The sequence below is a fragment of the Scyliorhinus torazame genome, chromosome 1, assembly GCF_047496885.1.
Source record: "Scyliorhinus torazame isolate Kashiwa2021f chromosome 1, sScyTor2.1, whole genome shotgun sequence".
Lineage (NCBI taxonomy): Eukaryota > Metazoa > Chordata > Chondrichthyes > Carcharhiniformes > Scyliorhinidae > Scyliorhinus > Scyliorhinus torazame.
The window spans coordinates 91,080,299-91,152,387 of record NC_092707.1 but is presented as its reverse complement, the minus strand read 5'-3'; the positions used below and the strand labels follow the sequence as shown (position 1 = coordinate 91,152,387).

The following is a 72,089-nucleotide window of genomic DNA, read 5'->3' as shown; positions in this document are numbered from 1 at the left end:
GGGTTGGTTCCATTAATTGACAAGTAAAAGTGATCAGCTCATACCTACTGTGGGGTATTCTTTCCTCTGGCCACTTGTGAAGAAAATAAACCCTTCTTGCTCAATTGCCACTGAATGTGTTCTTGAACATACCAAGAAGTTGCAGGACCTGATTTGCAAAGACTTCAAAAGAATGACACGCAAATCACAGATCTGTTTGCTCTGAATAAAAGTAACTTGGTTGCTTCTAAGTTGATAGAATCATAGAGAAGTCGTAGAATCACGGCACAATGGCACAGTGGTTCGCACTGCTGCCTCACAGCGCCAGAGACCCAGGTTCAATTCCCATTTGAGTGACTGTCTGTGTGGAGTTTGTATGTTCTCCTCGTATCTGTGTGGGTTTTCTCTGGGCGCTCCACTTTCCTCCCACAGTCCAAAGATCTACAGGTTATGTGGATTGGCCATGCAAAATTGTTCCTTAGTGTCCAAAAGTTTAGGTGGGTCTACTAGGTTATGGGAATAGGGTACAGGTGTGGCCTAGGTGGGGTGTTCTTTCAGAGGGTCGGTGCAGACTGAATGGGCCGAATAGCCTCCGAACAGCACTGTAGAGATTCTAAGATGATAAACAGAGACTTTCACCGAAATAATTATCGATGGAGTCCTTGAAATTAATCCTCTTAATTTTTTTAATAAAGGTTCAGGTTTCCATAACATTACAGACAAATCTGTAGCAGAGAGACAGTCCATTTGGTAAAGCTGGTCAATATTGGGCGCAATTCCCCAAAAGGGAACAAAGTCCTCTTGCGAACAAATTTAGCCGTGTGTTTCCTGGCACTCGCCAGAACTCCCCATTGTAGCGAGAGATTAGGACGCCATTTTTAAATGGCGGCCTGACCTCCAAGGCCCCCAAAACGATCCTCGACCTTCCCCCATCCCGAATGCACTATGGGAGGGACCCCCAACACCCATGCCAGGCAACCCCGGCCCAATCGGATGCTTGCAAAAAATGGCAGTGCCAGGCTGGCACCCAAGCCGCACTGCCAGGGTGCCCACGTGGCACCAGCAGTGCCAAAACACCACCCTGCCCAAAGGCATGTAGCTGGGGGTCTCTGATCCTATTGGAGACCCCCACGAGTGTCGTTCCATCTGCTCCCCGTTTGTGAGGACCAGTGTTAAACGGCGCTCGTCAAGCTCTGTGAGGGGAAGGGGTTGAATCCCAAAGCCTCAGGTACCTCGGGAATCTGCATATTAGAGTGAGGGTAGCTGTCTCGCTCTAATATGCAGATTTGCTAAAATTAGATCCCGCCCACAATCACAGCATCTCGCAAGGTTGCATTGAATTTCGCGAGATGTTGTGATATGAATCCCGGCCACAATAGGCAGGATCACTTTGCATTGCAAGTCGGGTAAATCATTGGATGGGGTCTCCCGGCTTTCTTTTAAAAAAAATTTAATTAAAATAATTTTTTTTCCGCAAATATAAATGGTTTTATTCGTCATTTCAGAAACAGGCTGGCTCTATACTTTTCAATATGAAAAAAAAACAAAGAAAGAGGAAAAATGGAAGAGTATGATCCAAACAAGTTACAAGACATCATAAAGTAGTGAAACATGAGGGACTAGGAAGAGACGACTGAAAAGTACTGATCAAGCAGTGCGGAAGCGAGCGGTCGCTTCTAGTTCTAAACGCTGCGTCACAAAATCCTTCAAGGATTCCAGCTCAACGGGTAAAAAAAAAAGTGTTGTCCCCACTATCTCGGCTCTCAAAATGGCCGCCAGCACAAAAAAAAGAGAGTTATCCTCACTATCTCGGCTCTCAAAATGGTCACTAGCACCAGGAAGACAAGAGCCCTTTCCCAGCCCTAACGGAATCATCAACTGCCAGTCTGGTTGGAAGTTCAATCAGAGGAGAACCCTCCCCACTTTCCTGGGGGAGGGGCTGGCAGTGCAGAGTGTAACTTATCGGCACTCCTCACGGACAATTTGAAACACATTTTTTAAAAAAAAATGTTTTAAACAGGGCAAGTGGAAGAGTGCGGGGGAGGGGGGGGGGGGGGGCTGCTGACGAGCTACATTGGGTCAACTCTGAAATTCAGCCAGGCAGCATACACTATGTACAAAGTTGATAAAAAAACAAGAGACAGTCAAAAATCCACAAAACAAGGTTTCAGAAATCTCACTAGGCCCCAAGGCTAGGGAGAAGTGGGATTCATTCCGCTACATATCAAACCACAGCTCCGTCGAGCGAGCGAGCGAAGCGACTGTTCGGATTCAGGAATTTTTTTTTTTTAAATCCAAGAGGCAAGCCTGGGGCTGGATTCCCAAGTATATTCTGGGAATGCTGCCATCTTTATTGCGTGCTCAGCGCTAATAAAGAATTTGGTCTCCTGGCTTTCAACGGTCACGCTGCGCCACGGCAAGCTGCTTTTCGGGAGCAGCATGGCCGTTGGATCACGCCCATAGTATTTTATAGTCGACACAAGCCTCCGCTCAGCCTACTTCATCCATCCCTAATGACATATCATAAAACTTTGATTCTGGTCTGTTCTGTGATTAGCCGATAGGCAATAGATCACTTTAGTTCACCATCTGGTTCGCTAATGTCCCTTGGGGAAGGAAATCTGCTGTGCTTATCTACCCTGGCTTATACGTGTCTCCAGGCACAAGGCACTGTGGTGGACTTGAACTGCCCCCTGAAGTGACCTAGCAAGCTACAGAAAGGTTCAAGAAGGTGGCTCATCGGCAATTAGGAATTTGCAACAAATGCTGACTTAGCCAGTGCTACCCACTTCCCATGAAAGCATTAAAGGGGCTCGTTTAGCACAGTGGGCTAAATAGCTGGCTTTTAAAGCAGGCCATGGCAGGCCAGCAGCATGGGTTCAATTCCCGTACCGGCCTCCCCAAACAGGCGCCGGAATGTGGCGACTAGGGGCTTTTCACAGTAACTTCATTTGAAGCCCACTTGTGACAATAAGCGATTTTCATTTCATTTCATTAAAATAAAAGTTGGTTGCAATACCCCAAGCCTGGGGAAAGGTGAAGTCACCCAGATTTCCTCCCCTGAATATCAGGTGGTAAGTGCAGACGTAGACATAGCACGGAATTCCACTGTAATGTCCTAATAATCAAATAACTCATTGACACTCACCATCTCACTCGGATGAAGTACTCGGAGGTGAACCATAGCCATGAAATCGTACCCCAGCAACTGTCAGAATTCAGACAATCACAACACAAGCCAGAGGTCAAACCTGGCACCTTTCTGGTCTGAATAGCTTCACTGGATAAATTCATTACGGCCTTGGAGAATCATGATGAAAAGGACAATCATGGGACAAATAAAACTGTCTCAGAGTTGTATCCTGTGACAAATTTCACAAACAGACCCTTCCATCAGGCAGTACACACAGACGTCTGAAGACCCGCACATCCAGACATAGGAACAGCTTCTTCCCCACAGCTACTAGACTCCTCAACGGCTCTCCCTCGGACTGATCTGTTCCCTGTAAGAACATTATTCACGGTGCCCTATGCTGCTCTTGTTTGGCCCTTGTTTCACACTGCAACCAATCACTATTTGTTGATGTACCATTTGTCAATGTACTCTGTCGATTATTCTTTTGTCTACTATGTACGTACTATATACTTTCCCTTGGCCGCAGACAAATACATTTCACTGTACTTCGGTACTTCTGACAATAAATATTAAACAATCAATCAAATTGGCCAGAGTAGTTGCCCCAGTATCGGCGTTTTGTATCAGAAGTCCAGGAGGCATTTAAAATGATCAATTCTGAGGCCACCTAACTCATGAGATGTCACAAAGCTAAATAACCTTTTGTGACTCCTTTTTGGCTTTATGAAACATAGCTTTCCATTAACAAGCCCATATTGGCTGTGCTTGACTTTCCTAGGAGCTGGTTTAGCACAGTGGGCTAAACAGCTGGCTTGTAATGAAGAACAATGCCAGCAGCGCGGGTTCAATTCCTGTACCGGCGTCGCCATACAGGCGCCGGAATGTAGCGACTAGGGGCTTTTCACAGTAACTTCATTGAATCCAACTTGCGACAATAAGCGATTATTATTATTAATACCTCACTAATTAAATGTTGAATTATGGATTCCAAGAGATTGCCCACAACTGACTTTAGACAAGCTCCCTAAACAATTTGTAAACAAAAATTGTGCTTTGGGACTCTGTTATCTCTTTTTTGATGTACTTCTGGAGCTTTGCATGCATGCCGTCAGATTCATGAAACTTACCTATTCGCAGTTTTGTTCACATTTTTAGGAGGTAAGTTTTAGGACGTGTACAAGATAAACTGTGCTCCCACATTGTCTCTCCCGCTCTGGCCCTGCTCCTAACAGCAAGCTAAAATTGGGAACTTGCAATGTGAGGAATGATGAGTGTTAAGTTTTATTTTATTATGTTTTTGTGATTTAACTTAACAATGGAACTGTAGCAGATCATTAAGTTGTCAGCATGGCCAATTGGTCTTCAGGTGCCAGACTTAAAGAGTGCAACTCCTTGCCTTGCAGAAGTGTAATAAATTCTGGCCCCTTTCTAGGGACATCGTTCAAACCCCATTCCTGGCATTTCTTTTATGGAAACAATGTGCAGGGGTACAGGGAAGGGTACTAAGCCATGATGCTCGTTTGTAGAGCTGTTGCAGACACAATGGACCTCCTTCAGCGCTGTAGCAATTCTGAGATTTCGCTTTGTCGGACTCTTGGAAACAACTAAAAGATAGGAAAATGTTCTTTTTGACTTTGCACCAATTTTAATTTCTATAATGCCTTTAATGTTGATTTCAAAATGCTTCACAAGAGTATTACCAGACAAAATTTGACAGCAAGCCGCACAAGAGATATTAGGACAGGTAACCAAAAGCTTGATTAATGAGGTACATTTTGAGGAGTAGGCTATGGAGAGAATAGATATGTGGAGAGCAGTAGAGAGGGAATACCAGGGCTTAGTGCCTCGATGGCTGAACACAGCCACTAATAGTGGAGTGACAAAAATCAGGCCAGAGTAGGTGGGGTACAGAGGTCTCAGAGGGTTGCAGGGCTGGGGGGGGAAGATACAGTAATTGGGAAGGGTAAAGTTCTGGAGAGGTTTGAACACAAGGTTGAGAATTTTGAAATCAAGGTGTAGCTGGACCGTGAACCAATATAGGTCATTAAGTGTTTGGGCGATGGTTGAAAGGGACTTGATGTGAGTTAGGATACAGGCAGCAGAGTTTTGGATGAGCTTAAGTTTATGGAGGGTAGGACATGGGAGGAATATGTGCTGGAATGGTTAAAATCATTGCATTGGGGAGGTTTAATTCCTGCCACTTTCCCAGATATCCATGATTAGCGTACTCCATCTCCTCTGTGCAAATACCACTGAGGTAAGCATGTGCTCCTGACCATGTGCTGCATTTCCTTCAATTTGTTTGCTTGTTGTGAAAGTTCAACAATGTGCTTTGTCCTAAGGCCATTGTTAGGAGGTACCAAGGGTGTTAAGCTCCAATGATAACTCTATAATAAGAACTAGAAAGCAGGTCTTGACTTCTTCGACTCCACATTTATTGTGTTCAGCAATCACTTCTCCAACAACACCACAGTGCCACTTGTATCCCCTTTATATTTAGTGCATTCTATTAGCCAATAAGTGCAGTCTATTAAAGAATTAAAACCCTAATTCCAATTTAAATACTCGGGAATATTAAATCTTTGCTCACAAGGAAGCAGGATTGGGACAGGGCGATGAGCGAAACACCCTCAAACTTGTCTTCATGGTGCCCAGTAAAACTGTACCTGTGTAGGGTTCATTATCAATAGATCTTATCCTCAGAATGGTTCCAATAACTATCTTAACAGACCAGCTGATTAAGACCAACTTGTTTTATCCATTTCAAATTCATAAACAAGCAAGCTCTGTTCAAATTCAAATCCCATTTGAATTAGAAGCAACTCCACAACAAAATTGCAGCATATGTAAAAGGCGTCAACACTGACCAGGAAGCATTCTTACCAATTGATGAGTATGTTCTTGGCAGAAGAGTGGTTTCCCATTAACTTAACATTAATCTTCCTATGGGGAGGAAGCAGCTTCTTCTTATCTACAACAGCCCTAAGGAATAGAAGACAGACAATAGTTACATTATCACCAATCGTTCAATGTAATAAAACACTTAGCACTCTAATTAGCAGTACAAAATAAAGCTACCTCTCTGCTCTGCTAAATGGTCAATGCCTAATACGTTTGAAGGGGAGGAGAGAATGGGTTGCTCTCCTCAGGCCTTGAACATCATTAAACGCTGCTAATTTGAGTTCACGGTGGTGACCTCTGAATGCATAAAGCCCTATTATAAGACAAATCAATTTCCGGTGTCTGTCCATTTGTCTTTTTATCCTTGGGATGTAGGTTTAAATCTACCCCACACTGTTAGGATGAAAATCCATCTTCTCTAGCGGTCGTACATGAACTGAGTCTGCCGCAGTCTCAGCCTACTTGCTAGAAGGCAAATTTCTCATATTGCAAATGTAAATTTGCAATTACACTCAGGCAAATCTGAAAGATGACTAATAGAGAAATTATATATGTCACACTGGTGCCATACATGATGCTCTTCAGAGTTTGGGGCAATATGGTACATTGTCAAGATGAAACAAGAGGTTTATTCTGCACTTAACTTGTCATGGCTTCCTTCTGCACCAGAACAGTTCTGTGATTCTGTGGACTCACTGCCTTGGCTGTGCTTAAAGCAATAATGCATAGTTTTACTTTGAATCGAATCATGTTACTCATAGCCTGCAAATGGTAAATGCAACAGAATGGTCTTTACTATGCATCTAAGCCATATTATACACAAACATTTTTGATGGGAGTATAAAGGAATATTATTTGGCAATATTATGCCTGACGTGGAAGTGCTTGTTGCTGACCCTGTGTGTAAAAAGTAATATTTATGCAGATAAGAATTAAACACCAAATAAAAAGGAAAGAGGACAGAAATGCCGGGGGTGGGTTTCTCTGGTCGCAACACCCAAAAACGTGTTCAGCGATCGGCCGGAGAATTCCCATTTGCGCCAAAATCGGGGTCGGTGCCGCTTTTGCAATGCCCTGTCGCCTCAAAAACGGTGAACTCAATACACCGCATGCCATCGGGACAGCCTCAAGGCGTCACCTGAGGCCCTCCCCCGATGCTCCGCCCCCGATGGGCCATGTTCCCGACGGCGTGGAACACTTGTCCTTTTTATTTTCGTGAACCCGGCGTGGGGGCTGCGGAATGAGTGCTGCAGGCCGCCGCCATGCGCATGCGCGGCCATGGACCCGGTAATTCTCCGGCCATATGCCCAGGTAAAGCCGGGCTTTACGCTGCGTGCCTGCTTGCCCACCCCCCCAGCAGATGGAGGATCAGTGCAATTTAGTCTTCAAATCGCAGAATCCAGCCCCCCATCTTTCATATAGATACTACAGAATTCTACATGGTGACTTACCTAGAAGTTCAGAAAAGCAGGCAAATGTGGTAGCCACAACGGTAAGAGGATGAATGGCTCGCTAGTTGATGGACATGACAATCCAAGGTTTTTCATGGCCTTAGAAAGTGTCAAAGTGCTTTTCAGTCAGTGAGTACTTTTCATGAGATGGTCATGGTTGTAATATATTAAACATGCAGTTAATTTATGCACAGCAAGATCCCACAAACAAAAATGAAATAATTTACCATATCATCTATTTTAGGTATTAGTGCATGGTAGCACAGTGGTTAGCACTGGTGCTTCACAGCACTAGGGTCCCAGGTTCAATTCCTGGCTTGGGTCACTGCCTGTGCGGAGTCTGCACGTTCTCTCCGTGTCTGCATGGGTTTCCTCCGGGTGCTCCGGTTTCCTCCCAGAAGTCCCAAAAGATGTGCTTGTTAGGTAATTTGGACATTCTGAATTCTCCCTCTGTGTACCCGAACAGGCGCCGGAATGTGGCGACTAGGGGCTTTTCACAGTAACTTCATTGCAGTAATATAAGCCTACTTGTGACAATAAAGATTATTATTATCTTTGGCCAGGGCACCAGGTGCTCTCATCTGGTTTTTAAAAATTTGTTCATGGTGTGTGGGCATCGTTGGAAAGGGTGGCATTTATTGCCCATCCCTAATTTCCCTTGAGAAGGTGGTGGTGAACCACTACAGTCCATGTGGTGGAAGTACATTGACCCATTTTTAGGGAGATAGGTCCAGGATTTTAACCTAGCAATAGTCAAGTAATGGAGATAAGTTTCAAAGTCAGGATGGTGTGTGTTTTGGGGGGGTGTGGAGAACCTGCAGGTTCCTGGTTATTGTCAAGCTTCGAGTGTTGTTGGAGCTGTACTCATCAATACAAGTGGAGGTTATTCCATCACTGTTCTGAACTGTGTCTTGTAAATGATGGACAGGCTTTGAGAAGTGAGATGAGATAATGGCTGCAGAATGTACATCCTCTGACCTATTCCTGTAGCTGATCTATTTGGGTTTCTGACCAATGGTACCCAAGGATGTTGATGACAGGGGATTCAGTGATGATCAACAGTTGTTGAACATCAAGGGGAGATGGTTAGATTCTCTCTTGTTGGAGATAGACATTTCTTGGCACTTGTACGGCATGAATGTTACTTGCTTCTTGTCATCTCAAGCTTGAATGTTGTCCGGGTCTTGCTGCACATGGACCTGGACTGTTTCAGTATCTGAGAAGTCACAAATGGTGCCGAATATTGTGCATTCACCTGTGAACATCCCCACTTCTGAACTTATAATGAAGGGGAGTTCATGGATGAAGTTGCTTAAGATGGTCAGCGCCCCCCCCCCCCCCCAAACACCATCCTGACTTTGGAATTTATCTCCATTACTTGACGATTGCTGGGTTAAAATCCTGGACCTATCTCCCTAAAAGCACTCTCGATGTACCCACACCACATGGACTGCAGTGGTTCTCCACCACTGTCTCAAGGGAAATTAGGGAATGGCAATAAAGCCAACCTGAGGAACCCCTGCAGCAATGTGACTGAGTTGAATAGTCTCCAACAATCACAATAATCTTCCTTTGTGCTAGTTGTGACTCCAGCCAACTGAATCGTTCTGTGGGATGTTTTACATTATCTGGGTGTGCAGCCAAGGCCTTGGCTTAACATCTCAAACCAAGGAAAGCATCCCCAGCTTTTCAGTACTCCCTCAGTACTGCATATAAGTGTCAATCCAGATTATTTGTTCAAATCTTTGGAGTGAGGCAGGAGTCCACAACCCTCTGATTCAGAGATGAAAGTACTGCCAACTGAGCAACAGTGAACTCCTAAAACAACCTCGATGCCCGTACTGGGCTGTCCTTCCTTGTGCTGAGTCATGTAATCTTTCTTGCCTACTTGAACCACCAGAACAGGCAGATGCCAAGCCGCCACTTCCAATCGCAAAGCTTTTAAATATAATTAAGCAATAACTCAATCCACTCTCAAATGGGCTGCACTCTTAATATACCTTAGACAGCAGTATTAAAATAATAATAAATAAAATGCCAACAGCAAAGAACTATTTCAATCCAGTTTTATTATCTGATTATCACAGTTGTTTTGCAGAGGATGCCCTTGCTGCCCTGGGTTTTCACTGCATCTTCACAGTTTGCTTCCCACTGCCCCGTATCCAAGGCATCAGCCCTACAATAAGGAAATTAAAAAGCGCCAACAGTGACCAATGGAAGAGGCAGTTGTATGCTTTTATTGTGTCTAATAACAGTTGCTACATCACAATCTGGAGGAAATGAAGGTTAAATATACCTTCAATGCCAAGGTTGTCAAGCGCTATTTTATGTGGCAGTGTCAGCATAAAGCACTCTGGTCCAGCATATAACACACAGATTAAGCACTTCCCCTGCTAGAAAACTATTTTCATTGATTATTAGCAAATCAATACTTAATGTATTTTTATAAAATTCCTTTAGTTGTTATTTTAAAAGAATGGCTCCATTAAATTAGCATGTGAAATAGGAATTTCCATTTCATGTCACTGGATTTAATAATAATTGAAGCTTCTGATTTCAGAGCATGTGTGCCTTAACCCAAGTCACAGAATAGAGATTCCCCTTTTGTCCAAATGCAACATTTCCACACTTCACACCAGCCACCTGGTAGCTTCTCTCTGGGATACTGCTCATTTAGAACAGGTACAGTCTCAAAAATGGCATCCTCGGGACCAAGGCCCCACCGATTTCAGATCTTGCTGACTTGAGTAGTTCGGGCCAAGCCGGGTTCTGTGAGGTCAAGGGTCACTCGAGTGCTGGAATAGACTGGGGTGTAAGCGGAGAAAAGGGATAACTAGTCAGACAGTACACCATCCAAAGCAGCCCTTAGATGAATTGTCCAGGTCAAGTTTCTTTTTAAACTTTACTCAATTAAAATTGATGCATGACACATTCCAAAATAATCCACTTTTCAGACAACACCAGTTTATGGACAGCCAGATTCGAGACACTGTACTGTACCAATTTGATACAAAACTACAAGCTGTGGCCTCCATTCAAAAGAAACCGGGTTAACAATGCACCAGATTAAATTTATATATGAGGGTCACACGAGGAATGAGTAAGGATGTTATTGTCCATTGGTCAGGTTTGGACTTAAACCCAATCTGCAGAATCAAAAGAATGGCTATCTAAAATAACTTATACGGGGGGGGGGGGGGGGGGGGGAGAAAATACAAGCAAAATGCAGACCAAGGTCTGAAATCATAACCAGGGGATTAAGCTGGAAGACCCCTAATATATTATTTCCCTTGATCTGCCTCTTCAAATTGGAACAAAGTGACTAATGATGTCCCACAAGGATCTATGCAGGGGGCTCCAACTATCCACCTTGTGGTATTTATAAACGATGCAGATAGAGTCATCAATTGTGCTGATGAAACAAAGATTGATGGCATAGTTAGTGTAGACAGTAGCATAACATTGCAAGGAGACATTGATAGATTAAGTGAGTGGGAAAAACTGGGGCAGGCAGATTTCAATGCAATTTGACCATTTGGGCATCAATCCTCAGGAAGGATAAAATGGCCATGGAGTGGGTATGATACAAATTCACCAAAGTGATACCAGGGATTAAAGGGTTAAACCAGAAAGCAAGGTTGCAAAATCTGGGCTTGTATTCTCTTGAGGTTTAGGGTAGGCTAACTGAGATGTTTTAAAATGATCAAAAGAAATTCAGGGGGTGGGTACAATATTCTGGATTCCCTCACCAGAGTTTCAAAGTGGCAGAAACACTTTTTCACACAAAGGGTAGTAAAAATTCTACCACGTTGCCTCCATTCCCCCCACTCCACGCTCCCACCCACCACTGCCCACATCAGCCTGTGGATGTTGGGTGAAGAGTACCAGGGGATATGGACTGCAGGGCAGTAAAATAAGTTGATCAGTAACAATCAAAGTGAATGGTGAAACAGGCTCAAGAAGCTGAATGGCCCACTTCTGTATACCTAGCTGATACTCTGGGATGGAAGATCAGATTGGGAGGGGTTAAGAGAGGAGCACGTGTTCAGGACGCTGTGTTTGACACAACAAATAAACAAATATTGTTGGCATTTAAGTTGGCATTCAAAACAAGTCTCAATTCCTCAAACGATCTTAACAGCTAAGAAGAATGAGGTAAAAATCTGCTCCTCAGACTGCACCGATGTTGCTCTGTAACTGGTCACTGGAAGCTCAATGAAAAGGGCAGAAGGTCCATTAGAGGCCTTGCTGGTGAAGTGCCAGACTGCACAGGCCGCTACAGAAGTTGCGAGCAAAAGCCCATCAGCAACCCCTCTTTGCAGTATGTGCTGCTAGCACATTGGAACTTTACTGCACTGCCCTTTACTGTCCTTGTATGCACCCCTCTATTGTAACTGCAGTCATATACTCTGAAATAGAAATGTTTAGACCACAACTAATGGTTGGATTCTTCAGGACATCTTGCAATTAGAAAATTATATATACATAGAGAGAGAGAATATTTCCATTTTGTTTGATTAATATATGGTTTCATGCACTTTATCATCACTAAACATTATCCCTTCCCCGCAACAGCATTGCAAAAGCTTTGAGTTATCCTTGTCTCAATTATAGTTACAAGCTCAGTTATCTACTTAACTTGAAGTCCTGGTATTTTCACTCAATGCCATGTCCTTCTGGTAGTGTGGCGACCAGAACTGTACACAATATTCCAAATGGGGCCTAACTAAGGTCCTGTACAGCTGCAACGTGACTTGCCAATTTTTATATTCAATGCCCCGACCGATGAAGGCCAGCATGCCGTATACCTTCTTGACCACCTTATCCACATGCGTTGCCACTTTCAGTGATCGGTGGACATGCATGCTCAGATCTCTCTGCCTGTCAGTACTCGCAAGAGTTCTACCATTTATTGTGTAATTCCTACATGCATTGGACCTTCCAAAATGCATTACCTCACACTTGTCTGGATTAAACTCCATCTGCCAGTTCTCCGCCCAAGACTCCAACCAGTTTATATCCTGCTGTATCCTGATAATCCTCTTCACTATCTGCAACTCCATCAATTTTTGTGTCATCTGCAAACCTACTCATCAGACCAGCTACATTTTCTTCCAAATCATTTATATACACTGCAAACAACAAAGGCCCCAAAACTGAACCCTGTGGAATGCTGCCAGTCACAGCCTTCTATTCAGAAAAGCACCTTCTACTGCTACCCTCTGCCTTCTGTGCTCAAGCCAGTTCTATATCCAACGTGCCAACTCGCCTCTGATCCCATGTGACTTCACCTTTTGTACCAGTCTACCTTGAGGTACCTTGTCAAAGGCTTTACTGAAGTCCATGTGTACAGCATCTACTACCTTTCCCTCATCTATCATCTTTGTCACTTCCTCGAAAAATTTGATCAAATTGATGAGGCATGACCTCCCCTTCACAAAACCATGCTGTAGGTGGATTGGCCATGCTAAATTACCCCTCAATTGGAAAAAAAATAATTGGGTACTCTAAATTTTTTTATTTTTTTAAATGTTTTAATTTAAAAATAAAAATACTTTTTAGACAAAGGGAAGGCACGCAGATGATCGGATTCAAAGAGATTCAAAGATATGGGGAGGGATTCTCCCGTCTCCGACGGCGAAATTGCATTCGGCGATCAGCCGGAGAATCTATGTTGGCGCCGAAATCGGGGTCGGCGCCGCTTTTGCGATGCTCAGCCCTCTCCAACCCGACGCTCCGCCCCCAATGGGCCGAGGTCGCGTGTGGTATTTATTTTCGGGAACTCAGCGCGGCAGCTTAGTCCAGCTGGGGGCGCCGATCCGCGGGCAGGGGGGGCTTTGGCAGAGCCTGGGGCACTGGTGGAGGGTGATCTGGGGGTGGCGAGCCTGGCCAAAGGGGCTCACTATTTGGCAGGCTGGGTCCGCGAATGGCCGGCGCCATGTTGCACGGCGCGGACGCTGCAGCCAGTTTTCCGGCCATATCTGCAGCTAGAGCCAGGTGCTCTACACTGTGTGCCTGCTAGCCCCCCCCCCCCCCACCCCACCAGACAGAGGATCGGTGGCTGTTTTCTTGGTCGTAAAACACTACCATTCCCACGCTGGCGTCAGCACTTAGTCTCAGAATCGGTGAATCCAGTCCATGGTTAGAGAGCTGTAGTTAAAGTGGCCAAAATGGAAGAGTCTTTCAGAGCACAGAGGTCACAGGCTAAATAACCTGCTATGGCAGATTGAAATGGAAGACGAGCAATAGTCAACCTTGTGTCAGCTTTGGCTTAGTGAGTAGTACTCTTGTTTCGGATACAGAAACATGGATGCAGGTCCCCTGCACCACCCACCCACCCTCTCCCCGAGACTGAAACACCGAATCCAAGTTGGCCGTTCGACATTGAAGGAGTGAGTGCCAAGCTGACATCATTCAGATGATGCATTAAACTAAGGCCTCACCTGCCCTTTCAGCCAGACATTAAAGATTTCCTACAAGCAGAGCAGTTTTTTCAGGACACTGGCCAACATTCTTCCGTCAAACTACTGCATTTATAGCAAAATACCTGTCTCACTGTTGACTGTGGAACTTTGCCATGCATATTTAGTTGCCGCAGTTCCAATTTACAATAGTGACAATACTGCATTGGTTGTAAAGACATTGGGACGTCCCGAGGGCCTGAAATGCAAGTCTTTATTTGCTTTCCATCAAAATCAGTGAATTGGAGAGTATCAGTTGGATTATGTTGCCGGAGAAGATTCTTCAGATAAACTGAAGTTAGATCATGAAAAGATTAACTGGAAGGTGGAGGAAGCAATACCATTGAAGATAGCATTTCAAAAGAAAAAACTGGTGATGAATCTGTGACTCAAGAATTGACAATAGAGGGAGAGAAACAAAGAAAACAGAGAGTGAATGCTCAGACGGAGGCTTGGCGTTCACCTTTCTCTTCTAGCACATCGCCCCTCTGCTGCGTGATGTTGTGGAGGGTGCAACAGCTGCCACGGTGTGGGCGACACACGCAGCGCCATACTGGAGGGCCCCTCCAGAAGGGTCGAGGCACTTGAAACTAATCTTCAGGATGCTGAAGCACCGCTTAATCACACTCCACGTCGCAGCATGGACGTCGTTGTAGCGGGTCTTGTCAGTCTGTGGCCTCCGGATAGACGTCATCAGCCACAACTGCAACGGATAGCCCCTGTCGTCCAGGAGCAAACCCCCCCCCCCCCCCCCCCCCCCCCCCCCCCAGCCGGGGGTGCGCCTCGAAGAGGCCAGGAATTGTCGAGTGTGCCAGGATGAAGGAGTCGTGCACACTGCCCGGGTATCAGGCGCAGACGTGCATCCTGTGCAGCTGATAGTCACACTCCAGCTGCACGTTCATCAAGTGGAACCCCTTTCAGTTTGTGTAGAGCGGACTGTCATCTGCAGGTGCTCATAGGATGACATGCATCCCGGTAATCATCCCCTGGACCTGGGGCAATTCAGCGATGATGGCGATCCCCACTGCCTGGGCATCCTGGTGGGCTCTGTCCACATTGAAATGAATGTATTATGCCGACTGGGAATATAGGGCCTCCGTGACAGCACAAATGCACAAGCTCTGTGGTTCCGAACAGGTCCCCACTCAGTCCCTGAAAGGACCCTGTGGCGTAAATGTTCACGTCGACCGTCACCTTGAAGGCCGCCGGGAGCGGGTGTCCTCCACCATTCCCCTGCGGTGCCAGGCGCGCCATAATCCGGCAGATACCCACTGTCCCCCTGCTCAGCCGGATTTTTTGACGGCATGCTCAATCCGACAGGTCCTCGAATGACAAGCGCTGCCGCTACACACGGGGCCTCATGCGGTGCTTCCTTTTCACCTCCTCCTCCTCGGCCTGTTGGGCGGCCGGCTCTCCATCCTCAGTGGCTGCCTCCTGTTCCTCTGCTGCTCGCTCAGCTGCAGCTTCCTCTTCCTCGAGCAGCTCCAGCTTGTACAGCTGCAGTATAAAAGTAAGGTAGCCTTGATACATCTGTATTGCATATTGGTGATACTGCACCAAGCGTACAGTGTATAGTTTTGATCTCCTCACTTAAGAAGTGACATAGATGCATTGGAAGCAGTTCAGAAAAGGTTTACCAGGCTGATTCCTGGCATGAAGAGTTGAGCAGGTTGGGCCTGTACTAAGTAGAGTTCAGGTGAGCAAGGCTCGATTTTGTTGAAACGTACAAAATTCAAGGTGGTTTAATAGACTAGAGAGGACATTTCCCTTCATGGGGGAATTGAGAACAATGGTTGAAAGACAAGGGATCTCCCATTTAAGAACATAATAATATAAGAATATAAGAACTAGGAGCAGGAGTAGGCCATCTGGCCCCTCGTGCCTGCTCCGCCATTCAATGAGATCATGGCTGATCTTTTGTGGACTCAGCTCCACTTTCCGGCCCGAACACCATAACCCTTAATCCCTTTATTCTTTATTTTAAAAACATTTAATGAAGGAGCCTCAACTGCTTCACTGGGCAAGGAATTTCATAGATTCACAACCCTTTGGGTGAAGAAGTTCCTCCTAAACGCAGTCCAAAAATCTACTTCCCCTTATTTTGAGGCTATGCCCCCTAGTTCTGCTTTCACTGGCCAGTGGAAACAACCTGCCCGCATCTATCCTATTTATTCCCTTCATAATTTTATACGTTTCTAAAATAAATTTAAAATGGAAATGTGGAATTTCTTCTCTCTGAGGGTCCTTTGTCATAGATCATAGAATTTATGGTTAGGACTGGAGCAGGTCCTACATCTGCAGGCAGCAGCACGGTAGCATTGTGGATAGCACAATTGCTTCACAGCTCCAGGGTCCCAGGTTCAATTCCGGCTTGGGTCACTGTCTGTGCGGAGTCTGCACGTCCTCCACGTGTGTGCGTGGGTTTCCTCCAGGTGCTCCGGTTACCTCCCACAGTCCAAAGATATGCAGGTTAGGTGGATTGGCCATGATAAATTGACCTTGGTGTCCAAAATTGCCCTTATCGAACCTGGGGCCCTGGAGCTATGAAGCAATTGTGCTATCCACAATGCTTCTGTGCTGCCCAAAAGGTGAATGTCAGGAGTGGGATTTGAACCAACGACCCTTGAAAGGGACCAGAAATCATCCAGCCCTCAATGTCTGCTTAAGTTTGGTGCCTTAGACCACTCGACCATCCTGACAACTTACAACTTTGTCTTTGGAATTGTCTTCCATAGAGAGCACTGAAGGCTGGCTCACTGAATAGATTCAGGGCAGAGGTCAGACAGATTTTTCTACCTTCAAGGAAGTCAAGGGTGAGGGGTTGAGGGCAGGACATTGGAGATATAGCCACATACAGATCAGCCATGCCTCATTGAATAGTGGAGCAGGTTTGATAGTCCAAACGCTCATAGAATTTACAGTGCAGAAGGAGGCCATTCGGCCCATCGAGTCTGCACTGGCTCTTGAAAAGAGCACCTTACCCAAGGTCAACACCTCCACCCTATCCCCATAACCCAGTAACCCCACCCAACACTAAGGGCAATTTTGGACACTAAGGGCAATTTATCATGGCCAATCCACCTAACCTGCACATCTTTGGACTGTGGGAGGAAACCGGAGCACCCGGAGGGAACCCACACACACACGGGGAGGACATGCAGACTCCGCACAGACAGTGACCCAAGCCAGAATTGAACCTGGGACCCTGGAGCTGTGAAGCAATTGTGCTATCCACAATGCTACCGTGCTGCTGCCTGCAGACGTAGGACCTGCTCCAGTCCTAATGTTATGAAGGTCTACAGTGGTGTGTCAGCATTGATTTTGTGCTCACGTTCCTGGAGCAGGTCTCATACCCATTGACTCAAAGATCAGTGTGTTAATCACTAAGTGATGATGGAAACATCTGTGAAATGAGCTGCAGTCACTTTTCCCAATCTGGCCTGGCTAGTGCCATTTTGTTTTCACTTGCCTCTCCCTGCTCCACTCACCCCTCTGCCCCAAGCTCCTGATGTCCCCATTCGCTGGTTAATGTTGGTCCCCAATCCTGAGCTACAGCCCCTCTGTCCCAAGCCCCCAATGTCCCTATTCCATGGTTATGTTGGTCCCCAATCCTGAGCTACTGCCCCTCTTTCCCAACTTCAGCCCCTGATGTCCCCATTCTCTAGTTAATGTTGTTCCCCAATCCTGAGCTACTGCCCCGCCGTCGCAAGCTCCTGACCCTTATGTCCCCAATCCTGAGCTCCTTTCTCTTATATCCCCATTCCTTAGCTACTGCCCTCTCTCTCACACTCCTGCCCCCTATCCTGAGCTTCGGCGCCTCATCCAAGCTCCTGCTCCTTATGTCCCCTATCCTGAGTGACTACCCTTCTGTCCCCTATCCTGAGTTATTGTCCTTATGTCCCCTATCCTGAGTTACTGTCCTTATGTCCCCTATCCTGAGTGACTACCCTTCTGTCCCCTATCCTGAGCTACTGCCCTTATGTCCCCAATCTTGAGCTACTGCCCTTATTTCCCTATCCTGAGCCACTGCCCTTATCATAGAATATACAGTGCAGAAGGAGGCCACTCGGCCCATCGAGTCTGCACCAGCCCCTGGAAGGAGAACCCTACCTAAGCCCACACCTCCACCCTATCCCCGTAGCCCAATCCAACCTTTTTGGACATTAAAGGCAATTTAGCTAGGCCAATCCACCTAACCTGCATATCTTTGGACTGTGGGAGGAAACCAGAGCACCCAGAGGAAGCCCACGCACACACGGGGAGAACGTGCAAACTCCGCACAGTGACCCAAGCTGGAATCGAACCTGGGACCCTGGAGCTGTGAAGCGACTGTGCTAACCACTGTGTTACAGTGCACCTGCTGTCCCCAATCCTGAGCTACTCTCCCAACCTCCTGCGCCTTATGTCCCCAATCCTGAGCTACTGCCCCCTCTCCCACGCTCCTGCCCCTTATGTCCCCAATCCTGAGCTATTGCCCTCATGTCCCCAATCCTGAGGTGCTGCCTCTCTGCATCAAGCTCCCTCCTCCTCCTAGCGGCCAGTGGTGGTGCTGCTCTCACCAGTTGCAGTGCTCAGGGCGCAGGGAGTTGGTGCCGGCCGGACGCTGTGATAAGCCAAGGGGGCTGCGCAAAGGCCGGACGCTGTTCCCGTCGCAGTTACCGTGCTGCCGGTTGTTGTGGAGCCCGTAACAGTCCAGCAGGATCCACTGCTCGCTCAAGAGCAAAAACGGCACTGTTGTTGCTGGCCACTGGGTGCATCCAAGAGCCCGGTCGGAACATGACTGTGGTGACAGGACGCGCGCACGCAGGCTCAGGGTGTGCCCCGTGCAGCCGGAGGGACGCGAGTGAACAGAGTGAGAGGGCGCGTCCTTCCTACTCCCTGAATTTAGGTCAGTGGTGGATAACCTGGGGGGGGGGGGGGGGGCGCGATGCGGCCCATCTGGACTCTGAGTGCAGACCACAAGCAGGGTTGCTACATTCCGTGGATTTCTGTCCGGGTTTTTTTTTTCCTCCCGGTATGACTGAAGCAATACGCATGTAAAGCAAGGGTAAGTGAGGGGTGTGCTGTTTGTACACATGGATTAAGAACCTGCACTCCCTCTGGGTCTAAAGTGTAAATATTTATTTTGTTTTACTACTTGAAGTTGAAGACGGTTTTATTAATGTATAAATAAGCATTTTAAAAAACTCATTATTAAACAGCGTGTATTTAATCTTACTAATGATTAATGAATAAGCCAGATTTCAAACTTGCAGCCCATTGAGATGAAGGAAGGCCACTCATGCAGGCCACCCATTTGCCAAGGTTACCTATCACTGGTGTACGATGTTACAAACCCTCTGTGTGCTGGGCGCTACTGGCATCACATCAAATGCCCCCAAAGTTGAATTCACGTGTTATCTTTAACGCAGGAATAAATCCCAAGGAGTTTCATCTTTTCTAAGATATTTCATAGGCTTCTAACCCTCTACACCTAGATCAACAAGGGCAGCAGCTACATGGGAATACCACCACCCCAGGAACACGGAGGGTGGGGTGTGGACCTAGGTAGGACACTCAGAGGGTCGGTGTAGACTTGATGGAAAAAATGGTCTCCTAATGTATTGTAGGGATTTCCCTACAAGTCACCCAACTTTGACTGTGAAGGAATGGCAATTATATATGACATTCAGCTAAAATCCTGGAACATCCAACCTAACAGCATTGTGGAATTACTTTCACACAGACTGCAGTGGTTCAAGGTGACTCGCCCCTACCTTCTCAGGTACAATTAGGGACAAGCAATAAATTTTGGCTTTGTCCATGCTGTCGATATCCTGAAACTGGAAGAAAGCATATGGAGATTTTCTTAATTGTTCAATATGGCATCTGAAAGGAGGCTCGTTACAAAAATCGAGGTGTATGGACCCAAGAGTGCAGATGTAAAGTTGATTAATGGATAGGAAACAAAAGGGCTAGAGTGTACTGCTTTAATTGAATCGGCAGAGGAGTGGGACATCAGGAGCCCAATATGAAATCTGCTGACAAAAATGGGAGGTTTTACAAACAGCAAGGATTATATATCTTCAACGGACACACAGATTAGCTGAATGATCAGGTGGCAAATATACTTTTAAGGTGAAGATATGCAATTTAATACATTTTGGAAGCTAAAACACAGAATGGAAATGTAAGCTCACTGAATGATTTTGAAGGGTATTGACGAACACAGAGTTCTGAGGTTTAAATATGAAATTCCGAAACATGCAAGTGCATTTAGATAAACTTATAAATGGGCCTATTCGTATTTGGGACTTTTAAATAGAATCCAAAATTGAAGTAGCAATGGTAAATTATCCGAAACTAGGATTTGTTGCTATTTCTTTTATCAAAGATTATCGCATGTAAAACTCCAGCGGGTACAAATTCAGTGAACCAAGCTCAGTAGTTGCTGCTAATCATTACAGTGGGAATATGAAAAATGTAATTCCATCGGCGTATTTAATAAATGCACCCATCATTAGTTTTCAATAAGCTCTGAAAATCCCATCAGTTGTGTTTAATTTCTATCAAATAATTTCTGTTCTTTGAAGCCTAGACTGCTGAAATACAAGGTTTCTTAAAGGATTCTTTTTCTAAGCCTTGGATAAAATTCCTGTTTGTAAGTAGTGCATCTTTTTATAATTGGCATTTCAACTTTCCAATATTTATGTACGATTCGATCCCTGGTCAGTGCTGTGTTAATGCATCTCAGCCAAGGAAACAGTTCGGAATCTACAATTATCCACACTAAATCAAGCGAGGGAGAAGTGAAAAATCAGGTGGGTGTTGTGATCTTGATCCCCATCGAGGGTTTCAACAATTACTTGCATCCACAGACAACTTTTTTTTAAAAAAACCTGCGGAATGCATTTGAGATGTAATCAAAAAGTTCATCAATTTTAAACATTTCCTGTTAATAAGAATGCACGTTTTTATATGCCTCAATTGGGGACAGAAACAAACTTGGTTGTGATCATTAAATAATGAAGTCAGCTATCAACCCTGGGGTAGATTCGGGACTGGAGTATAAGAGTTGTGGGATCAAAGTCCAGATCACAAATTGGGCGTAAGCTGCTCACAATTTTCCATCCATTAAAACAAAGTGTGTGCTCAATTCTTGTTTGTGCTCTGGAGCTCTATCTACCTACTACAGTTGAGGTTCACATTAATGGTCACCGAGGTGAGATACTGGGAGGTGGTTAGTTCATGTAGAATTGAACGAATTAGCTCTTTCAAGATAGGAAGAATATTGAGGTATGGGGATACAGTAATTCAAATTACAAATACAATTAACTGTTATTCAAAAGGATTTTCATAAGCCTCATAATAATCAGCTTGGATATTGAAACAAATAAACCATGCAGATAATTTAACACTGATGTATGTGGTCACGCAACAAATCTTCCAACTAGCCCCCAAGGAGCTGCTTGAAAAGTGTTAACATTAGTTATAAAAGTAAAATCTGGAATTAAAAGTCTAATGATGACCACAAAACAATTGTTGATTGTCCTAAAATCCCATCTGGTTCACTTATGTCCTTTAGGGAAGGAAATATTTCATCCTTACCTGGTCTGGCCTACAACTGACTCGAGACCCACAGCAATGTGGTTTACTCTCTTAAATGCCCTCAGGGATAGGCAATAAATGCTGGCCCAGCCAGTGACACCCACATCCCATGAAGGAATAAAAAAAGTCACACAGGCTCAGGGAAGAAGAGAAAAGGTGTAGGACTGCAGGTGGGACTGGGTGAGAGGAGGCAAAGCCACTTGGAGTGGGTCTCAATGAGTGCAGAGAGCTGAAGCATACTGAATGGAGCACAGAGGAACTTGAGGAATTCAGAGTGGCTGAAAAACAATTAGCTCTGCTTGGTCCCCACTAATCATGTGACACCACAGACCAATGTTGGGATCCAGCATTTTCTGTTTTTACTTCAGATTTCCAGATTATGATTTTGTATAATAGGATCCAATTGCTTTGTCGGTTTATGCAGTCAAAATGGAACAAACAGCACAAATGGCTTATTGCAATCATAAAACGTTGAAGATGCAGGAAAAAGATGTGATTCTAAATTTTAAAACATAAATTAAGACATTCTGCCCAAGTCGTGAAGTTATTGAATGTGTTGGTATGAGCAGTTCACTTCCCTCATGTAGATAGAAAATTGAGATTTTTTTAAGCCCGGTCTGTTTTTGTTTCTGTTGGCCCAAAATATAAAGCTGTACAGCAACACATGGATGATACTGCAAATTTATTTGGAGCATGTATCCCCTTCGGGAGGCACATGTATGCAAAATACACAGTACAGCATAAATACTGCTTCATCTATACGTCAACAGTAACTGGATATCTCCTAATCAGTTTAGGATGTAATAAAAATTAAACCTTTGTGGACTGATGGTACGGAAGAGCTGGGGTAGCTTGCAATTATTAAATGACATAATTAAAGTTCAATTTACAGAGTGTGTGTTTATGGTGGATCTTATGAATTTGCATGCTAACAAAGTGACATTTTGGAAGATGTGAGGCCAAGGTTCAGCTTTAGCTCTTCAGCACTCTGCCCATGAGCTCTGCAAATTCCGGCAATTGCTGCCCATAACTTTCCATCAGTAGAATTGAAGGTAGATGGAGTTAAAGATACAGAGCAGCCAAAATCTAAATGAATGCCAGAACAGGCTCGAGGGACTGAATGGCCTACTCCTGTGACACAGTGGACAATACTTGCCCGAATGATATTTTGCACTCAAGTGAGAGCAGTCTTAATGTCCAGGGTGAAGTGGAAAATTTGTGCCCTGCCTACCTTGTCCATAATAGAAGGCTGCGCATGGCCCATCCCTGGTTTCATCATGTGAGTTTTCTCATGAAATAAACCCACCTCAAAATTGGCCATCATCTGTTTCATTCACATCAGCACTTAAAATTATTTTATTTTGCAGCAATGTGAAAAATCTGAACGAAAAAATCCAGTACTGCTCAAGAACGCATGCAGTTTGGAATGTAACAACCCAGCATAATCATTTAACCAAGTCACACTTTCCTGCAAACCTCTTCAATGCAAACAATCTGAAGTGATCAAGAGCCTGGCCTCAATAGTTGGAAGAGAGTGCATGGAGGAAACAAAAACACAAGGGCAGGCACCCAGCTCTAAAAACCCTCAGTCCAGCAATGCTGTCATCTTTACATCAGACGGTAAACATTCTTCAGGCTACTGGCTGGATGTTGTTTGCGTGCTACTGCCACTTCCAGTACTTTTCCCAGAACTGCTACCTTTGGGGACTCTTGTGGCGCTTGGTTGCCGTGGCACCCGCTGGCTGGATCCTTCACGGGTGCTGCCCCGCTCCATCTGTGTCTGTGCACCACTGATGGCGGTGCTGGATTTATTTCTCACTGCGAAGTAAAGGGGGTGGGTGGGGGATGGGGGGGGGAGAAAACAGTCAGTTTTGTAACCAAGACATTTTGAAATCTAAAAACATCACACTTTCTACCAGAGGCAATGTGTCCTCTGTCAATAGTGTTCCTCTAAGAAAAGGTGGCTCAGAATACCTGTGCTCTGTTGTCATGCGAAATTCAGCAATGACTGCTCCATAAGTATACTATTTATTTCATCCTCTTAGGTATCGAGGACAATGATCCACAGCAGGTTTCATTAAATGCAACAGTCATGATGCCAAAAGGGAGGAAAAACATGCAATATAAAAAGTGGTTACCCTGGCCCAGTTTAATCCTTGCTTTCCAAGCATCAGTCTTGATGGCTGTTCAGGTAAAATAATGAACCTTGGTGTCACTGTGGAAGGGGGGGCGGGGGGGGGGGGGGGGGGGGGGGGTTCTGCTCCTAATTAATGCTCAAGGAACGTGCAGAAGGAAAACAGAATGGCAACATATATTTTTTCTTTGGAAAAGGTTTGCAGTGTCTTTTGGGTGTAAGCCATTGGGGATTGGATGGGAATAATTAAATTCTCATGCAAAGGTGAGGTGATCCATCACAGAGACGAAAAGTACAGGCAGAATCACTCTCCAAAGTTAAGTCCCTGCTAATGAATCATGGTGTAGCAAAGATAGCAATGGACAAGGTGTCATGTGAGAGTACCTTTAAGAAATGGGTGTTTATAAATGGGTGTGTGTATAAACATCTGTAGTGAGAGTACCTTTAAGAAATGGGTGTTTACTACTGCAGTGATGTCAGAGAGTGGGTAGAGCTGGGCTGTCTGTCAGCTTTTTACTTTCGTTTTAGGCTGTTTGCTGCAGGGTGTGTTTTAGTTCCGTTTTCAGTGTTGGAGCTGAAGCCAGACAGAGCAGGTGTACTGTTGATCTCTCTGCCATGAAAAGACTATCTCTTGATCACTTGGTGAATTCAGAATTATAAATGTTCTCAGTAGTGAATGTAAACCTAATGTGCTTCTGTTAAAAGGTGTTTCTTTTGTCTTCTGGATGTTGTTTGGGAAGTTATTAAGGATTACTAAGTGTTGTATTCTTTGGGGGTTGTATTTGAATTGATGGTTGCTATGATCTTCACTGTGTTTTAGAAAGGTTAACTTGAGTTCATAGAATAAACATTGTTTTGCTTTAAAAAATACTTTTCATTTCTGCTGTACCACACCTGTAGAGTGGGCCGTTTGCTCCCCATACCACAATCTATTAAAAATTGTGGGTCAGGTGAACTCCATGATACACTTTGGGGTTCTCTAAACCCTGGCCCCATAACAAAGGCCACAGTCTCTTTTGCTTCTTTGGAAGGGATTGCTGGATTAAGATTTGGGGTGGGGGTGGGGGAGAAGAATCACGAAGGTCAATGACAAATTGGTTCAAGTAGCTTTGTTTCATTAACATCCTATCCCTTTCCTTTTAATCTCTGTATGATCCGAAGGATTAATCTGTGGGGTTGTGCAGATAACCAGTGCTACTTTGCAAAGCTCCAGGATAGGATTTCCTGCACAGCCCCCCCACTTGGAGTCTGCTGATTGTGACTGCTGAACTATTAAGGCGAGGAGATGAGCACGCGGGGGCGTGGTGGGGTGAGCCTGCACCTTACAATTCTCTGCAGGGCTTAGAGGTTCTCTGTTTTTGCATGGGATGAAAATTACCCTGGGGCAAGAAGGAGCCAAAAGTTTGATCTTTCCCAGAACTGCTAATGAATTTACAGAAAGCAGTCTTGAATCTTTATCTGGATCGTCCCTCCCGCACGCAGAAAATTCATTACTTCCTATAAACTGAAGTTATCACAGAAAGATGGATTTTCACATCACAAAATAATTTCTGTATGCCAATTTAAAACAATGAGGGATATATGGAATACATGTGTTTATTTGGAAGCTGTTATCACCAAGATATTCCTTGAATTTGAAATCACACTAAAAGTATGGCTGTGTGCGCTGCTTCCATCAATCAAGGTGAGCAGAGAGAAGATTCACAGTCAGAATCAAGCTTCTGCATAAAACAGCTATTCCTGCTGTGGAGAATTTTTATGGCTAGCCCTGGAAACCACTTGCACAATCCAAATTATCAAGATTGTTCACTCAACTCTGAAAATGTTACCGCCGAAAAGACACGGGTACTTTTGACATAATTTTACTGTTCAAATTTAAATAGTATCTGAATGTGGATTATGAGCTTTGAGCACCTGTTCTTCGTGGGTAATGAATCACATTCCCACCCCTCGACAACAGCTTAATGGACATCTTTCCTCCTTGTCTCAGAGGAACACTTAGCAATTATCCAAAGCATTTCAGAGAACTGGAAACAGAGTGGATTAGAAAAGCAGCTTTTAGCAGCAAATAAAAAGGGAAATGTGAAAGCCAACTACTGGCAGCCTAATTGTGCTCCCCTGCCATTGCCCACAGCACTAAACTACAGCACAAAGCAAGCCAGATCTTCCACAGCGCCAGCAGCATGGTAACTCACAGCCAAGATAAGAAGTCAGATTGCAGGAACTCATAAATCAGCAGGTAACAAGCGCATCTATTCCAACAACAGGCACCAGCAGGATCATACTAGGACTTGATGCCACAGTGACTGCCTCGCAAAAATGGTCGTTATTTTAAGAACGGACATGTTTTTAAACATTGTCAGTCACCTGGGCTGTTGACCATACAGGTCTGAGATACAACAGTGGTCATGCAATTATCAGCCCCCAGACATGTCGGCTGCATTTGTTGTTTTCGCACTATATAAGATCCCATAATCTGGGTGCCAATAATTAACTCAACCATCTTCGATTGGCAAAGGGAATCTTTTACCCAAATTTCCATACTAGATCTCAGCTTGAAACAGGTGCAAAAACCCAGAAGCACATCAGGTCAACTTTAATATCTACATACAATTACCCGTTTCATACCTGCCGCAGCAGCAACAGTGGAGGGTAACGCTCATGTTTCCTTAAATGTGCTTAGCCCTCTGATGTACTTTCACAGGGGGCAACACATAATGTACATGAATTTAAAAGACCTCTGCCTGCCTTTCTATGAATCCCTCTTAACACCTAGAAACATATTTATAGAATTAGACTGTTCAATCCGGCCAGTACATTTCAGTGTTTGCCCTCCAAGCAAGCAAAATAGTTGTGAACCACCCCTCTCATCCTCATCGAATCTCATTCATCAAGCCCTTCAATGACTTTCAGGTCCTCATGAAAGAAATTGGGATCTACTTCTTCCTCTGAGATGCCTTCGAATGCCTTTCTGTGTTAAAGGCACAAAACTATTTCAAGCTATCGTTGCTTGTTGGAAAGGTTTTAAAGCAGGGATATCTAAACTTCATCCGTAAGCCCAGACTCTCTGACATTTGAAGGCCAGGCAATTTGGGCGTAATTCTTTTACTCTCCAATTTGGCATGTTTTAATTTTGTGGGCCCATCGAGACTGCACCGACCCACTTAAGCCCTCACTTCCACCCTATCCCCGTAACCCAATAACCCCTCCTAACCTTTTTTGGACACTAAGGGCAATTTAGCATGGCCAATCCACCTAACCTGCACGTCTTAAGATTGTGGGAGGAAACCGGAGCACCCGGAGGAAAGCCACGCAGACACGGGGAGAACGTGCAGACTCCGCACAAACAGTGACCCAGCGGGAAATCTAAACTGGGAACCTGGCGCTGTGAAGCCACAGTGCTAGCTACTGCTGCCTAATAATGCTACTTCCAAATTCAACTGAAAATCTGTTAGCACCAGCAACTTGATATTTATGTATTTATTCACACATCAAACATAGCCTTCAAAATTGTACGCAAAAATAAAAATAACTTGCACACACTTATTTAAGGGTATCCTAACCCAAAACTTAATTCTGTCTCCATTCCAGAATATCAATCACAGTCATCAATTACACTCACCTATCAACAATTTCAGGAATTATGTTCTCCATTTTTGGGGTTTAGAGTGGGGAACAGAAGAGAAAGGGGAAGAAACTGATGGGATCAGCCTCTTCCCTACATCGTTTGATAATTTTCATCCAGGATTGACTTGACATCAGTGCAGCTCAAACTTCTCATAAGCCAACCATCTGAGTTGGCAAGGCAATAAATAAATTTTCCACTGAGGCGTAACAATAAAGAACTGCAGTTTAATTTGACTCATATTTTGCAGGAACATTTAGTATTTGGGAACAAACAAGAGAGGATAATCTGAACATAACACCTCAAATGTTTGCAAAATTGGAATGATAAAACAAAAATAAATAGTGACCAGAAGACAGGATCTTTCACTTGCGGTGCCAATTGCAACACCATGGGGCTAATCTCGAAGGTGCAGGCCGAGTCTATACATTTCATCAAGAGCAACATGTTATGTGTCTTCAGTGCTGCAGATGAATTACACCCACTCAAACAAAAGAAACGGAATTGATTCTGATGCTAAAAGGGCAGTGCATGTCCAGGTGTGGGAACACCTGATTACTTCATACTTCTTTGCCAAATAGTGATCAACTAGAGACAGAATAACTGAGCAATTAACTAACCACCAGAAATGAAAAAGCTCAGAAATTTGATAACAGAAATTAGCTGCACACAAATGCATAACATGTGTCATGCTGTTCTCTCAAGGCCTCAAACAGCATAAAATAATAGAACAAGCAAGATATATTCAGCCCTTTGAACCTGCTCCTTCAGCCCAACATCTATGATCTGACAGATCATGGATTCTGCTCCCAGTTTCCTGTGGGGAAACGTCTGTGTGCATCAATTCCCAAAGCACAACAAGTATATGACTTTTTCCCTCTAAATTTCCACTTTAGAAGAGAGAAGATTTATCTAACCTCATGATACCAAAGTAGTCCATTATTGCAATTTATCATCTCATTTTGAGTAAACGGTTCTTGATCATAGCAATGATCTAAGGAATTCAATAACATATTGGAGTTTAACATTCTAGTTCCTGAGAAATTAGATAGTTTCAAGTGTATGAGGCTCCGAGTAATTGCAAATGTCTTTCAGACTTTGAAATTTCAAGCTGTGAAGTGGCCATCCGGGTTAAGCTTGGGTCTTGAAACAATGGCAAGTACAAAATTGGAGTTGTTCTTTTAGTTCAATTTCAAGACAACTAAAAATCAGATTGGTGCAACACCAGTACAGCACCCTTCATTGTCACAGGTTCAAACTCTAACTCTGTAATCAGCTGCCAGCAGTTATTCTAAAGCTTCAGGTTCTCAGGGAGCAGATCTTCCTCTCACCTAAGAAGTTTGAATGGTGTGTTTTTCTGAATGGAAGGTTGTGACTTGCGGTGTTCCACAGGGATCTGTGCTGGGGCCGCTGTTGTTCGTAGTGTACATAAACGATTTGGAGGAAAATGTAGCTGGTCTGATTAGTAAGTTTGCGGATGACACCAAGGTTGGTGGAGTGGCAGATAGTGTTGAGGATTGTCAGAAGATACAGCAGGACATAGATAGGTTGGAGACTTGGGCAGAGAAATGGCAAATGGAGTTTAATCCGGACAAATACGAGGTAATACATAGGGGGGGGGGGGGGAAATATACTGTAAATGGCAAGATTCTGAGGAATATAGAAAGTCAGAGAGATCTGGCGTGCAGGTCCACAGATATTTGAAGATGGCAACACAAGCGGATAAGGTAGTCAAGAAAGCATATGGAATGCTTGCCTTCATTGGATGGGGCATAGAGTATAAAAACTGGCAAGTCATGCTAGAGTTGTATAGAAGCTTGGTAATGCCACACTTGGGATATTGCATACAATTCTGGTTGGCACACTACCAGAAGGATTTGGAGGCTTTGTAGAGGGTGCAGAGAAGGTTTACCAGAATGTTGCCTGGTCTGGAGGGTGGTTAGCTATATGGAGAGGCTGAACAGATTTGGACTGTTTTCATTAGAAAGACGGTGGTTGAGGGGTGACCTGATAGAGGTCTACAAGATTATGAGGGACATGGATAGAGTGGATGGGCAGGCAGTCTTTCCCAGGGGATATATATAGGTTTAAGATCCGTGGGGCAAAATTTAGAGATGTGCGAGGCAGGTTTTTTATGCAGAGGGTGGCGAGTGTCTGGAATGCGTTGCCAGGGGAGGTTGTGGAAGCAGATACATTAGCGGCATTCAAAAGGCATCTTGACAAACACATGGATAGGATGGGTATAGAGGGATACGGCACAGTGCTGAGGGTTTTGGCAAAGGTTGGTTTCATGATTGGTACAGGCTTGGAGGGCCGAAGGGCCTGTTCCTGTGCTGTATTGTTCTTTCGTCTCCTATGTACAAAAAGGACTAAAACAATGACAAAAAGACAAATTCAGGGTTAAGCCTATGTGAGACTAACAGCACAGGAATTTAAAAATGCCATGTAAAAAGGCAACTTAATTGCTGCTGGTTCGCCCTTACTATTCACGATGGCCAGCGACGGCCTGCCCTGTGTATGGCAACACACAGGCCTTTTGCACCAAGAGGAAATAATACACAATCAGCTCATAGATTATCATAGAATTTACAGTGCAGGAGGCCATTCGGCCCATCGAGTCTGCACCGGCTCTTGGAGAAGAGCACCCTACCCAAGGTCAACACCTCCACACCCTATCCCCATAACCCAGCAACCCCACCCAACACTAAGGGCAATTTTGGACATTAAGGGCAATTTATCATGGCCAATCCACCTAACCTGCACATCTTTGGACTGTGGGAGGAAACACACGCACACACGGGGAGGACGTGCAGACTCCGCACAGACAGTGACCCAAGCCGGAATCGAACCTGGGACCCTGGAGCTGTGAAGCAATTGTGCTATCCACTATGCTACCGTGCTGCCCACCGTGTTTCCTTAAATGTGCTTTCATGGTCAGCGCAACACATCATGGACGTGGGATTTTAAAAAGACCTCTGCCTGCCTTTCTGTGAATCCCAGTAACACCTAGAAACATATACAGAATTAGACTTTGATCCGGCCAGTAACTTGACGAGGCCATTACCAATATGATAGTTGTGGGATGAAGGGATTGCCTTATGAAGAAAAGTTAACAGGTTGAGCTGAAACCTAATGTAGGGACTCGATAAGGTGAATGTCCGTCGGATGTTTCCTCTTGTCGGGGAGACTAGAACTAGGGCATAGTTTAAAAATAAGAGGTCTTCCATTTAAGACTGGGATGAGGAGAAACATTTTCTTCCATAGGGTCGTTGGTATGTGGAATTTTCTTCCCAGGAAGTCATAAGAGGTTGGGTCATTGAATTTATTCAAGGCAGAGGTTAGACAGATTTTTGTTAGGCAAGGGCGCCAAGGGTTATTTGGTGACCTGATGTGGAATCATGTCTTTGATACACAATATTCCTATATGCTAGCCAAGTAAAGGAAGCAGCCAAGCAGACATGCATCACTCCACATAAAAGCCCCGCACACCACTTGGAAACGTTTCTGCTAATTTAACTAATATATCTAGAGGGTCCAGAATAAATACCACAGGAGTTTATTAGTTTATCACTGATACCTCACACCTGCAGACATCTTAGGGTTGGAAAATTCCATCCTTCAAATCAATACACATTATAAAAACACTATGCACTTTTTAACTTGCATTATTTGAGTTTAGAAGTACCCAACAACTTGGCCACAACTACAAGTTTCTACTGGTCATTACTCATGGACTGGTTCAGTTCGCTGCAACAAATGGTTAGGTCAGCAACATTCATGTCAGGCTGTAGTAGAAGTCTTTAGAGTAAACAGGAAATCAGCCCTGAGCTGCTACAAATTTACCTGGGCTGCATACAGCAGAGGAACAATCTTACTGTGCAGTAAAAGGGCAATTATCCCTTGTCCTGATAATGCCAGCAGATCTTCCTTCTAAACAACTTTCTGTTGCGCAAACATTTGGGAGACAAGGTGCTCCCTATGCATATTTGGTCTGAGGGGAAACTAGAGAATGCAGCAGGAAAATCGCAAGCTCGCAGAAAGCAAAGATGGGTTATTTCTATTGTACATCCGGCAGGTTTGAGAACCACAGGACAGTGATCTAGTGTGAAGATCATCAGGCTACGGTTATCTGGTGGAATCCTAGACTCTCACTTCAAAAGGCTTAGGATGAACCCAGTCTTGAAGAGAAAAAAAAAACTTGTATCCTCTCAACAGAAGAAGCTTCATGAGCTTCCTAATGGTTTCCTACATTGATGGACTCACCAGAGGTCAGAAAAGCACAGGTTTCTACCCTAGAGCAATGTGCTGTTTATTAGCTGATTGAACTATTGTCATCCGTGGTCTGAGAAAACTTTACAGCCCAAACTCCCCAAGCTTTCTTACAGAATCAGTGATAAAACAAATTAATGTTGTAATACAACTAGTTAAACCAAAGCTTTAGCCATCATTGTGGCCATTTGTCAGATTATAGCTTCACAGCTGGCAAGAATCAGAATCAAAAGACAGCAGTAATAGAGATAGGAGCTCCCAGCACCAAAGATCCAATGAATGGTTGCTTTGAACAAGACACCCATATGGAAAAACTGAAGCTTCTTTATGGCCTTATTTGCAATGCTGGAGAATAAACCTGGCAATGTGCACATAACGATTTTACAGATCCCAGGTTCTCTCATCATCCTGACTCGAAGCAATGACTCAATTGGGGAAATTAAAGCTGCAGCTCCTAATAATTCAGTTATCATCTGGATTTCACCACCCCCACCTCCACCCTCAGTAAATAATCTCTTTTTTACAAGTTCACTGACACATTAAGTACATTCCCGTACTTGTAGATGAGAATCAGAGACAAACACCCAATTGCTGGATATATCAATGTTACTTAACCAACATTGCATTTAAGGCAGTGAACAAACAAGCAGGTGATTAGATGAAGCAGCAGAACATGGGCAAATCCAGAGGTGATTAGATGAATGAGTGAAAGACTCTGCCTCAAGCTCCACATTCACACTATCTTGATGGCTTCAGTCAGAAAGCAATGCTTTTAACATACGCACGACTACAAGAATTCATTCCACCTTTCAAATGAGATTAATTGTTAAAATTGAATTAGTTTGTAAATGCATTTCTATAAAAAAGCTTTGTGGATATTAGGAAGAATGAGTCAGCTCTTATGATATGGATATTTGTGCAGCACTGAGCGTTTCCATACATCTGGACACCTAGAAAATTCCAACCCTCAGATCAACTACTCTTAACCCACTCCCTCTCAGACAGTCAGATCGCACCAGGAACTAGAGCTCTCATATTATTGCTTCATCATTCCATGTCATTGATTATTGGAGGGTAACTTTGGGAGCACTTTGGAAGTAGTCAAAAGCAGGTAATTTCATTAGAAAGAATCTTTAGTTTTAACATTATCCCCCTGGTAGCTTATTCTGGACTCTTCCAGTGATTGGTGACCACTCACACCCTCATCTCAAGAACAAAAATAAAACACAAGACTTAATACGTTAATTTGTATCTGTGTCTCATTGTCCCACTCTTGCAATTTAAATTAATATGCCCTTAACTACCTTAGATACATCTATAAGACCACTCCTCAGGTGCCTCCATTTCACGTTGAGAAGCCCAAGTTTAAGACCATTGATACTGACCTACGCTGCAGTCTTCAGCACTTAAATATTTCCCTTGTGCTTTTGTCACCAGAACTGAGCACAACTCAAGTTTTATTTTAGCCACCTTGGACTCATCCCCTTGTTTTTGTTATGAACTTCCAATATTCTACTAGCTATCAATCAATTTGACATGTTTAGCATTGAGTCAACTAAGACACCCAAGTCAAGTCTCTTTCAACATCATTCTTAGCTAGGGCATCACCATTGCATGCACAATACGAGATGCATTTACATTTTTCAAAGGGAGCTATTTTTTATAAAAAGTAATTAAAGGTTTTTAATTCATCATGGGGCTGGTTTAGCACACTGGGCTAAATTGCTGGCTTTTAAAGCAGACCAAGCAGGCCAGCAGCACGGTTCAATTCCCGTACCAGCCTCCCCGAACAGGCGCCGGAATGTGGGGACTAGGGGCTTTTCACAGTAACTCAATTGAAGCCTACTTATGACAATAAGCAATTTTCATTTCATTTCATTCATGTTACCAGCTGGCTCATAGGCATCTTACCAATAAACAGTGAATTAACTTCTGGGAATTTGAGACAGAGAGCACAGCCGCACCTGTTCCACAAGATATTTCAGATTAATAGAACATGTCAAAAATCAAACAACCGTACTAAATTATACATAGACAGGGCTGCAGGAATGACTGCAAAAGAATTGTAACATTGAAGGCTGTATTTGAGGTCTTACTGCCTTCAAATATTCATCCTTACTAAACAAATTATGGTTTACTGCAAATTAACGGAGGGACTACTGTAAAGCAATCAGCTGATTTATTGATAGAGTGGGTGTTAACCAATGAAAAGATCCTCAGAGGGCAGGTTTTTTGGGGCAGCACGGTAGCGCAGTGGTTAGCACAGTTGCTTCACAGCTCCAGGGGCCCAGGTTAGATTCCCGGCTTGGGTCACTGTCTGTGCAGTCTGCAACTTCTCCCAGTGTCTGCATGGGTGTCCTCCGGGTGCTCCGGTTTCCTCCCACAGTCCAAAGATGTACAGGTTAGGTGGATTGGGCATGATAAATTGCCCTTAGTGTCCAAAAAAGGTTAGGTGGGGTTACTGGGATAGGGTGGGGTGCTCTTTCCAAGGGTCGGTGCAGACTCGATGGTCCAAATGACCTCCTTCTGCACTATAAATTCTATAATTTAACAAATAAAATAAATGTACTGTAGGATTAGGTTGCCACACTAACACTACTGAATTGGTCCTGCATCTGGCCCCACTCAGAGTGGTTTGTGAGTTGGTGTTTTATTGCAGATCAGACAGTCATTGATCCAATTATACAGTACTTACTATCAGATAATTTGCACCAACTTATTCAAGTGTTAAACCTACCAAAAAATCATTAAAAAAATCAAAATCTCTCAATATGAAAGCAAAGCCTTGATCACTTCAATCTCTAATCAATAGACTAATTCTTTCAGAGTGCAGTCGACATCAATGAATCCTACAGAATTGGAAAATGTTACTGGATCGGTTTCATACAATGGACAGATTCTGCAAGAAGTTTTCATAAAACTCCTTTTTTGTTAAAACACAACTTTCTTTAAAGTCTGCATGATAAAATAGGACTAAATCAGCATGGCTTCGTTAAGGGGAGGTCATGTCTGACAAATCTGTTAGAATTCTTTGAGGATGTAACAAGGAAGTTAGAACAAAGAACAAAGAAATGTACAGCACAGGAACAGGCCCTTCGGCCCTCCAAGCCCGTGCCGACCATGCTGCCCGACTAAGCTACAATCTTCTACACTTCCTGGGTCCGTATCCCTCTATTCCCATCCTACTCATGTATTTGTCAAGATGCCCCTTAAATGTCACTATCGTCCCTGCTTCCACCACCTCCTCCGGTAGCGAGTTCCAGGCACCCACTACCCTCTGCGTAAAAAACTTGCCTCGTACATCTACTCTAAACCTTGCCCCTCTCACCTTAAACCTATGCCCCCTAGTAATTGACCCCTCTACCCTGGGGAAAAGACTCTGACTATCCACTCTGTCTATGCCCCTCATAATTTTGTAGACCTCTATCAGGTCTCCCCTCAACCTCCTTCGTTCCAGTGAGAACAAACCGAGTTTATTCAACCGCTCCTCATAGCTAAACAAAGGAGTTAGACAAAGGAGAACCAGTGGACGCGATCTATTTAGATTTCCAGAAGACTTTTGACAACGAACCCTACAGGAGGCTATTAAATAAGTTAAGAGCTCATGGTGTTAAGGGTAAGATACTGGCATGGATAGAGGATTGGCAGAAGGCTGAGAGTAGGGTTAGAGGGGTCGTTTGCAGGTGATTAGTGGTGTGCCTCAGGGGTCGGTGTTGGGACTAACTTTTCACAATATACATTAACAATCTGGAAGAAGGAATTGAGGGCACAGTTGCTAAGTTTGCAGATGATACAAAGGTATGCAGAGGGACAGGTAATATTGAGGAAGCAGGGGGTGTTGCAGAAGGACTTGGACAGGCTAGGAGAGTGGGCAAAGAAGTGGCAGATGAAATACAATGTGGAAAAGTGTGAGGTTATGCACTTTGGTAGGAAGAATGGAGGCAGACTATTTTCTAAATGGGTAAAGGCTCAGGAAATCTGAAGCACAAAGGGACTTAGGAGCCTTAGTTCAAGATTTTTTTAAGGTTAACGTGCAGGTTCAGACGGCAGTTAGGAAGGCAAATGCAATGTTAGCAGTCATGTCGAGAGGGCTAGAATACAAGAGCAGGGATGTACTTCTGAGGCTGTATAAGGCTCTGGTCAGACCCCATTTGGATATTGTGAGCAGTTGTGGGCCCCATATCCAAGGAAGGATGTGCTGGCCTTGGAAAGGGTCCAGAGGAGGTTCACAAGAATGATCACTGGAATGAAGAGCTTGTCATACGAGGAGTGGTTGGGGACTCTAGGTCTGTACTCATTGGAATTAAGAAGGATATGGGGGAATATTACAGGATACTGAGGGGCCTGGATAGAGTGGACTTGGAGAGGATGTTTCCACCAGTAGGAAAAACTAGAACCCGAGGGCACAGCTGCACACTGAAGGGATGATCCTTTAAAACAGAGATCAGGAGGAATTTCTTCAGCCAGAGAGTGGTGAATCTGTGGAACTCTTTGCCGCAGAAGATGTGGAAGTCAAGACACAGATAGATAGGTTCCTGATTAATAAGGGGATCATGAATTATGGGGAGAAGGCAGGAGAATGCGGATGAGAAAATAAAAATATCAGTCATGATTGAATGGCGGAGCAGACTCGATGGGCCAAGTGGCCCAATTCTGCTCCTATGTCTTATGGTCTAATGCATGGTGGCAAAATGCGCTGTGGTGTTTTCTGAACCACACTAGTGTTAAATGTTAGTGAAAAAGGGCAGCATAGTAGCACAGTGGTTAGCACTGGGGCTTCACAGCACCAGAGTCCCAGGTTCAGTTCCCAGCTGGGTCACTGTCTGTGCGGAGTCTGCCCGTTCTCCCCGTGTCTGTGTGTGTTTCCTCCGGGTGCTCTGGTTTTCTCCCAGTAGTCCTGAAAATGAGCTGTTAGGTAATTTGGACATTCTGAAATCTCCCTCTGTGTACCCAAACAGGCGTTAGAATGTGGCGACTAGGGGCTTTTCACAGTAGCTTCATTGCAATGTAAGCCTACTTGTGACAATAAAGATTATTATTATTAAATGCGGGGGTATCCCAAAACCCAGTTACCAGAAGGGTAACTTGTGGACTTTCTTCTGGTATAATAGGAGGAACGGTGTACAACTCAGTGAGGAACAGCCCAGTCATTGTGTGAACAATTATTAAAGAATGTTTATCAACTAAAAAGCAAAACAAAAATCACACAAGGAGGACTATAATACACCATGACATTTAAGTAGACTGATAACTATACACACCATTTTATATGAAACGACCCTTGGTTCCAAAACCTAATTTACCTGGACACTGAGACACGCCCTTTGCCTAAACAACATCCAATATTAAATAACTTTGTGAGCTAAATTCAGCATACGATTACCACAAGCAAGTTAAGGTGGCCACATCGTGGAAATAGACTTCAGGTTCAGCGAAGATGGAAAATGGCTCCTTCTTCTGAGAGACTATATCTGCAACTTGCTGCAGTTCTGATGTTAGCTGTCGCCCTTTATGATGTGGAGATGCCGGCGTTGGACTGGGGTGAGCACAGTACGAAGTCTTACAACACCAGGTTAAAGTCCAACAGGTTCGTTTCGATGTCACTAGCTTTCGGAGCGCTGCTCCTTCCTCAGGTGAATGAAGAGGTCTGTTCCAGAAACACATATATAGACAAATTCAAAGATGCCAAACAATGCTTGGAATGCGAGCATTAGCAGGTGATTAAACCTTTACAGATCCAGAGATGGGGTAACCCCAGGTTAAAGAGGTGTGAATTGTACCAAGCCAGGACAGTTGGTAGGATTTCGCAGGCCAGATGGTGGGGGATGAATGTAATGCGACATGAATCCCAGGTCCCGGTTGAGGCCGCACTCATGTGTGCGGAACTTGGCTATAAGTTTCTGCTCGGCGATTCTGCGTTGTCGCGGGTCCTGAAGGCCGCCTTGGAGAACGCTTACCCGGAGATCAGAGGCTGAATGCCCTTGACTGCTGAAGTGTTCCCCGACTGGAAGGGAACATTCCTGCCTGGTGATTGTTGCGCGATGTCCGTTCATTCGTTGTCGCAGCGTCTGCTTGGTCTCGCCAAGACACTGACATTAAGTTTCTACAAAGATGCAAGAAAGCAGACAAGATCCCGAAAGGGCTACAGATCACAAACCCACTCAAGTCGACCTACAACACAGACTTCGCTGAGAGACTCTGCCGTCGCACCTCTCTCACACTCCTCAACCACCTCGTACACCAGCTCTACAGCAGACGACGCAACCTGGAAACCAAGATAGAGGCCATATTCTCAACTTGCGCTCAGGATGCAGCAGACCAGCTGCGGAACACCGCCAAACAGATGAGACAACAATACTATGCCACCTATATGCATACCAAGAACAGAAAGCTTGAGAAACTTGGCATCACCACCGGCAGCAACCAAGCCACCCCCGGTGTCACAGTAGAAAACAATACAGGGAAATCTATTGTCAACTTGTCAGACTACACCCTTCAACCAGATGAAATCGAAGTCCTCAGCAGAGGGCTCAATTTCTGCACCACCACCAAAATGGACCCCATCAGTCTCGCGGCAGACACGGAGGAATTCATCAGGCGAATGAGGCTCCAGGAATTCTTCCACAGACCCCAAGAGGCCAACAGCGAACCCAAGTAGACTACCAATGAACCGGAACAGCAGACCGAGAGATCTGCGGTGCGGCAACCGAAGAGGAAAGAGTCGAATTGGACCCCTCCGGAAGGCCGCTGCCTTAGACTCGACATGTATGCTCAAGCCGTCAGGAGTCGCGTCAATGCCAGATTCATCAGTCGCATTCACAAGACAGCCCCGAACGTCACCCAAGCACAACGCAATGCCATCCGCGCTCTCAAGACCAACCACAGCATCGTCATCAAACCAGCAGACAAAGGGGGGGCCACTGTCGTACTGAACAGAACGGACTACTGCAAAGAAGTATACCGACAACTGAACAACCAAGAACACTATAGACAGTTACCCGCAGATCCGACCAAGGAACACATCCGCCAACTTAACAGACTGATCAAGACCTTGGATCCAGATCTTCAGAGCACCCTACGTGCTCTCATCCCATGTACTCCCCGCATTGGAGATCTCTACTGCCTCCCGAAAATACATAAGGCCAACACACCAGGCCGCCCTATCGTTTCAGGCAATGGGACCCTGTGTGAGAACCTCTCTGGCTACATCGAGGGCATCTTGAAACCCATCGTACAAGGTACACCCAGCTTCTGTCGCGACACGACGGACTTCCTACAGAAACTCAGCACCCATGGACCAGTTGAACCAGGAACATTCCTCGTCACAATGGACATCTTGGCACTCTACACCAGCATCCCCCATGACGACGGCATTGCTGCAACAGCCTCAGTACTCAACACCGACAACTGCCAATCTCCAGACGCAATTCTGCAACTCATCCGCTTCATTCTGGATCACAACGTCTTCACCTTCGACAACAAGTTCTTCATCCAGACGCACGGAACAGCCATGGGGACCAAATTCGCATCCCAATACGCCAACATTTTCATGCACAAGTTTGAACAGGACCTACTCACCGCACAGGACCTTCAACCGATGTTATACACCAGATACATCGATGACATTTTTTTCCTTTGGACCCACGGCGAAGAATCACTGAAACGACTACACGATGACATTAATAAGTTCCATCCAACCATCAGACTCACCATGGACTACTCTCCAAAATCAGTTGCATTCTTGGACACACTCGTCTCCATCAAGGACGGTCACCTCAGCACTTCGCTTTACCGCAAACCTACGGATAACCTCATGATGCTCCACTTCTCCAGCTTCCACCCTAAACACATTAAAGAAGCCATCCCCTATGGACAAGCGCTCCGTATACACAGGATCTGCTCAGACGAGGAGGAGCGTAACAGACATCTACAGACGTTGAAAGTTGCCCTCGTACGAACGGGATATGGCACTCGACTCATCGATCGACAGTTCCAACGCGTCACAGCGAAAAACCGGACCGACCTCCTAAGAAGACAAACATGGGACACAACCGACAGAATACCCTTCGTCGTCCAGTACTTCCCCGGAGCGGAGAAACTACGTCATCTTCTTCACAGCCTTCAACACGTCATTGATGACGATGAACATCTTGCCAAGGTCATCCCCACACCCCCCCAATACTTGCCTTCAAACAACCGCGCAACCTCAAACGAACCATTGTTTGCAGCAAACTACCCAGTCTTCAGAACAGTGACCACGACACCACACAACCCTGTCATGGCAATCTCTGCAAGACGTGCCAGATCATCGACATGGATACCACTATTACACGTGAGAACACCACCCACCAGGTACGCGGTACATACTTGTGCGACTCGGCCAACGTTGTCTACCTCATACGCTGCAGGAAAGGATGTCCCGAAGCGTGGTACATTGGCGAGACCAAGCAGACGCTGCGACAACGAATGAACGGACATCGCGCAACAATCACCAGGCAGGAATGTTCCCTTCCAGTCGGGGAACACTTCAGCAGTCAAGGGCATTCAGCCTCTGATCTCCGGGTAAGCGTTCTCCAAGGCGGCCTTCAGGACCCGCGACAACGCAGTATCGCCGAGCAGAAACTTATAGCCAAGTTCCGCACACGAGTGCGGCCTCAACCGGGACCTGGTATTCATGTCGCATTACATTCATCCCCCACCATCTGGCCTGCAAAATCCTACCAACTGTCCTGGCTTGGTACAATTCACACCTCTTTAACCTGGGGTTACCCCATCTCTGGATCTGTAAAGATTTAATCACCTGCTAATGCTCGCATTCCAAGCATTGTTTGGCATCTTTGAATTTGTCTATATATGTGTTTCTGGAACAGACCTCTTCATTCACCTGAGGAAGGAGCAGCGCTCCGAAAGCTAGTGACATTGAAACAAACCTGTTGGACTTTAACCTGGTGTTGTAAGACTTCGTACTGTGCCCTTTCTTTAGTTAGTGTTCTACAGTTATACTAACTCTTTCCCTTTGATCTTATTGTGGAGTTGGCTTTTGGCAGGTACGTGCCCATTTCCTCATCACTACACTTTGAAGTTACCACCTCTATAGCTCCATTGTTTTCTCAAACCACATATGTAAAATACTTATTTTCCACTGAAAGACAAATTCGCATCACATCATTTCTCCAGATGTCTTCCTCTAATCAACTCCACTTTGCTTTTTGCTTTGTTTTAAATCTTAATTTTCCCAAGGCAGCATGCACTGCTGCTGTGTAACAAAACACACTTCCATTTTAACAGCAGGATGTACATACAGTAATCATAGATGGTGCTGGCTGTGTTCGGTTATTATGGGATATTTCCACTTTATAATCCATACACGAGAACAGGTGGAAGAGATGGGGGGGGGAAAAAAAAAGAGTGGACAGAAGTAAACCATTTATCACCGTCAAATCTGCTTGAACATTGCGAACTGGGAACATTGCCTTTCGGATGTGGCGAATGACATGTTGTAGCAATGCTTCCTTTTTAGCCTCCTCTCTAATTCAGTTGATTTTTTCATCCGATGCTGGAATGCTGTCTGCACACATCTGTACCAGAGATTCAATATGTTGAATGAATTCCAGTGGTTCACTTTGCGAAGTGATGGTGCGTGATAATGCATCTGCTATTACCAGATCCTTTCCAGGTGTGTAGATGAGATCGAAATTGTATCTTCTGAGCTTCATTAGAATTCTTTGGAGTCGTGGAGTCATGTCGTTGAGATCTTTATGAATAATATGCACCAATTGTCTGTGGTCGGTCTCCACAGTGAAAGTGGGTAGTCCATATACGTAGTCATGGAACTTTAATATTCTGGTTAGGAGACCCAAACATTCTTTTTCGATTTGAGCATAGCAACATTCTGTTGGTGTCATCGCTCTCGATGCATATGCGACAGGAACCCAAGACGAGCTATAAGTCGAAATTTGTGTCTCCCCACTTGGATCGAAGAATGCTAAAATCAGTGCAATGGTGAGTTGTGATTTCAAGTCAAGCCACTCTTGTTGATGATCCTTCGACCATTTAAACGAGGTTGATTTCTTAATCAGGTTTCTCAGAGCTGTTGTTCGGTTTGACAAATTAGGGATGAATTTGCCTAGGAAGTTGACAACCCCAAGAAAACGAAGAACTGCTTTTTTGTCCTCGGAGGCTTTCATTCCTTGAATGGCTGCGATTTTGTCAGTGTCAGGTCACACACCTTTCTCTGAAATTTGGTCTCCTAGGAACTCGAGTGTAGAAGCGCCAAAACTACATTTGGATTGATTCATCTTAAGGCCACACTCATGTATGCTTTGAAAGACATGTTCTTCTGGTGTTGATGACCATATGATGATGTCATCTACGTAGACACTTACACTGTCTATACCCTCAGTCATCTGTTCCATAATGCGGTGTAATACTTCAGATGCAGAGATAATTCCAAAAGATGCAGAGATAATTATAGCAAAATCTGCCAAAATGTGTGTTAAAGGTGCAGAGCTTTCTGCTCGAATCTGCCAATTGAATTTGCCAGAAACCTTGCGATGCGTCTAACTTGGTAAAGATGTGAGCATTCGCCATTTCACTGGTGATATCCTCTCTTTTTGGGATGGGATAGTGTTCCCTCATGATGTGCTCATTGAGATCCTTGGGCAACATGGTAGCATAGTGGTTAGCACAGTTGCTTTACAGCTCCAGGGTCCCAGGTTCGATTCCCGGCTTGGGTCGCTGTCTGTGTGGAGTCGGCACGCTCTCCCAGTGTGTGCGTGGGTTTCCTCCGGGTGCTCTGGTTTCCTCCCACAGTCCAAAGGTGTGCAGGTTAGGTGGATTGGCTATTCTAAATTGCCCTTTGTGTCCAAAAAGGTTAGGTGGGGTTAATGGGTTACAGGGGTAAAGGGAGATAGGGTGGAGGTGTGGGATTCTAAGTGGGGTGCTCTTTCCAAGAGCTGGTGCAGACTCGATGGGCTGAATGGCCTCCTTCTGCACTGTAAATTCTAAGATCGAACATGGACACACTGACATCTCAGCATTGAGTGTTCACTGTATCACGACAGCAAGATTTTCTGGAAATCAATGTGCAAAGTAACCCAAAACTGTACCAAAAGATAATCCTTGGTCACAAAAGACCTAACTTGCAAAGAAAAGTCTACCTGAAATTAGCCAGTGTCATCCCTATTAACTCCTGAAAACAGAAGCCACACCATTTTTTTTTTCAGTGTCCACTTTATATTATACACATTAGATCCTTTCAGGATATTTTTGGCTGTTAACACTTAAATGGTTATGTAACAAAAATATCCAATCCCCTCAACTGAATTACCCTTGTGGAGTTTATTGAAACTTTGGTAGCATCTTATGGTCCAGATATGGTGGCCAGCAAAGAAGTGACAGTTAATTTGAATCTGACACTAAGTCACTGGAATCTCTAGGCGTCCAACAAATGTGGAGTCATCAGGCAGGGTAAGCAGCCAATCACAATGGCGTATTCTCACAGACAGCAAACCAGAAAGTAAAATGCATTGGCCAGAACTTACTTTCCAGCCGTTCATGTTCAGGTCCCATGGATCGCGCACCCCTGCCGCTGGTTTCCCGGCAGTGAGAGGCGCATTCAATGGGAATCCCCGTTGACAACGGTGGGACCAGAAGATTCCACTGCCAGACAATGGTAGGCTGCCTTTGTGGTGGGTTGCGTGGAAAATCCCACCCATTGATTATCCTTCACTTTCAATTACATTTTTACAGAGAGCAAAATAAATGATTGGGATGAAGGTAAAAGCTGAAATATTCAACAAACTTTTTTTAAAAAGTTTTTCAGATATTTAGATTATCACTATGCAGAAACTTGACAATCTACAAATAGAAAATCATTTTTTTAGGGCCAGAAGATTTTTCACTGAATAATTATGAACTCAATTTGCAGTTAGGATTTAGGTAGACCTCATTCAACAAGGTGCAATTTTTTCAAGGGTTTTTATAGCAAGACTACTAGTGCAAGTTCTCATCAATTTAGTAACTTCTACTTGATTACAATCTACAGAGTACTTCAAAGTGCACCGTCTGGAGAAGCACTGAATCACTGCCAGTATCTTCTAGATTTCAGTTGTGCAGCTGAGTCCAGAAATTGCCGAGGGCTTCAGAGTAACAATGATGGAGAACACTGAGTTTTGCTATCATTACCACCATGAAACTCAAGCCATTATGTTGGCAACCTCAGCCTTACTGCATTAACCTACAATAAGGCAATATAGGTACATGTGGACAAGAAGCGGCATCTTCCAGGTTCTAAACAAAACAATAAGGCAAACTTCATCCAGATGGGAATAATCCTAAATTAGAAAAAGTGTGGAGGCTTTACCTTTGAATCCATTATTGGTAATATTTTTGATTGATTCCAGAATATGATTTCTACCCACAAAGTATCAAAATATTCCATAAAAAAGCTTCTTGATTAGATTATCTGCTATCCAAAAAAATGATTTGCTGGGTAAATACAATAATTAGGGTGGTACTGAGCAATACAGATCAGAAGGGTTATAGGTGCAATCCCTAGCCTATGTTAGATTAGCTAGTCACAGCTAAACATGTCAAAGTCAAACTGCACCAAAGCTCACTGCCTTGGGTGATCCAAGAGTACACACTTGGAGAGGTTCCTGAGGACCATAGAACTATATCACAAAATTGTTAATTGTTTTCTGAAGAGGGCCAAGGGCAGAAGATTGGAGAATTCGAAATATATAAAAATTGTATTATGTATACACTTGTATACCTCCACAAAATAATTCAAAGGGTATTCAAAATTAAGTAGACGGAATATAGTGACATGGTGGTAATTAGGAATGAAGGAAAATGACTTTTGACATATGCCAAATTTGGTACTCATCAATCACAAGAGCTTTAATAAAAGGATACAGCCTGGGCAAACAAAACTTATTATCCTTTTAATTTTAGCTAATTCTATATACTAGCCCAGGTTACAAGGAGTCCGCTCCACTCCTTCAGTTTGTGATCTAGTTCCTAGTGCAATCACTGACTGTACAGGAACCCAGCAGATAAACTAATAAACGCAACCTGAGAAGGGCGAGAACAGGCAGCAAGAAAACTGGAAGGAACCAGGGGGACCTTGAGAGAGAGGTGAGCAAGCATCAGCAGGGTTGTAGACCACAATCTTAGTGGCTAGCCTCGGAGATCGAAGGGTAGAGGAAAAGGAGAGTGCTGGGATTTTACTGTTCTTTGCGGAGATAAACGAATGTTCTAGTTCAGAGAAGAAAGAGATGAAAACACATTAAAGAACACAGGATGGAACGAGGTACAGAAACTTAGCCCATTGTAAAGATACAAACTCAACTGATCTACCAAACAGTGTAGCTTTAACTGAGCTCTATTGCCGTAGCTCACAACTTTAAAAGAGTGAGTCATCATCAAAATCACTTCAAGAAAAAGTTGAGGTATTCTAATAAATCCTCTTATTTAAAATTTAGTCTTTTTGACTTATTTGAGCAATATATTTAGTTATGTGCATAAGGCACTGGGAATCGTTACGGAGACAAATGATGGAAAGGAATAGAATTAACATTCAGTATGGTAATGACCAACAGCATTTCAACTTGTGTGTTAGCAACAATTATCCACAAAGAGGTCCAATTTTCTTAAGGGGATCTCAATGGAAGACTTCCTCTTTAAATTACCAATGCAACAGCAGTGTATCAAGGCTGATGTTTTTATTGCACAGTAGCAAATTCCTCCTCATAGTTGGAATGAATTTTTAATGAGGTCCCTGAGAGCACATTACAAATAGGTACCTAAAATGGATCTATGCAAGTGAAATTTAAAACAACACACATCATGTTGCAGAATGCATTACATCACCAAGCTGCGATGAGAAAATATTTAATACTAATGTTCTCCAGATGATGCACTAAAACACCCCCAGCATACATAAATTAGCTTCCCTCTTAAAAATAAGATTGTACGTTGCAATAATATCTGTTCCTCAGTAAGAAGGATTTGAAAGCATATTTCAGTGCAGAGCTACTGTATAACATTCCAGACATCACTATTGCCCCAATGGAGATTGTGTCTTACCTCAAGCTGTTCAGAGAAAGCAAGAGAACGGGAGGGGTTTGTGGCAGTGAGGGGGCGGGGGGGAGAAAGAGACGACAAAAGACAAACACAAGCAGCAAGATGCTCCACCTCCCCTCCCAACTTGCACAGAATACCAGAAGACTGGAAACAAAGAGCTAGACTTCATTGGATTATTAGCAAGGGCTCAGTTGGTGGAAAGCTCAGAGTAATTTAACTATCCTTTAGAAATGTGTCAGGCCAAGTCTCCATTATAGTATAGCTCCACTCACATCCCTTCATTCCACAAATTGGTTTTGTCACCGGTTAAACAGAAATCCTCTAAAATACATTGTTAATTGTACTGTGATTTAATGCTTTTAAAAGTCAATCTGATTGGGTGGGTAATCATCCCCAAAATGTCAATCATCCATTCAGAATCGTATTTGTTTTTCATTAGAAAGGCTCTTTGCTCACTATATGAGAAGAAACAGTGTATGTCCTTCCATCGGCAGCGCATTCATAGAGCTAAAAGAACTCGAGCTACTGATGTGGCATTCTGCTCCAATGAACTGATTAGTTATGCTTCACACCCTCTGATCTGTGCAATAAGAATTTGGTATAAAAATTGTGTATTTTTAAATATTTAGTCTAAGTATTGTCTTAGAAATACTAGTTTGACGAAAGGTTATGCCACAAGGGCAGCCAATATATTTCTGCTTTGTGAGCGCAAGAGGGTGCAGTTCAATGTGGCAGCTCTCAGGAACCTAACCTAACTATCCATGCAAGTCTGACTGGCAAGCCGACCCCTAGCATCATCATTCGAGTTTAGTTCTTTTATTACTTGGCCTTTACATGCATGTACTTTCTAGCAGAGGTCACAAGACATTAAGTGAAAACCTAGATTTTAAAATACATAGTGGAAACAGCAATTAACGTGGACATACTGGCAAAGGAAACTTGCTTGAACATTGTCAAAATAGTACTAGTAACCTTCAAGGAGACAACAAACAAAGTAATATTTTGTTTAAAGTACATCTTTGGCAGGACTAGTCAAGGTTAAAAGTTTTATCTCCGGAAATATAATCTTCTCGCTAAAGCAACAATTCAAGGAACTTGAGGGCGGGAGAGGGTCGCTCTGGTTGCTTGCCTCTCTTCCGCCTTGTCTGCACCCAGGTGGCCTGGAGAGGAAGCAATGTGGTGTCCACTGGTACCACCAAGATCTTCAGCAATGCCAGGGGCACTGCAAGACTGTTATTGCATTGTATAATGAGACAGTGACTTGGTTCAAGTCTCCACGAATTTGCTTCCACCCAGTTAAGATTGTTTAACCTGAACTGATTCTTCGTCCGATGCCACTTGTTATCAATCTAATTTTTTTTTAAAGGCAAAAACAAATCTAATTTTAGGAAGGGGTTTGGGGGGGGCAGGGAGTGAAGAAAGCCTTAGACTTGAAGGTCTTCTTTCTCCTCAACCCATTTCTTTAGATCTCTCTGGGTCACGTACTGTACCCTGGTTGGCAGGAAAACTGACACTTGGTCTCTGAAAATGCACTCCAGATGGAGGAGATCATAGAATTTGCAGTGCAGAAGGAGGCCATTCGGCCCATCGAGTCTACACCAGCCCTTGGAATGAGCACCCTACCCAACCCACACCCACACCTCCACCCTATCCCCGGAACCCAGTAACCCCACCCCACATTTCTGGACACTAAGGGCAATTTAGCATGGCCAATCCACCTAACCTGCGCATCTTTGGACTGTGAGAGGAAACCGGAGCACCCGGAGGAAACCCACGCAAATGAGGAACGTGCAGACTCCGCACAGACAGTGACCCAAGCCGGGAATCGTACCTGGGACCCTGGAGCGGTGAAGCAACTGTGCTAACCACTGTGCTACAGTGCTGCCCGAACCATTCAATTTTGTCTCTCTGGGAAGCATTAGGTATCTACTCAGCAGAGATCAGGAGGGCAGCATCTGAGGAGTTACAGTTATGAACTTGCTTGTCATTCTATGATAGATTGCATTGGTGGTTAACTGCAGTGGATAACTCCCACTGTCCATTGTTTTTAATATTTTAAATAGTGTGACAATTTTGCAATTCCAATGCTTTTTAATGTAGGACAGCACAGTAAATGTATTTTTCCCCCTTTCTGCTATAACTTGACTCTCCTCTCCTCACCTCCTCCTCCCTCCCGCACCCCCCCCCCCTGCTTTCCCCCCAAACACCCGCTCTTTAACAACAATTTTGTATGAACAGATAGACAGACAAATGGAAAAGGCTTTCAGGGCAAGTCTGAATCCTGAGTCAGTCTTAAGCATGCCATCCAGAAAGCTATTCTAACCGTGGCAAAAATGCACCCAGACAAAAGACGAAGTAATATATTTGTAAATAGTTTTCTTCTGCATTTAAAGCATGAGGCAGATTCTAAGACTGATTTAAAGTCCATCATTATAAATTGTGAAATAAAAACAGTAGATGCTGAAAAAGCTCAGGCAGCATCTGTGGTGAAAGAAACCGAGTTAATGTTTCAGGTGGATGGCCTCTTGTCTCCTGTACAAATGGTGATATTTCCACGCAGTCACAATATAGCAAACAAACGGCCATTCTTCCCAGTGTGACTACAGAGATGTTCCCACCATTTATGCTACCAGTCACCAAGTGTTAACTTGCTGCTACAAATAGCAATAGTATAACAACCTGTAATCAAATCTGTAGATTCACTTGATTGTAATTACATTGTTAAATGCCTTTTTAACCCAATTGATATTAAAATTGAACTAAGTATTGTTCTTAATGCAGGATGTAGCCAATTAGCTGGTATTTAAGAGACATTTGACTAAATGTTTCTGTATTGTGGTGGATAAATTGTCTTGCTTTTAATGCATCAAATTCATTGAAATCTGTACTTGGAGAAGTTTTTTAGGCCACAATCTGATCAGAAACGAAGTGGAGGAAGAAAGGAGGTGAATTAACTCACTTCCAAACCATTCTCTTCAAACTCCCATGCCAATTTACTTTTTTCTTCTTTTTCTAAGTTTCCATTTCATGTTAATAACCTAAAAGCCAAAGTCCGAGATACCCAAAGCAAATGCAATTAGTTTTAGCAAACCAATCATGGGTTTGGAAACTAACTTAGATCTGCCAGAAGATCCAACGGTAACATTGCAAAACCGTTTGCATCACATACCTGGAGGGTTCCACGTTTTCTTTAGTGGGGGCGAGGGGAGATGGGCTTACTTTGAATTGACAGAGGGGTGAAGACCCCACCTACCTATGCCGTGCCAGTTTAACTCTTCATAATCTAAACTACTTAATTTCTGGCAATCATTATCTCCCCAATTTTGATCTCCACAGGATTTGGTACATCAGGACCATTCAAAAAATGTTGTGATTTCAAAGAAACTCAGATTTTCATACATCTCGGTAAAATATGTCAATAGACTTGGCAATCTATTACTGGGGTACAGTCGCTGTTGCCATTTCATATACTGCAAAATGTCACAACGAGATGAATGAGAAGCTCATATTGTTTGACACTGACAGGTGGGGAAACCCATTGCTCTTAAAGTAGTGTCATAGGACCATGACCCAGTTTAACTATTGGAAGAAGCAGAGCTTCAATGGCTCATCTGAAGGTCAGTATCCCAAGCAATGCAGCACTCCATCAGTACTGTATTGGTGCATCAGCTTAGGAAGTGTTTCTCAACCACAATCCTCTGACTCAAAACGCAAGTGTGAAAGAAAATGAATCAAACTGACACCTTTACAGCTCCAAAGGAAACCTAGCCCTGAAGGTTCAGATGGCAAAGTCATGTTAGAATTCCCCCCTTACCCCAAAACAAAAATCACCATACCCTTCCGCATTATGCTCAACTTTCCACTCAGACTCAAAGTCCTTTTTGTCAGAGCCACATTTCAAAGCCCAGACCCTGACTGTCACCAGGGTAATTTCTTTTTACTTCTAATGACATGGCCCACTGCTTACCCAACCTCAGTTCCACAATATCACGAAGGTAGTTTTAAGTGATCTATGGTTGCATTGTTGGATATTAGAAATAAGATATAGATTCAAATGAGTTTAATTGTGTGTTTTGGTTTGGAAAGGGTAAAACTCTAGTCAGATTCATGTTAAACAAAGGTGTTTGTACATACGGGGGTTCATTTTAAATGATGTCTCCATTGGGCTTGGAAAGTTTACCGGCTGAAAAGTAAACGAGAGCTTGGAGAAAGAATGAGCTGTTGTGTAGCAACCAGAGGTCACCTTTTAGGAAAAATACCAAGTGCTTTTCGTTTAACTGAACCCATTAGCAATGGGAGCTTAGCAACTAGTGAGAGAACAGCTCTCTCAGCTCTGCCAGAAGCAGAACAATTAAGTAATGGGCAATAAAGCAAGTTTCAGAGGAACCTAAGGACAATTAATTCTAGAAACTAGGGAATAAAAAGAGGAGTTCCAGGAAATTGAAGTTAAAGAAACCGAAGAACTGGAACAGGGTACTGTTCATTGATGTTAAGGACAGAGCTGAAAAGTACAGACCTGGTGAAGTTGGCTAGTGAGAAACCAGAAATCTGAAGTAGTCATAAGGTTGGTGACATCTTTTTACAGCCTATGAAGCAATTGGCAGCTGGATTCCGGAGGCATTGTGCGAAAGTTTGAAAGCATGTGGCTATCCAAGACAAAGGAATACTGAAAGGAGAACTGGAAATCCTGGAAGTGGAACCTTGCAGAAAACAGCTGAGGGAAAGCATTGTTTGTAAGAAGATTCTAAAGCATGTCTTTTGATAATGGAGTTTGGAAACACTTGTGAGACAAGCATTTGAAGGAATTTGAGGCAAAATTCACAGAAGTCTGATTGGGTGACATCTACCACTTGGTTTCAGAGTGGGGTGTTGTCTGACCAGTTAGCCTGTTGGGTTACAGGGACTGTGTGTTTATTGGGAACATTACAGCACAAGATATATTTTGTAACCTGTGGTATCCTTAAAATCTGTGTACATTTGTAAAGGTAAGTGGGGCTGAAGGAGTGTATTATAGTCCAACTTTTTACGTTTAATAATTATTTTTCTTGTTAAAAGCTAATGAGCAATCCCCTGACTCTGTTCATCCACATTTTTATTAAAAAGTACAAGTTATGGTCTTTTGAACCAGGATTTCATTCTGGGACCTTCCTGTCCAGTAGTAACATCAACTGGGATTGTAACGACTACTGAAACTCCTTCCCAAGCAACAGGCTCCATAAACTCTAACTAGCCCAAATTTCTATCAGCCGGACTTAACCACCCACTAAGGTCTGCTTGCTCACCAGTCCAATGCGCACTAAATTGGCTCCCTATCTCCCATCATTATAATTTCACCTCTGTACAACCTGTGAACTCCTCCACTTCATGTCCCATTCCAAGTCCTTTCAACCTTATTCTGAAAATTTGCCCCTCCCTCCTTTTCTACCATTTGCAAAGATTTTGGCTGTCCCAGCTCCACACTTCCACTGAACCCCTCCCCATCCTTTTGCTCCACCTTCCAGAGCAATCTCAAAATCTGTCTATTCAGGCCTGCATTTGACCAACTTCCCTAGCGTTACTCACTCAAGCTGCATGGTATATTCTACCTCATTGAAGCACCTTGGGATGTTTTCCTACACTGAAATTGCTTTTTAAATCAAAGTTCGGTAACACAGTTGAGCCAAAGAGATCAGAAGATCGCAGGTTCAAAGCCCAGTGTGTGTTGAGTTAGCTGGTTAAGGTAAGTAGTAAGAGTGCTAAGATTAGCCTCAACACCCATTAGCCTCGTCACCCTTGGGCAAGGGCGGCAGCGGGGAAGAGAAGAAGAAACATCATTCCTGCATCTGATTGCCATTAATTTACCCCTGTTTGAAAGGTCTGTGAATTTGGTAGATATTAGCCAAGAGCAGTCAGGTTTGGCTGTTGACACTCTCCCTAAGTCAATGTATCAGAGGGTGGCTGATGCCTATGAATATTATTCCAACAGTAATCAAGATCTTGCAAGGAGGAAAGAAAAACAAAGTTAACCTTCTCCTCAAGACTATATTTTAATTTTTCTTTAAAGACCAAAGGAACACAACTGTAAGTATAGCTGGTGTAGGAAATAGAAATGACACATATGTAACTCAGTAAGAAGTCTTACAACACCAGGTTAAAGTCCAACAGATTTGTTTCGATCACTAGCTTTCGGAGCACAGCTCCTTCATCAGGTGGACTTTAACCTGGTGTTGTAAGACTCCTTATTGTGCCCACCCCAGTCCAACGCCTGCATCTCCACATATGTAACTGGGGCAGGATGGCTGTTTCAGAGGGTGACGTTAAGGCAGATTAAGTCAGGGTAAAAGGAGATTTACTCTATATCCAATTTCCGCTGTACATTGGGCTTACGTTTCCATTTTCTAACATTTTCATAAGCAGAAAATGTTTTTTTGCTAGGGCCCCAGAATTCATATAAAATATTCAAATGAATAATTGGGATGATGATCTATTTTAGCATCACGAGTACCCAGTGTACTTTCAACGGCCATTCTGGAATGACTGAAGAGAAGCACCATACATGGAAAAGTTCTTAAAGAGAAGCAGGGTATTTTCAAATTTGCATTTATTTTATCTTTCACATGCCATTCTTTGGTTGGGTAGAAGGTAGGGGGTGTGCTTATAGTCCTCTGCCGACGGTTTCATTCTGACCATTGAGACCTGCAGCTGACCAGTTTTGAGGCAACACAAACTCCACCTGTGCTTCCCTATCTCCAGGGAGGACCATTTCCTTGGTACCATGGTTTAGATCAGGAACTGGCTATGTGAAGTGTCACAGAGAGGTCAAACACTATATTTCGCACACTCAGAATTAAACCCTAGAACCCTGCCCAGTGACAGAATTGGAACTCTTGGCATCATGAGCTAGGTCTACTTACAATATAGAATGAAAAATAAACTGAGCTTATTACAGGATTTGAACTGTAAATTTACTGCAGCAAAGTTAGGTGCCAAGTGGATAAGTCCCGCTGAAACAGTTTTAAATTCAACATTTCAACTGTGAAAATACTTTCAATCTGCTGAGCTTTGAAATATACTCTGCAGTGTGGGAGGGATGAAGCTGCGGTTTGAGAAGTCCATAATTTTAAAATGTTTACCCAGCACCGCTGTGGAGCATACATTCTGTAGATGAATAATGGGATTTGGGAGATGAGGAACTCAAGGTACGCTGTACAGTAACAGTAATTGCTTTGGGCCATTAAGTTCACTTGTCTGCAGTTGGTATCTCACCTCTGGAGTCCGCCAGGTTGCTCTGTGTCATTGTGGACGGTGTCTCAGTTGATGACATCTCAGCCAGTCGGTGTCCTGCACACATGGCTTTTAACATCTGGAATACTGCCAATGGAGCTACGTTCATCTTCAACAGATCTACGATTATCCTGACAGGCAAGAAACAGGAACAGCCATTAGAGGGTCCTGATCTTGCTAGCACTCGATAGATGATGGTAACAAAATCAATTATTCCTAGCTTAAATATCTCATCTGAAGGAATATTACAAATATGAACACTGCAGTTTAGAGTGGAACACTGGAAACAAAGTAACATACATTCTCGCAAAAGTGATTAAGATTGCTGTGCTGTTATAAAAGACAATGACATGCCAAAATGCAAGGCGAGTGGTTTGAGGGTTTAAGCCATTGGTCTGTTAGACAGGTTGAGAGAACTCAATCTGGTGTAATTAGGGAAAGACAAATTATGAAAGAACACAAACCAAGATCTATGTTGTATTTCATAAATCCTGAAGCAAAATCTATGGGAGAGATATTTATCTTTGTGCTGAATCAGGAGAAAATTACAAAACATGAAAACAACAGAAGTAAATGCAATTTAAGTAACATGACCCCTACATTTAGGAGTTATTGTCCAGCACAACAAATAATGAGTTCAAATGTGTAGAGTGTCCTTAAGGAGAGATAAAGCACTCCAGATCCAGGCAAACAAAAACTACATTTATTTCTTAGAAATTTCGTTTGCAGACAGTTTCAGTGCATGCCAAACGCCCATTTGACCAAAAAAAAATAAACGGTGAAAAGTATTGCCGAAAAAATACAAACCAGTCAGCCTTTGTGAAAAGACAGGCTAACATTTAAAGTATAGACCTCCATCAGAAACGAACAAGGACAATCATAGTGTTCAAAAAGGAAAAAAAGGGAGGGGGGGAGAATTAGAAGATACTCTAAATCACTGCAATAAATTAGAGCGTTGATTGAAAAGGGAACATGTCACAAGTAGCCCAATTCATTCTGAAATAGCGATGGAAGCTGGATGAGTCAGGTGAATCGCAGCTCTGGAAGGCATAACATAACACGGAGGGAAAGAGAAAATAATTTGTATTTTTATAGCTGCTTTCATGACTTCAGTAGTCTCAAAATGCTTAATGGCCAATTGGCATGCAGCAAAGTCCCACAAACAGCAATGTGATAATGAGCCCGGTACACTGCTCATTGAGGTCTTTTACATCCACGTGGGAGCACAGATCCAGCATCGGTACATTGTCTCTTCCAAAAGACAGCATCTGACAGTGCAGCATCCCCACTGTTGGAATAAATTAGATTGTATTCCTTCAAAGAGTAAGGGATGACCTAATTGAATTTAATTAGGCTAACTAAAAGCTAAAATAGATGGAGGAAAAGTATTTCTTCTGATGGAAGAGTCGAGCACAAAGGAGCACAACCTTCATGTTAGAGATAGGTTGTTCAGGGCGAAGTCAAGAAGCATTTCTTTGCTCAAATGATAATGGAAAGTTGAAATTCTCTCCCTGAAAAAGTAACGGAATCTAGATCAATTGAACATTTCAGAACTGTGGTTGATCAGGATTTTTTGTTAAACAAGGGTATTAATGGATTACAGAACCAAGGCAGGAAGTATATCAGTTATGATCTAACTGAATGGTGGAGCATGCATATAGGGCTTACTGTGCCCCATTAATAAAATGAAGTGTCAATCTAGGCTATGTGCTCAAACTATGAAGAGGAACTTCAACCCAAAATATTGTGATTCAGAGATGAGAGTGCTACCACTGAGCCATGGCTGACAACATAAACATAGGTAGCAGATATCAGTTTTTGATCATTTTACTGATTGCATGCTCACTACAAACTGGTTCTGGAAGTAAAGATCAAAATCTGCAAGTTCAGCATCTTAGCATCATTGTCACCCAAATGAACATTACTTCTGAAAATGAATTCCTTTATTGGCTGGATATTTAACCTTTACATTGGCTGTTAGCATCATGTGCTACAGTATTAAATTGTTGGAAAGGTTAGTCGTATTTTGTTAAAAATGCATAGTAGTTGATCGATTTCTGAAAAGAAACCATTCCAGCATTATCCATTTTAATTTCAAGTACCTTTAAGTCTTATTTATCATCTTTGTGTTACTTTAAGACTTACTTGAACACTTCCTGGTCCATGACAATACCAGCAGCTTGTGAGAGTTCATACAGCTCCAGCTCTTCTGCACTGAGGATCTTCTTCTTCTTGCCTGTATACTTCTGTACATTTCCACTGACCGTGGCCAGGAGGGTCTGCTGGGCTTCTAGGGCGGAACTCCCAATCTGCTGTGGTACAGCCATCAGTTATCACTGGAACAGTCCCTCAAACTGAAATCTAATAAGTAACAAGGCATATGAGAAGATGCTCTGCATCTGTATCCCATGCCTCAAACAAGCAGGGGAGGCATTTACATAGTGAGTATGCATACTAAATTATCAAAAACCTAAATGTGGCATAACCTGCTGCTATTTTTTTAATGTTTATATATTCAGGGAAGTTCTCCATTAATTTGATGTGTCCAATTATCCTATCCTAAACGTGGCAGCGTGGTGGCACAGTGGTTAGCACTGCTGCCTCACAGCTCCAGGAACCCGGGTTCAATTCCGGCTTCAGGTGACTGTCTGTGTGGAGTTCACACTTTCTCCACGTGTCTACGTGGGTTCCCTCCAGGTGGTCTGCTTTCCTCCCACAGTCCAATGTTTGCAGGTAAGGTGGATTGGCCATGCTAAATTGCCCCTCAGCGTCCAAAAGATAGGGTGGGGTTACGGGGATAGGGTGGAGGCGTGGGCTTAAGTAGGGTTCTCTTTCCAAGGGCCGGTGCAGACTCAATGGGCCGAATGGCCTCCTTCTGCACTGTAAATTCTTTGACTCTATGAAAGTCTGTTTCCTTACCTAGAATTTTAGGATAAGTGTTCTTCTGGGTTGCAACCAATAACCTCTAGAAATAGCTATTCGGAGGTACCAATGGCATGCTCACATAATTCTTCTCCCTCTGACATAAGATGCCTTGCAGTACCTCTACAGTGACCCTGGTTTTTCCCAAGTAGAAGCACCAAATGAAACCAACATGGTTTAGTAGGAAGCTTATTAAAGAAGATTACACCAAGCAAGTCAAGATTTAACTTTGCATTATGAATTCCACCATTACTGCATTAATAAAATATCACAGGTGCTGGAAACCTGAAGTAAAAATAGAAAATGCTGAAAATACGCAGGTCAGGCAGCACATGTAGAGAAACAGTTACATTTCACAGTTCTGACAAAAAGGCATCAAATTGAAACATTAACTCTCATTCTTTCTTGAAAGATGTGGTCTGACCTGAGTATTTGCAGTATTTTCTGTTTTTATTATTGTATAAGCATTGAGTCTAGGCATAATGTCAGTGCCACATGAATTTAACTCGTGTTTACTTATCTGTAGTCACATTGAATATCACATTTGATAGGAAAGATCATTTATTTACATATCTTTCTGCTATAAGAGGTTGGGGACAATGCCAGGGCTTAAATTGTTAAATTATGAAAACAGGTTCCATAAACTTGACTTGTGCTCCGCTCCCTGGAATTCAGTAAATTGGGGCAGCACGGTGGCGCAGTAGTTAGCACTGCTCCCGAAGGCGCGGAGGACCCAGGTTCGATCCTGGCCCTGGGTCACTGTCTGTGTGCAGTTTGCACATACTCTTCTCCCAGTGTCTGGGTGGGTGAAGGAAACTGTCCATTTCTAATAGGTAAAAGGGTAATTGATTTAGCCATTTAAATGTAAAAACTAAAGCCCAGTTTAAAATCCATTTTAAAAAGGATTTCATCATATAACTTCAAGCATAATTTAGATTACAAATTCACAGCTTACAGAATTTGCAGTGGCAAAACACAGGATCTGAAACATTCAAAGAAACTAGCTAGAGCTTATGCAACATTTTACTGATATCATAAACTGACCATTGTTTTAAATAGCAAAAGCTATGCAGCATACCCAAGGTCGCCATGACTACATGAACACACCTTTGTTCAGAATTCAGATAGAAGCACAGTTAGCAATAAACCAGCAAAAACTAGAATTAAGAGGATAGATCACATTCCAACACACACAAAAATCTACAAATGCACATATCCGAATATATGTTGCACATTGATGATTGACAACTAACCATCCAACCAAATGTATTTGAAACCCATCCAAGCCAATCAGCACATTGCAGGGGTAGGGACAGATGGAGTTCGACTGATAACATTCTCCTTAAACATCGAAGTTTGGGAAGCCATTTTCCATCCGGATCAATCTCTACTTTTACTTGACTATTCGCTATCCTTATTTTCATATTTTCCCTTCTAAAACTCTTGAAGTCTGCGCAGGTTGTCTTTGCCTTAAGCAAGAAACCATTTCTGTATTATTTTTGAAAGTTAAAATTGTTTTATAAATTACTTCTCTTTAAGTCTTTTGCTGGCAAGGCTTTATTGAGAATAGATATAATTTTCTCTCAATTGTAATCAGTGGAGGCAATAGAAGATTCTTATTTTGCATCAAGAAATGTAACTTCAATTCTACTGAGTTTTGAAGTGTATACGAGACTACACTTGAACCGCACGGTAGACTCCTACAATTGACATAGTTCGGCAAAAGGGGAGGAGCACCGAGTCGACGATCGGAGAGAGTTCAAAAACATCGGAACGAGTCGGAGACGATCGGAGGGATTCGGAGGACATCGGAAGACCGAAGATCGTTAATGGAAGCCCAGAAGACCCAAAGACATCTATCCAAAAAACTGCTAGACCCAATTAAAGTGCTTCTACCCCTTAAGAAAGGACCTTTTTTAAGAAAGAGTTATTCAATCGGGTGCAGGCCGTATAACTAAATAAAACACAGCTGACTGAATAGTTGTGGTCGGGTAATCTTCAAATTACACAAATTGTTTGCGACCAAAAAATTGGGTTTAAGGCTGGATTTATGGCGGACAAAAGTCCTAAAATAGACCTTGTTCCTTCAAAAGGTAGAGAACAACTTCCCACAACTTCAAGGGGAGGTCGCGCTGTACCAGATGTCTCTGTTGACGATATATTGGGAGACCTTAGATCTTCAATTTATAGACTTTTGGATTGTCTAAAGTAGCTACGAGAATTGAATCAAAATATGACATCCCTAAAGGACAGTTGTCCCTTGATGACATCAAAATAATGTGGGGAAAAACCACACGATTGACCAAAAAGAAACGTATGAAATGGGCTTTTGCAGTTATGGCACAGCTCCATAAGCAGCAAGAAACAGTCACAAACACAAAACACAATTGCGAACTTAAAACTGCCAAAGAAAAACTAGTGGCAGCAAAATCTAAGCTCGAGAAATCTGATCAAACTGAAACACTATTGGCTGACTCAAAATGCAGAACTCAGCTATTACTATTACAAATTGATTAACTCCAAAAGAGAAATACTCACTCAGAATCCAAACTTCAACAGTAATATCAGAAAAGTATGGTCTTAAAAGTCAAAATTGCCAGGTACTTGAGGAAAAATGTATTTTGGAAAGTGACATGGACACCATGAAATGTCATAACAAATTACCGACAGACAAATTAACGCCTCAAAAGCCTTCAAATTTGTCTTTAAAACCTCAGCTCAATTCTCCAAAGCAAACAGCTCCACCAACAGCAAGTGTTGAAATGTTTTGAGCTAACACCCAAGCTGTACCAGCGGTATCTAGATCAGATCCTGCATTATTGCAAGCTGCTACTGACATGAAAACAATGAATACACTGATCGGAGTTCCACAGGGGAGTCTGGCCAAATGGGCTATCTGTCCGTTCCGGGTTGAAGGACCCTTTTTCCCCAGAACAAACCGTTATCTTACTCGGAAACCGACCAAGAAATGCTGCTGGCCCCGATCCAAAAGCCTCTCATGGCAGCTTTGATAGACTGTGAGATTGTTCAACAAGAAAAGCCTGTTCGGTTGAACAACGAGCCTAGTGGCAAACAAAGCGTAATACAACTTAACCCATTAAGCACCAAACAGCTTGGAGTTGAAGTGATAGAGACAACAGCCTGGGTTTTAAACCATTTAAAAGATCTATCATCTAAAACCCATTTTGTCACTGGTTTAAGATCAGAACTGTCAGCAGCTTTAAATTTGATCCTACCCAGACCTCAGTCCCAGTCCGAACAGCAACTGCTAAAAATAGCAGTCAATCGTTGCTTCTCCTCCTCCGTTAACAACAAATGCGACCCCTGTACTCACTCCGAAAAAGAATTCCAGAAAAGATATGAAATTCCTTCCTTATGTTGAAGACAGCCATTTTGCAAATTTCAGATTTCATGATTACAAATTGGACTCCTACGATGAAGACCCGCCTCCTGGCTACAGGGGTACGCCCTAAGTCATGTATCACCAAAAGGCCGGAAGCTACGTAACACAATAACTTGTTGCCAAGAACGGTTAACTTGAGAAAGAAAAACTGTCATTATTTTGAATGATACTTATTAATTATTGTAAAAAAATTAACAAATCTTGTTAGCTGTGCTTTCTTTAACAGAGCCGGCGAATTCATCTACAGAAAACCAAGTTAATTCAGCACAAGATTGATTCAGTCATACGTGCGTTCAGTACTGGATCCTCGATTTTCTGACCAACAGACCACAATCAGTAAGAATGAACAACAACACCTCCTCCACAATAGTCCTCAACACCGTACTTAGCCCCCTACTCTACTCCCTGTACACACACGACTGCGTGGCAAAACTTGGTTCCAAGTCCATCTACAAGTTTGCTGACGATACGACCATAGTGGGCCGGATCTCGAATAACGATGAGTCCGAATACAGGAGGGAGATAGAGAACCTAGTGGAGTGGTGTAGCGACAACAATTTCTCCCTCAATGCCAGCAAAACTAAAGAGCTGGTAATTGACTTCAGGAAGCAAAGTACTGTACACACCCCTGTCAGCATCAACGGGGCCGAGGTGGAGATGGTTAGCAGTTTCAAATTCCTAGGGGTGCACATCTCCAAAAATCTGTCCTGGTCCACCCACGTCGATGCTACCACCAAGAAAGCACAACAGCGCCTATACTTCCTCAGGAAACTAAGGAAATTCGGCATGTCCACATTGACTCTTACCAACTTTTACAGATGCACCATAGAAAGCATCCTATCAGGCTGCATCACAGCCTGGTATGGCAACTGCTCAGCACAGGACCGCAAGAAACTTCAGAGAGCCGTGAACACCGCCCAGTCCATCACACAAACCTGCCTCCCATCCATTGACTCCATCTACACCTCCCGTTGCCTGGGGAAAGCGGGCAGTATAATCAAAGATCCCTCCCACCCGGCTTACTCACTCTTCCAACTTCTTCCATCGGGCAGGAGAAACAGAAGTCTGAGAACACGCACGAACAGACTCAAAAACAGCTTCTTCCCCACTGTCACCAGACTCCTAAATGACCCTCTTATGGACTGATTTCATTAACACTACACCCTGTATGCTTCATCCGATGCCAGTGCTTTTGTAGTTATATTGTATATGTTGTGTTGCTCTATTATGTATTTTCTTTTATTCCCTTTTCTTCTCATGTACTTAATGATCTGTTGAGCTGCTCGCAGAAAAATACTTTTCACTGTACCTCAGTACACGTGACAATAAACAAATCCAATCCAATCCAATATATTCAATAAGTTGTGTTTGATATTTTAAAATAAATGTTTAAAATTGGCTTGAAAATTAAAACTTCAGACAATGTGGAAGCTGTTTTTTTAAAAACTGATTAAAAGCAAATCTATGTTTCAGAACACACAGTTCTGAAGACAGTTGATAAGTATGAATTTGGCAGAAATCCAACTTTTACTCCCAGTCCATTTGACTGATATATATAACCCTTTCAACAGGCTTTTGTGTATAATCCAGAAGATGTCAAAGACTTGGCAGTACACATCCAATACAAAGTTTAAAAAAAAGACTTGACCAACCCTTTGATCACACTCTTTGGGGTTGGCTTTCCAGATGGTTGGGTGGCACAGGAATTATCATTCAGGGACTTTTCCTATTTTGCATATTTGGACTTATCAGTTACGTAATAATGTTGCTGATCAGATACTTTGGCTAATGCATGTCTACCCATAGTGCCCCACCAATCCACATGGTTCATATTAATTCATATGCAGCACTAGCCAATAACATCAAAATTAAAAGTTTCTATTGAACTATTATTTACTGCATTATTCATTTTTTGTGAATTATTATTAATAATTTTATTACTGAGTTACATAATCAATTTTGATGGCCATTTTACCAATTATTACTAAATCATATACTCAACTTCAGTTATTTTGCTGTATAATCATTTTTCGTATACATGAAATTATTATTGATCGCTTACTAATTATGTAATCATGATATCAATTTTTAATCAGAATATCAATGTTTTAAGCAATTTATCAATTTTTCCCTCATCTCCCTTCTCTATCAGGAATACCCGCTCAGAGAAATAAACATGCCCTCAGTGCACGAGACACAATCTATGTTAAAATTATTCCTTTTTATTGGGAAATAAGGGTAGTCAACGAATTAAATAAAATCACAACCATCATACAAGATGTAGCTGATTATACCACCACTGCCCGAGATAAAATCTGAGACGAAATGCAAGCAAGTCAAACTGTGGCACTACAAAATCGAATGGCACTTGATTATGTGCACGCCGAAAAAGGTGGCACCTGCGCCCTGATCGGTGCGGAGTGTTGCACTGGTATTCCAGATAATTCAAAAAGAAGTTAAAGATCTGGCAGCACACATTCAAAAAGTCAGAAAGCTTGACACACCCTCAGATACCTCTATCGGTGAGTAACTTTGCGGGTGGTTGGGACCCACAGGAATGTCCACAGTAAGAATAATCTTTTTCTTCTGTGTAGCAGGATTCATCATTTACTTGACATTCCTGGTGATCAAATGCATTAGCCAACTATTCACTAAATGCAAAGGCCCAACAATCAGAATGATTCACACTAACCCCACTGCACCACCATTAGATGAAATAGAACTACAATATTACTGTTGAACTGTTACTAATCTATCAATTATTTGATTGTATTATGAATGTATTGCTAAAAGATTAATACCGAATCAGTAGAATCAAATTCAATTAATTGATTAATTGTTGTTGTATAATAATAATTTTTAAAAGATATTTATTAATTTTTGCCGTAATGCTTGAAATGGAAAGCTTGCCCACTCTATTGCTGAAGATTATCATCAGACAATGTGAATGACTTCCTCTTCGTGCTTTTACCTATCCTATCGCATTTCTCCTTTCTTTTTGTTTTATTATGATATATCTCACCTAATCTTTCGATTTATCAAAGGGTGGATTGAAGGAAACTGTCCATTTCTAATAGGTAAAAGGGTAATTGATTTAGCCATTTAAATGTAAAAACTAAAGCCCAGTTTAAAATCCATTTTAAAAAGGATTTCATCATATAACTTCAAGCATAATTTAGATTACAAATTCACAGCTTACAGAATTTGCAGTGGCAAAACACAGGATCTGAAACATTCAAAGAAACTAGCTAGAGCTTATGGAACATTTTTACTGATATCATAAACTGACCATTGTTTTAAATAGCAAAAGCTATGCAGCATACCCAAGGTCGCCATGACTACACCATTGTTCAGAATTCAGGTAGAAGCACAGTCAGTAATAAACCAGCAAAAACTAGAATTGATCAAGAGGATATATCACATTCCAACAAAATCTACAAATGCAACATATCCAAATATATGTTGCACACTGATGATTGACAACTAACCATCCAACCAAATTTATTTGAAACCCATCCAAGCCAATCAGCACATTGTCGGGGTAGGGACAGATGGAGTTTGACTAATAACATTCTCCTTAAACATCAAAGTTTGGGAAGCCATTTTCCATCCGGATCAATCTATACTTTTACTTGACTATTCACTATCCTTATTTTCATATTTTCCCTTCTAAAACTCTTGAAGTCTGCGCAAGCTGTCTTTGCCTTAAGAAGAAACCATTTCTGTATTATTTTTGAAAGTTAAAATTGTTTTATAAATTAGTTTTCTTTAAGTCTTTTGCTGGCAAGGCTTTATTGAGAATAGATATAAGTTTCTCTCAATTGACCTCATTAACACTCCACCCTATATGCTTCATCCGATGTCAGTGCTTATGTGACATTGTATATGTTGTGTTGCCCTATTATGTATTTTCTTTTATTCCCTTTTCTCATGTACTTAATGATCTGTTGAGCTGCTCGCAGAAAAATACTTTTCACTGTACCTCGGTACACGTGACAATAAACAAATCCAATCAAATTGTAATCAGTAGAGGCAATAAAAGATTCTTACTTCGCATCCGAGAAGTGTAACTCATATTTCTACCGAGTTTTAAAGTATATGTGAGACTGCACTTGAACCACATGGTAGATCTCTAAAGTGGGTCTCACCCCCACAACCCAAAGATGTGCAGGGTAGGTGGATTGGCCATGCTAAATTGTCCCTTAATTCGAAAAAAAAAAATTGGGTACTGTAAATTTATTTTTTTTAAAAAAGGAATTCCGTAAGTTATCAGGTGATCTATTTGAGGTGTTTACGATAATAAAGGAATTCCATCAGACAGAAATGGTAATGATTGACCTACATCTTAACTCCATTTACACAACTTTAGTTCCACTGGTGGCAAAATTCAGAACTGGGTTATGATGTTAAATTAGCGTTAGGAAACTCAGAGGTAAATTAAAAAATAACTTTCTCCCGCACAAAGAGCATTAAAAACTCCCTTCCCCCAGCAGGCTGAGAATGCTGCATCAACTGAATGAGTTGAGAGATTTCTGTTAAATAAGGAGAGTATACAAGGCAAAGGCAGGTAAATGAGGTAGAGATGCACATTAGCCACAACCCAGTGAACAGACATGGAGGGCTGAAGGGCATTTTTCTGTTCCTGCACTGCTAAATGAGTTCTCCAGTGGGATAATACTCTTTCACCACTTGGCCAGTGATTGAGATCCAATTCAGAGGACATGGTTTTTGTCTCTCAACGGGGCAAGAACCTGCCATTCCTGCAGTTACACATTGATATACACCAATTGCAGCCAAATGTGTAGAGATTTGGGGGAGGGGGGAGATTTAAAGCCAACTGGCTTACATGTTAGAGAACTAAATAGTACAAATACTCAGCAGGTGCAGTGGCAGCCTGTGTGGAGAGACATTGAAGTAATCGTCGATCGGAGTTGGGGACCTATTTTAACCCAAGATAAATATGTAATTTCAAGAACGGGTGAACAAGGGACATCTTCGAGGCCTAACTTCTCTCGTTGTTGGAAAGCAGGGCGAGGTAATTTATATTTACAGGCATTTGCGCTGAATCGGTAATGTCGCGCCGGATAGCGGACATGGGCGACCACAGCTACCAGCGCTCCTGGTCCCGAGTCTGTTGCGGCTCCCGCTTTCTCGGCAGCTTTCCTCCCGGTTATTTACCAGCTTCCTCCCCCGCCCCTAACAACTGGCCAGCCGTGCACCTCCTCCGCTCCCACCGACTAGGAACTGCGGCCTCGCACAAACGGTCCTGGGGGCGGAGCTCTCCGCGCCTGAGCGAGGGCAAGACGCAGAAACGGCAACAGCGCCTCTGACCGAGGGAGGATTGCAAAGCACTTACTTCGCTCTCTTTGTAAAAGTGTGAGAGACGTACAGCAACACAACCCTCTTGGCTGCCTTGGTAAGACCACACCTGCAATGTTGGGTGCAGTTTTGGTCTTCTTATCTGAGGAAGGATGCTCTTGGCTATGGAGAGAGCGCCGCGAAGGTTTAACCAGATCGATTCCTGGGGTCGTACGGCTGATGATGTACAGGGAGAAATTGAGTTGCTTGGGATTTTATTCACTGGAGTTCAGATGGGGGGAGGAATCTCATAGATATCTATTAACTCCTAACAGGACCAGCCAAGGAAGGATGTCCCCAATCACGGAGGAGTCCATAACCAGGGGTTACAATCTCAGGATAAGGGGTAGAATATTTAGGACTGAGATGAAGAGATATCTCAACCCAGAGAGTGGTGAGCCTGTGGAATTCGCTATCACAGAATGTAGTTGACCCCAAAACATTATTGTTTTCAAAAAAGAATTAGATATAGTTCTTGGGGTGCTCGTGGATCTACTTTTTCGTGGTGGGGAAGGCTTTGCTGGCTGGGGTTAAGAGGTCGGAATACTTGGCGATTGCAGTGTCAGATCATGCTCCGCATTGGGTGGATATGGTACTGGAGAAGGGGGTAGCGCAGAGGCCGGGGTGGAAATTAGATGTGGGACTTTTGGGGGACCAAGGGTTCTGTGACAAAATTGAAACGGTAATTAAGGAATATGTAGGTTTCAACTGTACGGGTGAGGTGTCAAAGGCAGTTGTCTGGGAGGCTCTAAAGGCGGTGGTGAGGGGTGAGGTGATTTTGTTTAAGACCAGGGTGGACAAAGAGGAGCGGTTGGAGCGGCAGAGGGTAATAGATGAGATGTTGGAGGTAGATAGGAGTTGTGCAGAAGATGGGGACCCAGCGAAGTTGGAAAAGAGGAAGGAACTACAGGCGAGCTTTGACCGACTATCTACCAGGAAGGTGGTGCACCAACTGAGACGAACAAGTGGTGCAGTTTACGAACATGGAGATAAGGCGGACGGATGTTAGCAGGTCAGCTCCGGAGGGAGGCAGCGGTAAGGGAAATTGTTCAGGTGAGAGATAGGGCAGGGAAGTTGGTGGTGGCTCCCGATCTGATTAACAACGTCTTTGAGGAATTTTATGAGAGGTTGTACAGGTCAGAGCCACCTGGGGGAGACTGGGAGATGCAGGGATTTCTAGATGGGTTGGAGTACCTGAGGTTAGGGGAGCGGGACAGGGGTACATTAGAAGGAGTGATAGTGGAGCAGGAGATAAAAGATGCGATTGGAAGGATGCAGGAGGGGAAGGTGGCAGGGCCGGATGGATTTCCGGTGGAATATTATTAAAAAATTCAAGGATAAACTGGCACTCCTGATGGTGGGTTATGTTTGAAGAGGTGATAGGGAAGGGGGTTTTGCCACAAACCTTGGGGCAGGCATTGATTTCCCTGTTGCTAAAAAAAGATAAGGATCCGATGGAGTGTGGGTCCTATAGGCCCATATCATTTTTGAATGTGGACGCAAAAGTATTGGCGAAGGTACTGGCGGGTAGGCTGGAGGAGTGCCTCCCGTAGGTGAAGATCAGATGGGGTTCGTGAGAGGGAGGCAGCTCTTTTCAAACGTTAGAAGGGTATTGACCGTCGATATGGCACCGGCGGAGGGGAAGGAAACAGAGGCATTGGACGCTGAGAAGGCGTTTGACCGGATAGAATGGGGGTACCTGATGGCAGTTCTGGAGCGGTCTGGGATTGGACCAAGATTTGTGAACTGGGTAAAGCTTCTATATAAGGAGCCGAGGGCGAGAGACCGCACAAACAACATCAGCTCGAGATACTTTTGTCTCCACCGTGGGACTAGGTAGGGATGTCCTATGTCCCCCCTGCTGTTTGCACTCACAATTCAGCTGTTGGCCATCGCATTAAGAGGTTTGGGGGTATGGAAAGGAATAGTGCGGGGGCGGGGGATAGACCATAGGGTGTCCTTGTATGTCGATGACTTGCTGTTATACGTGTCGGAACCGAGTGTGTCGATAGGGGGAATATTGGAGCTGCTTCGAGTGTTGGGTCTTTCTCGGGGTACAAACTAAATCTAGACAAGTGTGGTGTCTCGGCCGGAGGTCGGGGCAGGGGTGGGGGGGCCTGCCATTCCGTAGGGCAGGGACTCACTTTAGGTACCTGGGGGTTCAGGTTGCCCGGGAGTGGCGGGGGCTCCGCAGGTACAACATTTCTAGTTGGGTGGGGAGAGTGAAAGCTGATCTGGCAAGGTGGGATGGTCTCCCTCTGTCACTGGCGGGTCGGGTACAGGCGGTTAAAATGAACGTGTTGCCATGATTTCTGTTTATTTTTCAATGCCTGCCGATTTACCTGCCAAAGGCTTTTTTCAGAGAGATTGAAGAAAGGATTACTTCATATATATGGGGAAGGAAGGTGGCCAGAGTTAGAAAGGTGCTGCTACAGAAGGCACCTCTGGAAGGGATCAAAGCAAAGTGGGAGGAAGAGTTGGGAGAGAATATGGAGGAGGGGTTCCGATGTGAGGTGCTCCGGAGAGTGAATGCCTCCACCTTGTGCACGAGGTTGGGACTGATTGAAGGTGGTATACAGAGCACACCTCACGTAGCCGAGGATGAGCCAATTCTTTGAAGGAGTAGAAGATGTGTGTGAACGTTGCGGGGGGGGGGGGGGGGGTCGCTAATCACGTTCATATGTTTTGGTCCTGTCCAAAAGGATTACTGGAAGGAGATTTTTAGGGTAATTTCTAAAGTGGTGCATGTGAAACTGGACCCAGGCCCCCGGGAGTGTATATTCGGGGTGTCGGACCAGCCAGGGTTGGAAACGGGTGCGGAGGCAGATGTTGTAGCTGTCACCTCGTTGATCGCCCGAAGGCGGATCCTGATGGTTGGAGAGCAACCTCTCCACCTGTGCCCTGGTGTGGCGGGGGGACTTGTTGGAATTCTTGACTCTTGAGAAGGTTATGTTTGAACTGAGGGGAAGGACGGAGGGGTTCTACAATTCATGGGCATTGTTCATTATGCACTTTCAAGAACTGGATAACATCGACCGTTAGCTGGGGGAGGTGGGTGGGAGGGTTGGGGGGAGGGGGGCGGTGTGTGTTAATGGCGACTATGGGTGATCCCTAATTCCTTTTTGTCATTTGTTTGTGTGAATATGCGGGCTAATGTTTGGGGTTTGGTGGGAGGATAGGATCGTTGTTATTGATATGGGGAATGACATATTTGTTACTGATTATTGTTTATTGTTGGTGGGTGTAAATTTGGGACAAAATGTGAAAAGGAGAATGAAATGTTTTTTTTTTAAAGGGATAGTTCTTGGGGTGAAAGGCACCAAAGGATATGGGGGGGAATGTGGGAACAAGATATTGATTTAGATGATCAGCTATGATCATGATTTGGCGGCATGGTGACACAGTGGGTAGCACTGCTGCCTCACAGCGTCAGAGACACAGGTTCAATTCTGGCCTTTGGTGGACTTTGCAGTTTTTCCGCGTATCTGCGTGAGTATCCTGCGGGTGCTACTCCTGTTATAATCTGCCCGGATCCTATTGGCTGGGGACAATTAGTTACCCCATAAATATTTTGTTTATTAAAGGGTCAATAATAACAAAGAGTTGAAAATCAACTACTTAACATGCCAAATATCACACTAACCATTAATCAACAAAGAAACGACTTCCGGTGGCGGCAGGTAGGAGGAAGCCACACGTTGGAGGGCTCCCGCTCGAGAATTGATGTTTCGGAGTTTTGATGCCCAGTCCAGGGACAACTTTTTTTTTTTAACAAACAATTTTATTGAGGTATTTTAGGCATATAGGAAAAATGACATTGTACAGTACAAACAAAAAAAGAAGTCAAGACACAAATTCCACATTAAACATAATGCAAACCACGGCTCTGTTCACACATGGACCTGCCTCAATATCCCCCTACTCTACTCTACTCTACCCTAGCATCCCCCACATGGACCTGCCTCAATATCCCCCTACTCTACTCTACTCTACCCGAGCATCCCCCACATGGATCTGCCTCAATATCCCCCTACTCTACTCTACTCTACCCTAGCATCCCCCGCCCCCCCCCATACTGACTCCTCTGCGAAGAAGTCAATAAATGGCGCCACCTTCGGGCAAACCCTAGTAGCGAACCTCTCAAGGTGAACTTGACTTTCTCTAGGCCAAGAAAGCTCGCCATGTCCGATAGCCATACCTCAGCCCTTGGGGGCTTTGAGTCCCTCCATACTAACAGTATTCGCCGCCGGGCTACCAGGGAAGCAAAGGCCAGAACATCGGCCTCCCTCTCTTCCTGGACTCCCGGCTTCTCCGAAACTCCAAAGATTGCCACCTCCGGGCTCATTACCACCCCAGTTTTCAACACCTGGGACATGACATCTGCGAATCCCGGCCAATACCCCCCGAGTTTAGGGCACGACCAGAACATGGTTAGCTGGCCCTCCGGCGCATCTAGCACACTTGTCCTCCAGCCCGAAGAATTTAGTCATCCGGGCCACCGTCATATGTGACCACGGTGCACCACCTTAAACTGGATCAAGCTGAGCCTGGCGCATGTTGCGGTCGTGTTTACTCTGGTCAGGGCTTCTGCCCTGTGGTAGTACCAGGTATTGTTGTACCTAAGAGGCTGATGACCATTGGTTAGACCCAGGAGGTTACCATTGGCTGTTGTTACGTAGCTCCGCCTGATAAGAAACGGTGCTGTCCCAGCAGCCTTCACTTTCTGTACCGACGCTGCTGGGGATTAAAGTAGATTAAAGCCTTCAGTTATGAAATCACTTCGTCTTGAGTGTAATTGATCGCGCATCAATTTAATCTACTTGACTTAAGCTGGAAGGATGGATCTCCGAATCAAACCGGAGTGCCTTCAACTCAGCCCCCACGCGGAGAACTCGGCTGCAATATTTAAACACTGACTGGCGTGCTTTAAAGGCTACCTCGAGACGGCCGGAGGCACCCCATCAGAAGGACAGTAAATGCATCTCCTGCGCTCAAGGGTCAGCCCTGGGATCTACACCCTTATCGAGGAGGTGGAGAACTACGATGCCGCGATCGAACTGTTAGAAGGACATTATATCCGCCCTGTAAATCAGGTCGACGCACGTCACCTGCTTGCAACTAGACGGCAAAGCCCTGGGGAAATGTTGGAAGATTTCTACCGGGCGCTACTGGTGCTGGGCCGAAACTGTGGCTGCCCGCAAGTTTCGGGGAGCGAGCACACGGAACTTTTAATCAGGGATGCTTTAGTAGCAGGTATGAGCTCCTCAGATATCCGCCGAAGACTCCTAGAAAAGGACACCCTGGGACTTAGAGAGGCACGGGCCCTGGCAGGGTCCATGGACGTTGCCTACAAAAACATGCAGTCCTATGCGCCCGACCGCACGGCGGCCCCCTGGGCTGCATGGCACCCCGCAGCGGCAGCCCCACAGACCTTCCCCCTGACCCCGCAGGCCTGCGCTACGAGACGGCCCGCTAACGCCGCCGGGCCCCGCTGTTTCTTCTGTGGGCAGGCAAATCATCCCCGCCCGCACCACCGCCTGCAAAGGGTGCGGCAAGAAGGGCCACTTTGTGGGGGTCTGCCAGGCCCGTGCCGTGGCCGCGGTCTCCAGCGACTCTGGACCGCCGCGGCAACATCCCCTTCAGGCCCCGACCGGCCAGCGCTCACCGCCACCCCCCCTATCCAAGGGCCACGTGCGACCCACGGGCACAGCCATCTTGCCCCCCAGACACCACGCTCGACGGGTGGGCGCCGCCATTTTGTCGATCGCCGTCGCCATCTTGTTCATCTCTGGACACCATGTGCGACCCATGGGTGACGCCATCTTGGATGGGGCCCCAGGCCCCCAGCACGGCCGACTACACGCTGCCCGATCAGAACTCACAACTGCTTCATCTGGCCTCGGTGACACTGGACCAAAGTCGACCGCGGACACTCGCCACAGCTACAACGACGGTCTTCATCAACGGCCACGAGACGTCTTGCCTGATTGACTCTGGGAGCACGGAAAGCTTTGTTCACCCCGACACGGTAAGGCGCTGTTCACTTGTAACCCACCCTGTAAACCCATGTGTGTCCCTGGCCTCCGGGTCACACTCGGTGGAGATAAAGGGGTTCTGCCTAGCGAACCTCACTGTCCAAGGCAGGAATTCCGACAATTTCCGCCTGTACGTCCTGCCGCACCTCTGCGCGGCTACCCTCCTGGGGCTGGACTTCCAATGCCATTTGCAAAGCCTGACCTTTAAATTCGACTGCCCTATACCTCCCCTTACTGTCTGCGGCCTCGCGACCCTTTTTAAAAAAAAAAATGTGTTGATTTAAATTTTCCAACAAAATTTTTAACAACCCCCCCCCCCCACCCAATAACAAAAAGAAAGAAATGCAAACACAACAGTCAAAAATTATTCAAAACTTTTACAATGGGTTTGCCCGTATACAGTAAACCCCCCATATGACATTCAAAGATACCCGTAGGGAAGACCACCCCCCACCCACCCGAATTCCCCCCCCCGAAAGAGACCCCCCCCCCCCCTCCTCCCCCCCCACCCTTGGGTTGCTGCTGCTGCTGACCTCCTCCTAACGCTCCGCGAGATAGTCTAGGAACGGTTGCCACCGCCTGAAAAACCCCTGCACAGACCCTCGTAAGGCAAACTTTATCCTCTCCAGCTTAATGAAACCTGCCATGTCATTTATCCAGGCTTCCACACTGGGGGGCTTCGTGTCCTTCCATAATAGCAAGATCCTCCGCCGGGCTACCAGGGACGCAAAGGCCAGGATACCGGCCTCTTTCGCCTCCTACACTCCCGGCTCGTCCGTTACCCCAAATAGTGCCAACTCCCAACTTGGCCTGACCTGGACTTTCACCACCTTGGACATAGTCCTCGTGAAACCCCTCCAAAACCCATCCAGTGCCGGGCACGACCAGAACATGTGGACGTGATTCGCCGGGCTTCCTGAGCACCTCCCACATCTATCCTCCACCCCAAAGAACCTACTCAACCTCCCCCCTGTCATATGCGCTCGGTGAATAACCTTGAATTGTATTAGGCTGAGCCTGGCGCAAGAGGAGGAAGAATTAACCCTACTCAGGTCATCAGCCCACAGACTCTCATCTATCTCCTCCCCAAGCTCCTCCTCCCACTTGCCCTTTAACTCCTCTACTGCGGCCTCCTCCTCTTCTTTCAGCTCCTGGTAGATCGCCGAAACCCTGCCTTCTCCAACCCATACACCCAAAATCACCCTGTCCTGAGCCGGGAGCAGCGGGAATTTCCTCACCTGCCGCCTCACAAACGCCCTCACTTGCATATACCTGAAAGCATTTCCCGGGGGTAACCCAAACTTCTCCTCCAGCGCCCCCAGGCTCGCAAACATCCCATCTATAAACAGGTCCCCCATTCTTCTAATCCCTGCCCGATGCCAGCTCCGAAATCCCCCATCCATCCTTCCTGGGACGAACTGATGGTTCTCCCGAATCGGGGACCAAACCGAGGCTCCCACCTCGCCCTTGTGTCGTC

General features: G+C 44.2%; 1 protein-coding gene across 3 annotated transcripts; it reads right to left on the bottom strand.

The window, feature by feature from the left end:
- Positions 1 to 22,180: 22,180 nt before the first annotated feature.
- On the bottom strand, positions 22,181 to 64,510 carry mzt2b (mitotic spindle organizing protein 2B). 3 transcript variants are annotated; one of them, XM_072497991.1, is made up of 4 exons: positions 64,270 to 64,473; positions 55,040 to 55,255; positions 52,877 to 53,025; positions 22,181 to 23,333 (listed from the first exon to the last, which is right to left on the bottom strand). In XM_072497991.1, exons 2-4 carry the CDS (start codon positions 55,219 to 55,221, stop codon positions 23,152 to 23,154), a joined length of 513 nt encoding a protein of 170 aa, XP_072354092.1. In that variant the 5' UTR covers positions 55,222 to 55,255; positions 64,270 to 64,473; the 3' UTR covers positions 22,181 to 23,151. The 3 variants fall into 3 exon arrangements, with proteins under 3 accessions (XP_072354092.1, XP_072354091.1, XP_072354090.1); XM_072497990.1 differs by lacking the exon at positions 22,181 to 23,333 and adding an exon at positions 44,592 to 44,803 and having other exon boundaries at positions 64,398 to 64,510; XM_072497989.1 differs by lacking the exon at positions 22,181 to 23,333 and adding an exon at positions 44,592 to 44,803 and having other exon boundaries at positions 64,270 to 64,484.
- Positions 64,511 to 72,089: the final 7,579 nt, after the last annotated feature.

Coding starts and splice junctions, on each gene's coding strand:
- mzt2b (XM_072497990.1), bottom strand. CDS start 55,221: ATGGCTGTACCACAGCAGATTGGGAGTTCCGCCCTAGAAGCCCAGCAG. Junction 53,026..55,039: donor ATGGACCAGGAAGTGTTCAA/GTAAGTCTTAAA, acceptor CTTGCCTGTCAG/GATAATCGTAGATCTGTTGA. Junction 44,804..52,876: donor CAACCTGGCGGACTCCAGAG/GTGAGATACCAA, acceptor TCTCTGAACTAG/AACATTCGTTTATCTCCGCA.